The sequence below is a fragment of the Mesocricetus auratus genome, unplaced genomic scaffold (assembly GCF_017639785.1).
Source record: "Mesocricetus auratus isolate SY011 unplaced genomic scaffold, BCM_Maur_2.0 Super-Scaffold_100027, whole genome shotgun sequence".
Lineage (NCBI taxonomy): Eukaryota > Metazoa > Chordata > Mammalia > Rodentia > Cricetidae > Mesocricetus > Mesocricetus auratus.
The window spans coordinates 3,599,043-3,669,482 of NW_024429208.1; the positions used below are offsets into that span (position 1 = coordinate 3,599,043).

The window sequence follows — 70,440 nt, forward strand, 5'->3', positions numbered from 1 at the left end:
GCAGGCAAAGTGGAACAGCAATGCATCTCTACATAATTTTAGACAAATGCAGAGTAAACAGATGTACCACATCGTTGCCTAGTTAAAGTAATATTCCACAGCAGACCTGTTACAAGGTGACCCCAGATCCGCCCTGGAGTCAGGATCCCTATGCCCTGGTCTCCCACAGGGAGAGGCTCTTTGGCGCCTGGTGGAGCTCCCTTGAGGGATGGGGTCAGGAGACCCTGTGCCCTGTAGCTTATGGTTCAGGGGATGAGCTGCAGAGCCTTGCAGTTTGATTTCCAACAGGCAGCCGTCCCGTGTGTGATAATTTCCAATGAACATTTCCCAGAACTCCCCAGAAGGCTGCTCTGAGGATTAGAAGAGGTGATTTATGTGAACCAGGCCGGGGACACACCTTCCTCCCTCACCCCAGTCTGGGGGTGGGGGGTGTGGTTTGGTTATGTGAAAGGTCTTAATGAGAACCCAGGGAGAGAAACAGGAGAAGCTGACAGTGGGAAGCAAACACCCCTCCTCTTCTTTCCACACGCTTCATCTCTTCCCTCCTAGCCATCACTGCCATCATTCAGTTCTCTTCCCAGCCACCTCCTTGGGGTCTCCCTGCAGTCCTACTGCGGCCCACTGCTGCCCCATGGCCGCCCCGCCCTCCCTGGGACCCTAGGCCGTGCCCCTGTGTAAGGGTTTCATGATTTTGCTGCTAGTTCTACCCCAGGAGTATTCAGGGCCGGCCACATGGCTGGGAAAATTACAGCCTCCGCTCGGTAGGGCTTCTGTCGTTACCTCCCCTTCTCCCCGACTTAGCTGCTCCCATGTGGTGTGATTTCTCTCACCAAGTGTTGTTTTCCTTTTCTCTGCCTGTGTTTGCACGGAATGCCACGGATTTGATATAGTGATTGCCTAACACATATACCACATAATAGTATTTTCTTTCTTTCTGAAGCACTGTTTGCATGACAAATGAGTTGGTAACATTTGTGCAACTCCTTGCAGCTGTGCAGTTCAATATATAAAGAACACACTTTTCAGCGTCAGTAAGTACTGGCCGAGTATAGTCTAAGAGGTTTGGAACCGGTGTTTAAACAAAATGAGTGTGGCGTTTCACAATTCTGGTCTATTTCATCACGGTGGAACTGAGGGTGTTCAAAAAACATGGACAGGACTGGGGCCACCACCGGTGATGGCACCATAGGGCTTTCTCTGCTGTCCCTCTTACAGGGACGCTGCTAGACACCCGGCATATACCTAGGACCAAATGGCCCATAGCAGACCCTACTTATTGACCTCCCTCTAGCCTAGAACTCAGTGTTAGCCTAACTTCAGCTACCCTGGCTCGCCCTCTACCTCCATGGGTGGCCTCTGGCTCTCATGGTCCTCAGCACAGCGTATCAGCACCCCCAGCAGAAGCTTACCCAGGATCTGCGCCCAGCTCCCTTCTCCACCCCTCAGAAAATGCCCTCCTCCTCTCTGAATTCCCATTTTCCTCAGCTCCCAATGGGATCTGCTCTCTCTGGGAATTTAGACCACCATGGCCCTCCTCCATGTTTCTTCATCCCAAGCCTTTTATTCTCTTTAGTAGACTTTCTGGGTTGTATCCACACACATCCCTGAAGGGGCTCAGCCTCTGTGCTCCCTAGGCACCTCTGCCCCTATCCTGCCAGAGTGACCCCTGCCCCGTCCCTGTCCCTGCCCAGATGTCCCAAATCTGTCTTCATCTTTGCTCTCCCAAGTGGTCTGCCTTCTCTCTCTCTCTATCTCTCTCTCTCTCTCTCTCTCTCTCTCTCTCTCTCTCTCTCTCTCTCTCTCTCTCTCTCTCTCTGTGTGTGTGTGTGTGTGTGTGTGTGTGTGTGTGTGTGTGTGTGTGTGTAAGGTACATGACTCCAGCCATGGCCAGTCTTCTTGATTTATTGAAGGCAGAGAGGAAAGAAGACAAAACGCTGAGCCTGTGTCTGTCTCGTAACCACATCCACACAAGCGGCAGAGGCAATGAGTTGCTGGAACTCTCCGGGTCCCCAGAAGGCCACCACACTGCTCCCCTCCTGCTAGTCTCTTCCTGTCTCAACAGAGTCCCGTAATAACAATGGCCATAAATCTTTCATGAGTCCATTTTCCTCTCTCCCCGCTAGCAAACAGCACACTCGTCCATCCATAATGCTCAGGCTGCATTCTTGACGCACCTTGCTGATGACCTCAGCTGACCTGGCTTCCTCTGAACCGTGTGACAGTGCCATCCCACAGGAGGCATGGGGGTGTGCTGGGAGAGTGTGGTCAAAAAACGGGTGCCAAATGGGGCTCAGATTTTGACCGGCTTCTGGAGGACCCAGCCTCTGGTTACCTCGTCTCAGTGCCTTCTGGTCTCTGTCTCAGTCTGTGGTGAGGAGGAGGTAAATGGAGTCACAGGGGTGCCCTGGGACAGGCTCGGTTGGCAGCTGAGGCACTTGCTTTGCACAGCCTCTTGGGAATTGAAATCCCGCTGCCTGGACCACACCCACATCGGTGTCCTGGCCTAGCCTTCCTTTGGAGGCATGGCATGTATTACCAAGGTCAGTAGCAAATTGTGTACGAGGGAAAACGCATGCTTTCCAAGAGTTTTCTTTGGGGCTTTGTCCATGATTAGATTATACTAAATTACAGAGTACGGGTATCAGGCAATTGCTCTCTGCTTTTAACTATTCAGTTTCATGGCTAATCCATGCACCTTAGTAATCACGAAATCGCAGCAGTGTGGTTACCAAGAAAGCACCTCATCATCTCCATCTTGAGAGGCTCGGTTCCAGTCACCCGGCTATTATCTGGGTCCTGTAAGTGTCAAGAACATTCCTGCCTACCAGGGGCTGATCTCCCCTTAGTCACCGTAAATCATGGCAGGGTTCCTGCACACTGTGCTTTATAAATCTCTAGGAGGAGGAAAGGAAAAGCTGAAGGGGGAGGGCCAGCTCCCTGGTTGGTGTGTGCATGAGTGTGTGCTTGTGAGTGTGTGTGCGCACGTGCATGAAGAGGACAGAGGTAACATTACATATCTTCTTCAATTGCTCTCCCCGTGGAACTCACAGCTCACCAGTCTGACTTGTCTGGCTCTCCACTGAGCTCCAGGAATCCTCCTGTCTCTACCTCCCCAGCACAGGCATGCTTGTATAGCAAGCATCATCTCCTCAGCCCTTGTGCTAGAGAGATTTTTTTAAGGTTTGTTTTTGGTTTTTGTTTTTAAAGTTTTTTTTAAGACAGTGTTTCTCTGTGTAACCTTGGATGTCCTGGAACTCTCTCTGTAGACCAGGCTGACCTCGAACTCAGAGATCCACCTGCTTCTGCCTCCTGAGTGCTGGGACTAAAGGTGTGTGCCACCACCTTCCCAGACTAGATTTTTTTTAATTGTGTGTGTGTGCACGCAAGCACATGTGTGTATGTGTGTGTGTGTGTGTGTTTGAGCAAGTGAGTGCAGTGTCCACAGGGGTCAGAAGAGGACATCAGGTTGTCCTCGAGGTGCAGTCATAGGTGGTTGTAAGCTACCCATTGTGGGTGTTGGGAACCAAGCTCGGGTCCTTCTAGAACAATATATATTTTTAACTGATGAGCCGTCTCTGCAGTCCCAATTCTAAGGGGTTGTTTTGTTTGTTGAAGTGAGACTGTCTCACTTTTCTTGTTTTCTGAAAACATGATCATTTCATTTCATCCCGGTTCAGCTCAGGGATACCCCCCCCCCCCACCAGCTTTTCATTACTTCCAGGGTTTGTGAGCTTCCTGCAGGCAATGGGATCCACAGCTCAGGAAAAGAGAAGCTTGCTCACAAAAACAAACAAACAAAACATCCACTTATTTGATCAGACTGAACAGCAGAAGAATGGCAGGAGAGGAGCAGGGAGAGGGGCTGACAGGCCTCACCCTGGGGGGAGGGCATGCATACAGGTGCTGGTGGCCTCCAGAGTCACTACCAGGCACACCCAAGGGCTGCAGGGTGGGGTCAGCACAACTCATTCTGAATGAACCCCTGCTCTTCTGCAAAGCCTACAGCTCTACAGCCCCCCGGGGACTGTGCTCCCGCCAACCAATTTCCAGCTGAAAAATACCAATAAAAGAATTCTAAGAAGATTGCTTATGGTAAAAATCACCCAGGAGTTGTGGTCCCTTCCCTGATCTGCTCTGCTCTCCAAACCCCAGGAACTTAGGAAAAACTCCAGAGGGTACCAGCCTCCCACCTTGTACCCTGGAAATGGAAGTTCCCTTCTGGTGACAGGAAGTTGGTCTCACCATAGGGCCGAGGGTGAGGAAAACATACAAACGATCTTTCTTGACTGGAAGAATGCTGGAGCCTCTTGGGTTTCTGCTTTTGGGAGCATGCAGCAGATATCAGGATGGACTGGCTGTGGGAGCCGGGATGGGTGAGGCGGAGTCGGGGAGGCGGCCTCTCCATCTGGAGGTCAAATCCTGGCATCAGTTCCCAGACACCCACAGCCGTTCTGAGGCACGTGGTTTTGGGAGTGTGCGGGGTCTTGCAGCAGTGCAAGTCTTTTCCCTCAGAAGTCCCCAGGGAACTCAGCATCCCAAACAAGGGGGGGAGGGGCGGGGGGGGGCTCTCGTCCTGGTAGCCATTCTCCAAAGCCACGCCCAGTCTGTCAGCAGGAAGGCAGGTGGGGGTGAGTCACAGTGTCTAATTGCCAGGAACCTATGCTGATGGGAGCTGCTATCCCTATGTGGCTTCAGTTTATGAGTGAATGAACATTTGTTAATATAAAATTAAGGTAGAATGAAATTTCCCATCCAGTTTTGTTTAGGAGGCTAAGTGGGTTGGCTGTGTGGTTTCTGCTGTGGACGCTGGAAACTGCTGTCACAAGGTGACAATGATAACGGTCATTTGCTCTTTGGTGGGCCTCAGTCCAACTCCCCCTTCAGGTATCACCACTTTGGGGTTGGAAGTTACTCAGCTGGGCGAGTGTGGAGGCCTTAGCCTCCCAGACAGAAACGAGACCAGGATTCAGGGGACTTAGATAACGGCCTAGGCCCTCGTGTAGTAAGTCACCACTGAGCGGAGCTGCCACCTCCCTGGGCCTCAGTTTCCCTCCAGCACTGGGTGGGGGGCATGGCAACACATCTTTTCATCTTTGCTAACATCTGAACCTGGCTGTTGCCAAAGGCACTCGTTCTGCTGCTGTGCAGATACTTTCCTCTGAGGGCTACTCCTGCCCCGCCCTTCCCCTCACAGCCCCAGTTTGCCCTTTGGAAATTAGGCCACTAAACAAAAGAGCATCTCACGGGAGTGGCTCTGTTTGCTGGGGAGGGAGGGGTGTGCTCCAAAGAGGGGCTTTGTCTCCCACTCCAGTGTGGACGCAGGCTCCCTGGCACTCACTGGGGTGGGCAGGGCAGCCAGGTGGTTCCCCCCCTGCCCTCGGCAGAGGAAGAGCAAGAGCCGCTTATAAAATGAGGTCCAGGGAGGCCAGCGAGGTGGGAGGCGCCGACTGCAGAGCCTGGGAGCTCTCTGTAGCCTGGGGCAATTCATTTAACCTCGAAGCTTTTGGTCTCCAACACCTCCCTCTCTCCTCTCCTTCCAGGGACCTGGAGAAGTAATTAGTGGCCGTTTGTCAGACAAGATCTAGCTTTGCACAACTAACTGGAGCAGACCTTGAACTAGGCAAGGCCAGAAAAATGAGGGGTTTTGATGTGCAAAATGAACCGGAAAAAATAATAATCCAAAACGGTAGGTGGGGGGGGGAGATAAAGACACACACACACACACACACACACACACACACACACACACACACACGGACTGTTAGTGTGACTGTTAGTGTTAGCACTTTCATTCACAGGGTCTCAGTGTATCTGGGAGGGAATGAAAAATACCCGGGGTCGGGCAGCTCTGGGGGGGTCAGAAAGGCACCAGGAAGGTACTTGAGCCGGAGCTTGGGGCACAGTGACCACCAGTGAGCGGCAGAGCAGCCTCCTCTTCTGCTCCCTCTCAAGAGCAAAGTGGAAACAGAGCCCATTGCCCTCAACCCTGCTCAGTGTCTCCTAGAATTCCAGTGCCAACACGGGTGCAGGCCTGCCCGGCCTGAGCCGCCATCCTCCCCATGCTTACCCAGGGTTCCAGTGGCAGAGCCTCCCTCTGCAGCCTGTCCAGGGTGGCCTGGTACTTTTCCAGCTGCCGGGAGGTCGCTCTCCCTCTAATCTGCACTGGAGCAGTCAGCTGTGAAATGAGCAGTTCCCCAGTGTCGAGGCGGAGGGTGCTAACCCCCAGGTGCCCTACAGGTGGCAGGAGGGACCTGTGGTAGCACATGGCTCTTCTCGACCCCCCCCCCCCAAGCCTTAGCCTTGGGACTCTAGAGCCAGATGGAAACTCTGTTCCTTCTCCATTTCTCACCAAGGGGTTGAGTCTTGCTGGGGAAGTTGGGGGTGAAGGGGCTGTGGACAGTGGGCGCAAACCACCTGAGCTCTCATGGGGAGGAGAACCACGCCCACAATCAGAGCTAACATTGGAAGTTCATCCCAGGCTCGTCCCAAATGACGCTGCTGGGAAGGAGCTAACTTCATCCCTGCAGGGCCTCCAGTCATGCGTGGGCCCCTGGGGAGTATGAAGTGTCCCCTGGGAAGGATGTGCCCTTGTCCTCTTGTCCCCTGGACACCTTGGCACCAAGGGAAGAACTCGCTTTCAGTGCCTTCTTCAAGAGTCCCAGAAGGAGGGTTCCACGATAACATGGTGACACCCACAGGCTTCCTGAGTGATCAGTGAGGGCCAAAGCCAGCCTCCACCTACTGTGACTCTAATGTGACTTCGGCAAGGGCCCCCACTCCCTAGATGTCACTCCTAGGCTCCTTGTTGTAGGATTGTGCAGCTGAGGTCCCCGGGGGCTCTCCTAGTCCTGATTCCAAACCCACCACGTTTTCCAGTGACTCTCACATTCTTATCTCCCAAGACTCAGGGCTCTACCTGACTGGATGGCATCTCCGGTTGGATGCCAGTGGCTCCTTGCAGTTCAGAGGTGGTTCTGGCTAGTTTTATGTCAACTTGACACAGGCTACAGGTCATCTAATAGGAAGGAACCACAATTGAGAAATCTCCGTAAGGTCAGGCTGTAGCGAGGTCTGTAGGGCATTTTCTTAATTGGTGGTTGTTGGGGGAGGGCCCAGCTCCTGTGGGTGGGGCCATCCCTAGGCAGGTGGTCCTGGGTTCTGTAAGAAAGCAGACTGAGGCAGCCATGAGGAGCCAGCCATGAGGAGCAAGGCAGTTCAGCACCCTCTGGTCTCTGCCTCAGCTCCTGCCTCCTGGTTCCTGTCCTGTTTGAGTTCCTGTCCTGACTTCCTTCAATGACTAACAGTCATGTGGAAGTGTGAGCCAGATTAACCCTTTCCTCCCCAAGTTTCTGGGTCACAGTGTTCATCGCATCATGGAAACCTAACAGACAGAAGCCCACCTGATGCTCTGGTCTCCTCTCGCTGCCTCAGCTGGGGCTCCGCTAGCTGCTCAGGCCGAGCCGAGATACCAGCCTCGCCGCTCTGCTCCTCTATCCCTTTCTATGACGCTCGCTCTTCTTGACTTCCAGAAAGTTCTATGGTCTCTGACTCTCCAGCCACTCTGTGTCTCCTCCCCGGGCTTCAGTTTTCCTCCATCTTTGTAGTTCTCAGCACCGCCATGGCCTCCCTGTTTCTGCCTTTGGTCATAGGCCAGTTCTCAAATTCAACAGTTGGGCTTTTAAAACGTAAATCGGACCATGATCCTCTGTTGCACAAAAGTGAACTCCAAGTCCAAACCCTGGCCTGTCCCCACTCTCCTCCACCTCCCTCAGCTCTGGATGTCTCTTATTTGTGAAGGCACCAGCTCTCCTCTGCCCCACTGATGGTTCCCTGGCCTGGGCGTCTCTACCCCAAGACACTCTGGACCTTCTTCTCTTTGGGTTTCGTATTTGATAAAATCTATCCCATCCCCTCCCCCACCCTCACCTCTGCCCTTGCTGTTTGATAAACCCACCTCATCGATCCCTGGCTTGGTCTTCCTGTGACTACCTGTGGTTGCACCACACTATAGGACTTGGGGTTTTTCCCCCATTTGAGGCTGGTCCCTCTAGTTAGTCTCTCTCTCTCTGTCTCTGTCTCTCTCTCTCTCGGGCAGGGGTATTCTCTGCTTCCTTCACTCTCTCCCCAGTGCCTGGTGGGCACAAGGGCTCCTCCATCCATCACCTGAACAAAGGACTCTGCCTGCAGCCCCCGGTCCCCAGTGCCCTCCTCTGTTCCCGCCCAGACAACCATCTCCCTCCTGCGGACCCTGTCTCCTGTCTTCTCAGCCGCAGCCCTCCCTGGGTGCGGGTGGGGGTGGGGCTGCTCCTGCTCCCCATCTGGGTTCAAAGCCGGTGCCTTCTCTGCTCCCCTGCACATACTGTGCCCTGAGTGCCCAGCCACCCTCGGTTCCATTCTCAGATGCCTGAGTGGCTTTGTCTCATTGCTGGGCATCTCTTTGTCCTATGACAGTGCTCATGCCTAGATGCCCTGGTCACTATTGTGGTCTAGAACATTCCACCTCCCGCTGCCATTGCCAGGCTGGGGGAATCACACCCCGTATGTCCTCAGGTCCGGTCTCCTTGGCCTCTTTCCTACCGCAGTAAATCACATTGATGGCCAAGCCTTCCTCCAGCCACCTGGATGACCCTCACCTGTTTCCCAACACCTGGCCCAAACTCCCAAGACCAAGAGAGCCTTCATCTCCCATGTCTTCTGCATGGTGCCTCTCAGATGTCCAGTGGCTTGAGGCAGGCTTAGGTTGTCCACCAACAAGCCACTTCTAAGACATCATTCCTTGGTGCTTAAAACAGAAAAAATATCACCCAGACGGTTACTGTTAATTAACTCGAAACGCTGAGAGTAATGACTGTGCTTCATGCATATCCGAGTGTGCAAATGCGTCTTTCTCAGCGGAGAGTCTATAAAAAGGTAGCAGACAGCCCAGCTTGAGAGAGAGCCATGGGGTGGCCAGGAACTCCCAGTCCCTGGGAAGTGACTTATAAGGGGTGAGACAGGGAGATGAGTTATGGGCAAAGGAATAGGCAGTTTCTTCATAAAATCTTGGCTTCCAGCAATTACAAGGAAAACCACTGTGCACATTAATACAGCCCCTTTGGAGGTTGCATTAAGGAGCTGGTGCTCCTATGAGTCATCCTGTTTCGATCTGGCCCTACCCAGCCTGTCACATGCTGGCCCTCCACTCAGATAACCTCATTCCTGGCATCTCTGGTGACACTGGGGATTGTCCTGTGGCCTGCCCCGAAGACACTAGAACAATATGGTGATCTTTAGCCAGTGTCAGGGGAAGGTGCACACACAGCTTGTTCCAGAGGGACACTTGGAGTCAACGTGGCCTGTCCCACACTGGGGTGGAACAAGCTGCCAGGTGCCCAGACAACTTCTCAGCCTCAGGCTGGATGGGGCTGGAGAACTCCATTTTGTTCTCTGTGAATTCAAGGGTCCCAAATGCCTGGCAGCCTCCAGACTGCCCTGAAATGCAAGGAAAGGTACCAGGGGCCACAACGACTACTGTAATTTTCCTTATCCACATGCCTGGTTGCTTTGTTTGGAAGGACAGTTGTGCCTCACCCTGCTCACGACTCACAGAGCCTCTCGTATCTCCCAAGGTTCCAGACTCCACTGTCAGGGCAGACTGACCTTGACTTCCTGATCCTCATGGTTCTGCTGCCTGAGTGCTGGGATGAGCCGGCATGCCCTACTGGTCAGTCAGCCAGTTTCTCATCCACTTGTGTGGGACTCCTGCCTGCTCCCTGCAGCCCTCTGCAGGCATAGGCACACGGCGGGTCGTGGCACCACAGAGAAGCCTGGGAAATACTTCTCCCGCTGCAGGGATGTGAGGGGTGAGCCGCCCCTCCTGTGAGCCACACCTGAGTGATACTGGTGAAGGGGACAGAGAGACTGCTGCTCTGCTGTCCTGGTGCCCGTGTTCCTGGAACTGCAGCTAGGGGGCCACCAAAGATGCCCAGGCTTCGGAGAAACTGGTGTTCCTCAGGGACGGTGTGCGTGCGTGCGCACTATCGTGAGTGTGTCAGTGTGAGAGTGAGTATGTGAGTGAGTGTGTAAGTGTGGGTGGCCTGCATTCTCTGGAGTTCACCGGGGTGAAGATGGGCTTCAGTCTGGGCGGCCAGTATGGCAGCTGCATGGATGACCACAGCCTTGCAAGATTTCATCCTGGGATCTTGGGGGAAACGTGGACAGGTTTAAGGTGCGGTGATGGGCTGTCTGGAAGGTGGGAGCCTCGCTCTGGTGTGAACCCAGCTTCTACTGTGTGGCTCTGGGCAAACGCTTGGTTTCTCTGTCTGGGCCCCAGCATCCGGTTCCCCCGTGTGCTCTGAGCTCCCTGTCTCAGGGTGGTGGCCCCGAGGAAGATCTGCCGAGGGCTGCCCCGCCTGCACGCTCCACCCGCTGGTTCACGGATAGGTGAGGTCAGATGCCACCTAAGGGGGCAGGCAGAGAGTCCTCTCGAGCTGACACGGGACGGCAGGCGGGAAGGCAGTTTATGTGTGTGGGTAGGTGTGGCCCTCAGGACCAGGTCATGCCAGGGGAGGCGGGCATGGAGACTTTAGAAACGACTTAAGGAAGAGGGTCAGGGTTGCCCTGGGCTAGGTGGCATGGCCGGGTTGGGTGCCACCTCTGGTGGATCACTCAGGGACAACAGGACTGGAGGCGCCCGGTCTCCTGAGGCCACTGTTTCCTCACATCCCAGCCAACGATATCTCTGTGGAGGAAGGAGGGGGGGTCAGGTGCAGCTCACCTGCCTGCCTTACATCCGGCTAAGTGCAGGGGGGAGGGGGGACTCAGGGCAGCCTCTGTGGCCCTGGAGGGATCAAAAGTGTTCAGACCCTGTGCTTGGCACGGACTCCATGGCAGAAGATGGCCTCCTAGTTTCTCCACATCCGGCTCTCCGTTCGGAGAGAACCTTCCTCGTCCTGCCTTTCTCCCAGCGTCTACCAAACAGTCTCCCTCCTCCCCCTCCCCTGCCCCCCACCCTCCCTCTCTTCTTCCTCCCCTGCTTTCTCTCCGTTCAGACCCTGAGCACCAGAAAGTGAGGGCAGCCCATTTCAACCTCATTTAATATCTGGGTAGACACAGGGCATCTCCATGGCAGAGCCAGAGGCCACAGCCCCCTGGCCGCTGAGTCTCGTGTCCCCGTCCCCCCCCCAGAGAGGCGCTCAGATGCCTTCTCAGGCGCTGTTCTCATTTAATGCACTCCATGGGAATCGATAAAAACTTTAAATAAAAAAAAAAAGCAAAATCCGATAGCTGTTTGTTTTCTTGATCCAGCTGGCAGCCCGCTGGTCACCTACATTCGTCTGTGCTCTAGGGATTGGGAGTGGGGGCTTTAGCGCTGTGATCAGGCTGACTGCCCTCTTCCATCACTGGGGACTGACTCAGCTCTGAAGCAGGTCCCTCCCCTCCAGTAGTAGTGCCTGACTGGTTGAGACTCCCTGTGGGGTCTCCCTTGGGGCAGGATTATTCCGAAGCCCAGAGCAAAGCCACCATGGTAAGCAGGGCTGTGTCCCCGATGCGTCCCCTGGGTCCCCGACCTGCCACTGCCAGAGCAGCCTCTGCTTTGGGCAGAAGGGCCTCACTTCTCTCTGCTGCTCACACTCTGTGTGTGGCCCCCGCTAGTGCCCTGAGGGGCAGCTCCAGGAACCAGGTCTGAAACCGCATTAGGCTTGTACTGATGGCACAAGGGTAGGAGGGGCCAGCTCACCAGAGATCTCAGAACGCGCTGCCCCCCCCCCCCGCACTGGAACTGCTGGGGGGCCCACTGCCCTGCCCCGCCCACCTCCCGTGGTTACTTACACTGGGTGTGTCTGCTGGTCTTGTGCCGCCCACTGGCCCGCTTGGCCCTTACGTACGCCTTCTTTCCTTCGGAGCCTGTTACCTTTGACCGTGTTGATGGGAACCTGGGTTCCTCAGCCTCGTGGAAACCATGGGTAAGGCCATGGTACTGGGAGCTCCCAGAGATTTCCAGATGCATCTTCTGTGCGTGAAGCCCTTCTCCTGTCCACAGGAAACTCAGTGTCACTAGCTCAGCATGGTAGCTAGGTCTGTAGTTTCAGCACTTCAGTGCTAGCGGCAGGATCAGGAGCTCGAAGCCAGCTTCAGCTATGCATCAAAACTGAGGTTAGCCTGGGCTACCTGAGCTCACCACTTAAAAAAGAAGGCTGGGTGTTGTGGCACACCACTTTAATCCCAGCACTTAGGAGGCAGGAGGATCCCTGTGAGTTGGAGGGCAGCCTGGTCTACATAGTGAGCACCAGGCCAGCCAGGGCTACATAGTGAGACTCTGTTCCAACAAAACAAAGAAAAGGTCTGAAGCAGACGCTTGCCTTGCAGACATGAAGACTTGATGACACCCAGAGCCTACGTAGAAAGCACTGGTAATGCCAGTATCTGGGAGGAGTGGCCAGGGATCCGGGAGCTCCATAGCCAGCGACTCTAGTCTAATCTGCAAGCTCCGGACCAGTGAGAGACCCTGTTTCAAACAAGAACAGCTCCTGAGAAACAACACCTAGATCGACCTCTGGTCTCTGCACACATGCACACACACCTACACATACAAGCATATGCATCCAGTCATACTTACAAACCCACAGAAGGAGGTTTGCACACACAGATATATACACCGGAGAGAAATAAAACAGAAACCAAACCCCACAACCTGTTTTCATGACAGTCTTTTCTTTCTGTGCTTGCAAGATGCTGCTGGGGGTTCTCAGGCCAGAGCTCCAGTGGCTTCATCTTCTGCCCGTCAGATGCTGCGTTGGAAGGGACTTCTGTTCAGTCTCCTCAGAAGGCCCTCGAGAGAGAAAGTGTTAGAGGCCATACTGGCTGGTTTGTGTCAACTTGACACACGCTAGAGTCATCAGAGAGGAAGGAGCCTCAGCTGAGGAAACGCCTCCATGAGATCCAGCTGTGAGGCGTTTTCTCAATTAGTGATCAATGGGGAGGGCCCAGGCCATGGTGGGTGGTGCCATCCCTGGGCTGGTGGTTCTGTGTTCCATAAGAAAGCAGGTTGAACAAGCCATGAAGAGCAAGCCAGTAAGCAGCACCCTCCATGGCCTCTGAATCAGCTCCTGTCTCCTGGTTCCTGCCCAGTTTAAGTTCCTGTCCTGACTTCCTCTGTTGTGCCCAAATTCTGAACCCCCAAATCACCAAGAGGCCCATTTCGATGCAAAATCAAAGAGTCTTTTATTGTAGATGTTTAATGAGCTAACCCCACTAGCTATGGCAGATGGCTGGAGAAAGACCCCAAGCAACCTCGAGGCAGGGATCTTAAAGGGCAGCGGAAGAGGAGTGTCTAGGGGTATGAAACAGTCTTAGGATTGGTGCACTTCCAGGTTTGGGTGACCCTCCCTGTGTTGATTGGTCAACTGGTTGTTATGGCCCAGAGGCCCTCCCAGGGCGGTTGCTATGCTCTGCATGGCACTGTTGTGCACTTGTCTGTAAAGCACACCAAAGCCGTAAAGCACAGCCCCGCCAGCTAACTTCTGATTGGCTCCTTGCCATGAGGGGATCTGACCTCCTAGTGACCAGGACAGGAGCCGCAAGGTCATGCAAGCACGTGTTAGCCTGTAATGGCTGCTAAAGCGGGGGGGGCTGGTCACTACACCTCCGAGGAAGGACTGTGATCTTGAAGTACAAGCTGAATAAATCCTTTCCTTCCCAGCTTGCTTCTTGGTCATGGTGTTTCTTCACAGCAATAGAATCCCTCACTAGGACAAGTGCAGTCCCTAGTGCTGCCAAGAGGCCAAGGCACAAGAGGGCTAGAGATTTGTCATCTAAAAGGGGCAACTCCACACATGCTTGCCCAGGAAATGTGTGGCAGCTGTGGCTGTGACCGAATCACACACACTTGCTACCGCTGGCTGGTGCCATTTCTAGAACATGCACTACAAGTGTTGTGTTTTGAAGGAAAATGGCAGCCCAAAGGGAGCAGCTCAATCGGGAGGCATGGCTTTGCTGAGGGAAGCGCGTCACTGTGGAGGCAGACTTTGAGGTCTCTTGCTTAAGCTTTGCCCCTTGTCACAATTGACTTCCTGTGGCCTGCAAGGTGTAGGCCTCTCAGCTACGGCTCCAGCGCCGCGTCTGCCTGCACGCCGCCATGCTCCCCGCCATGATGATGATGGGCTGATCCTCAGCTGCAAGCAAACCATCCCAATTAAATGTTTTCCTTTCTCAAGCCTTGTCACAGCGTCTCTTCACAGCAATAGAAAAAACCTGAGACAGGTGTGTTCCAGGTAAAGGCAGCCACCCCACAAGGCTGAGAGCTCTCCTTTCCTCCAGTTAAAGAAGGAGGAAACTGAGGCACGATTAATAATCCCACTACAAGACCTCTTCATTTGAGGGTTAAGGCTGGGAGTGGGTAGGTGGAGGGTGGGGTAGTCAGGCCTTGTGGGTATGTGGGGCACAGGAGCAGGGAGCATCCTGGGGTGGAAATGTCCCAGGAGTCCTGTAGGCCAAGTGTGGGGCTCCCAGAAGTCCTGTAGGCCAAGTGTGGGGCTCCCAGAAATCCTGTAGGCCAAGTGTGGGGCTCCCAGGGCCCGAGCAAAGGATGTAGACTTTGTATTATGTCCTTGGGCTCACACAAAAGCTCTTAGGGAAAACAGGGATGTCAAACACTCAAGGTTGTCTCTTCAAAGCAAGATACATATGACATGTTTTCCACCCAGAAGGTTGAGGTGGATGTGAGTAGTAGCCGTGACCTTTGCACTATCTGTAAAGCCAGGCCTCACCAGTGTCCCCAGGCCCTTTTCTCGAGCTTGTTTACCCGGAGCCTGCTTTCTCAGTTAATCTATAGAACCCGTCTTCATAGATGACCCCACCTGTGCCTTACAGAGTTTCAGTGCAGACATGGCTTAAGCTTTGTTGTGCAAAACGTGGGACTGAGTTAGTCATCGCCAGGAAACTTTTTCCCAAATTGTGCTGTGCTTCAATACTCCTAAAATAAACTGCCCGGTGTCAGACTCTCAGAGTTTGAACCCACGCCGGCTCCTGAGTCCTGCTGAACCGGACTTCCTTCTTCTCTAGGAAGGGTACCCTGTGAGTGTGGCATTTTCGGAAACCCCTACAGCATTAGGATCCTCTGGCTGTTCAAGGTGTCTTTTCAATGTTTGTCTACTTGGGACAGGGTCTTGCTACGTAGCCCAAGCTAGCCATAGCCGCACAATGTAGACCAGGCTAGTGAGCTCCTCCCCGGCCTAAGGCTTGTGAATACAGGCATACCTCACCTGTGACACACTGGACGTTCATCAGACAGGAGTGTGCTATCCGAGTGGGGCTCACTTTGTTCGTGGAACAGTCACCGAGGAAAGTTCTGGAAACTCCTGGCCCCATGGTTAATCTTCCTGCCTCAGCCTCTCAAGTGAAAGCTAATGGGCTTTTACAGTGACCTGAGGAGTCAGGGCTAGAAACATCAGGGTTGACAGTGAATGAGAGTGGATTCGTCTTGGTGAAACTGCATTTACGGACTCAGAGGTTAAACACGGGCACCAGTGAATATTCTGACGTCTCAGAAGAGTATGAGCCGGGCCTTGGGGTTCACACATGTAGCTTCAGTAGTCGAGAGATGAAGGCTGGAGAATTTTGAGTTCAAGGCCAGACTGGGTAATTAAGTGGTAAAAAAAAGAGAGAAAAGAATGCAAGCAAGCCATCCATGGTGACGAATGCCTGTAATCTCAGAACTGGGGAGGTAGAGGCAAGGTGATCTTCAAAGGTTCAAGGTTAACTCCAGCTACATAGGACGTTTGAGGTTAACCTGAGCTTCTTGAGACCTCCACTCTATCACCAAGGCTAGGGATGGGGGTAAATGTGGTAGACTGAACGCTTGCCCAGCATTGAAACCTCCACTCTATTCCCAAAGCTAGGGACGGAGGTAAGTGTGGTAGACTGAACGCTGGCCCCACACATACAAGGCCTGAGGTTCAATCTTCACTATCACCAAGAAAGAACACCAACAGCGAGAGGGAAGTTCCGGGCCAGGCGTTACGAATGAGAACTGTCGACTCCACGTGCTGGGGCATCTGAACATTAGGAATGAGAACTGTCGTCTCCACGTGCAGGGGCATCTGAACATTACGATTGAGAACTGTCTCCATGCGCCGGGGCACCTGAACATTATGAATGAGAACTGTCTCCACGTGCTGGGGCATCTGAATATTACGAATGAGAACTGTCTCCACGCGCTGGGGCATCTGAACCTCTGGTCTCCAGCTGTCGACCCTGCCTGTGCACATTGCTGGGGAAGGCTTTGGGCGTTCACAGCCTCTTCTATTTTCAGTTCACTCTGCCTCGTGCATGGGTTAAAGACGTGATCTCTCAGCCATGCCTCTGACCGTCCGTGGTGGACTCGTATCCCACTGGAACCAACTGGCAAATAAACTCCTTTTTCCACAAGTTGTTTTTTGTTGTGGTGTTTGTCACAGCAGCCTAGATTTCTCTTATTTATTCTCTCTGTCTGTCAGCCCTGCCTGTCCCTCTCCTGCCTGGCTATTGGTCGTTCAACATTTTATTAGACCAGTCGGGTGCCTTAGGCAGGCAGGGCGAAACAGCAATGCATCTTTACATAGTTAAACAAATGCAGCAGAAACAAAAGTAACACACCTTTGCCCATTTAAAACACTATTCCACAACACAGGATCCCATCTGCAATCAAGAGGTTTCCACAATGAATGCCATCAAGACAACCCCCTACAAGCACATTCCAGATGATTCCAGATCCTGTCATGTTGACAGTCGCCACTAACAACCACACCCAAGGAGCCTAAACTGTTTGGAACCTTTAGAGAAAATGTGTGTCTGTTTGTCCTCAGCAGCATCTGCAGCAAGTGAGGAGAACTCACCAGGCCTCACACAGTCCTTTGAGAGTCCCCTGAGCATGGTCAACCGTGTGTGCGGTGCTGAATATTTCCCATTTTACACGTGGGAAACCTGAGGTGAAGCTGTCACGTCCAACCCACCCAGCTACGGAGCTGGCAGAGCTAGGACTTGGATCTGGGGCACCTGCCTTCTGCTTCCTGTACTGGGAAGTACACGTGGCTGTCTGGTCTACAGCAGGCACACGCCCCTGCTGGCTGAGTGCTGCTCTCTCTTCCAGCTGTGCAGGAGACCTGTCCCAGTCAGCTGTCCCAGTGAGTGTCCAGCACGCCACGCCACAGTTCCAGCCAGCCAACCAAGCGGAGGATGTGAGCTGGGAGACCTGAAGGGGGGTCAGCCCTTCCACGGGGCCCAGGAGAGTGTGGCCACTCCTGAGGACCTTACCAGGAGTCTGGCCTGGAGGTGTCTCCTCTGTCCGAGAGAGAACGGGATGGACTGTCTTCAGTGAGGATGGAGATTGGTCAAGGCTGCAACAGCGGACATAGCCGGCACCTCCAGTGTCCCTGGGTCTCGCGCGATCCAAGGCATCTGCAGCGCTGTAGCAGGGCAGCTGTGGTTTGTGGTGAGGGCAGGTACAGGCAAGGAGGAGGTCCGTAAGCAGGGTGTGGGCTGCACCAGCTGCTGGACTAGGCGGCCTCCCTCCTGCCCTTTCCTGGGCATCTGTGTAGACCAGGCTGGCCTCAAGCTCGCATGGATCCTCCTGCCTCTGGATGCTGGGCTGACGGACCTGCAGCACTGAGGCTAGTTCATTTTCCAGTCATGGTTTCCCCACTAGGAATGGAGAGAAGGCCGGGTAACAAGCCCAATAATGGCTACTTTGTCTTTGCCGTGTACCTCATCTCTCCCCACAAATGCTCAATTAGCGGCTGCTTTTCCTGCTAGAAACTGGACAAAAATAGGAGAGCATAATCTATGCTCTTCACTTTCCAAATGGGAACTGTCGCGGATGCACAGGGCTGGGGGGGCAACTGAAAAGCCAGCTCAGGTCTGGGAAAGGAAGCCACAGAGCTCTGAGGAAATGGCTCAAACCACATGTGGGCACTTGATGGCCTCTCTCTCCCCGTAATGGGCAGAAGGACTAGCCACTCAACACTCTTAACCTAGTGACCTTGAAAATATTGTTTGCCACACACTTCCAGAACATCTTCATTAAGGGCCTGGAATGAGGCGGCAAAGACATGTTAATTAGATTTGCAGATGATACTAAATTGGGGACCACAGCATCAGGGAGGACAGAGACTGAGCACAGGGAGGTGTCATCTGGAAATGGTTTGGATGACTGCTGGACTTAGGTTACCGAGGCCCCCACGACACAGGGTGTGGGAGAAGATGGAAAGGGAAGGAGATACCCCTGAGAGCTGATGGGAGGAGACAAACACTGCCTTGTTTTCTAGATGCTTCCCTCAGAGGGGCAGAGGACCATGGCCAGAGGGAGGCGGGGCTCAGATGGGCAGAAGTAACCCAAGATCTCTGGAAGTGCCAGAGCTGAAGGCACCAGAATGAAAAGTGACAGGCCCTGACAGTTGGCACGCTCGGGCTTGGAACGAAAGCTGGCGAGAATTCAACGTGCGAGGCTTGTGTTAAGCAAAGGCCGAGAGAGGCAGAGAACCCTGAGGTGTTGCTGAGCCTCACACGCAAAGTCCTCAGTGTTCCTTGCAGAGCTGGGAGAAGACCCCTGGACTCGGGAGCGAAAGTGTTCAAATCTAGGTCAAGCAGAACATGGAGAATGTATTTTAGGTACCAGTGGTGCCCCAGGGGATGTGGTCTTTGGTGACCTGTGGGGTATTTTTGTTCTTTTCCTTCTGTGGCTCTGGATCTACTCTCTTTTGTTGTTGTTGTTTTCAGGACTCACAAATGATTTCCGACAGACTGGATACACACACAGCACATTCCACCACCACCCAGTGCCCCTTGGTCCTGACGCAGGCGACAGGGAGGGGAACAGCTGGCTGAGGATCCGTCCTGCACTAATTTCCAATTTGCCGAGTGCCTTGTTTAAGGGTTACATCTGCTGCTGGCGTTAACATCTCTACATCTTCAATTTCCAGTGGAGTCCACAAAACACGCACAGGGAGCCTGGACCCTAAACGATCTGATAAAATGCATTTCTCTTCGCTTCAGCCTCCCAGACTATTGACTATGGGTGCTGGCCACCCGGGGTGCAGCACAGACTATCAAAAGCACCCCTGCTGACTCCCTGGTCAATATTTCTCTGGGCAGTTGAAGTACTTCTAGAAATGTCCTGGTCCCTACCTTACTTCTGGGCTCCCTTTCTATTTATGAAAGTTCATCACAAAGCTATTGCTACAAAGCTTTAGGAGGTGACACATGACTTTGCTTCCAGGGACAGTGCACGGGCATTGGGAGCTGGCCTCCTGGGCCCCTGGCTGTGGGGTGGAATGGGTTCCTTCTGCTCTTACTGTGAGTCGAGTTCAGGGCGTCAGATCTCTATTGAGACTGAGTTTTAGGTGTATGTATTTATGTGTTTCAGAGATGGTGGATGTGTGCAGACAGTGGACGGCTCTGGAGGCTCTGGAAGTGATGGGGTAACTAAAGAAAAGGCCTCTCCTTCCTCTTCAACCCCCTGGCTGGCAGCTCCCCCCGCCCCCGTCACTGGAACAAGGAGACAGCGACAGCTGACGCGTTTTCATAAACGATTAAGGAAGTCCACGGTGTGGGCAAGTTTGCACTTTCATGTTGAAGGAGGAGAGAAGTCTTGGTAGAGATTTTATAAGTCTCGTTGCCTCATATGTCAGTTTGATCCAAGGCAGACTCGGTGAAAGTGCCCAGCTGTCCAAACCGCTCCTTTATTACTCCAGCGAACCTCAGTTTCCCTTCCCCGCATCTGCTGGGCTAACGGCATCTGGATTCGGGGTACTACCAGCAGCTGGAACAGCTGGCCCTGTGCAGCCCCTGTGATGGACAGCTGTGAAGGGATGTCACAGGAGGAGGCCTTGTGCGGGGGTGGGGGTGGGGGGACCCACTTCTTTTGTAGCTCAGGGATGGGTGGCTGCGTGGGGTCTGAGGGGGTGGAGGGGACTGACTGGTGGACAAGGGTAAGTGAGCCCACGCACGAGTTTGGGGGTCAGATCTGGCACTGAGGTGTGGGTGTGGGTGGGTGGCACTCGGAACCCCAGGTCCCTGTGGAGTTCAGGGTCTAGCTTCTTTTTGGGTGTTGGCCTGAGCCTCCCTAACACTGTAACTAACCAGCAGCTGCAGTGGTCTGTGTCTGGCTAAAGCTTGCAGCAAGCAGGTCCTAAACATCAGTCAGTGCAAACAAAGGCAGGGTCCCATGTCCACCCTGCAGTGTGGTTAGACACAGACAGGATGGCTTTGGGGGCGTCCCCTTCTCCAGACCCAACCTAGGAAGGGCTGGGCAGCTTCCTGCAGACGACACCTTGCAGCCCCCCCCCCCCCGGGCTGTGTCCATTCCTTTTCCTAGAATAAGGTTTTTGCTCTTCTTGAAAGAGCAAACAAATTGTGGGGAGATTGCAGCCAGAAATCCTACAGGACTTTGAGAGAACACCTCAGCACTCAGGCTTCTCCATCCCAGAGACTGTCCCTGTAATCACTCTTCACACAGGGCTTGGCTCACAAAAGTCAGGCTGTCAGGACTGAATTCCACCCCAAAGAAAGGCTCCTTCGCATACTCACAGCTGTCTCCGTGAAAAGGCGAGGAACAGGGAGCTTTGCGTTAAATAGACACATGTAAGCCCCCCAAGGGACTGGAGGCACAGGCTGCAAGAGCAGCTCCCATCAAGCCGGAATCCTCTGCTTTTGGATCTCACTAAGGCGATGGGAATGAAAGGGAAGCCCCCCCCCCCCCACACATACACACTGCTGAGCCACATCAAGGCAGTCAGCGGGTGACAGGGAGCTTACTGCAGGAGGCTTCGGCGATGGGAAAAGGGTTAACGTCATCCGAACAGATGAGGAATTTTCTGGCTCTCTTGGGAGTGAAAAGGAGATTCAAGCTTAGACCTTAAGGAGTGTTCGTGGATTCTCTAGACACAGCCAACCAAAGGCAGGATGGCCAGAATGGCTTTGTGCAGGGATCATGAGGGTTTTTTTTCTTTTTTTCTTTCTTTTTTTCTCATGTTGGGAGACAGCCTTGCTGAGTTGTGGGAAGGCCAATGAGGCTGGCAGTGTGGCCATGTTTAATTGAGGGGGTGGATGAACTCCAGTCAGTAAACCCAGCTCTGAGTAATTCGGGCCGCCTGACCAACTACCCCACGTCAGCTCTCTGCTCAGCTCTGAGGTGTCTGCACACACACTGAGGAGGGGACACCGCACAGCCTCCTTGTTCTGGTCAGTGTAAGAAGAGAGGAGACCCTTGCTAAGGTAGGGTCGCAGAGCCACGGGCTGGGGCCACAAGGCTCATCCTTACGACCTATCCGAAGGCACGGGAGTCTCAGGCTCCTTCCCTGCGCCACCCTGGCCTCCCTTTCTGAGTCACCCTTCCCTCCTTGTCTCCTCATGCCCCTCTCCCTGCTCCTTTTCAGGCCAGCCGTGCTATTGGAATGTAAATGACACGATGGCTTTTTAATTCTTGCGTTAATTGCCTTTCCATGCAGGGCACTGAGGATGGCTGATTACCAGACAACCGGGCTGGGCAGTGACATGCCTTACCCAGCGTCCCTTCAAGCTGCCTTGAAAGAGGGAAGAGAGGAAGAAAGGGCCCCTCCTCCCCAGCTTCCAGCCTGCTCCACCGGGCCCTCGCCCGGCCTGGAGCGCTGTCCGTGGTGCTGACGGCTGAGCGCTGGCAAGCCCTGCTATGCTCTCGCACCTCGGTGCTCCGAGGGTTGAATAATTTAAACAAATAGACTTGGACATATTTCCCTTTTCCCTCAGGGCAGGAAAACATAGCCTGCTGGGTCTCTGGAATAATTGCCCCTTGTTCAAGGGTACTCAAGCAAAGGAGAGAGCTGCGACAAGGAAGAAGAGTGTGGGCTGTCACTGCTGAAGCGTTCCCGACATGGTGGACCTGCCCCTTAGCTTTCCCGGAAGGGGACCCCTAGAAGGACGATCCTAGCCCTTCTCCCCTCAGCCGCTAGCATGTCAGACCCACCCTGGGCCAGTTTGTCAAAGCTCAGGGCAGCAGCCCGCTCACCTGTGCTGTGCCGGGGGAAAGGCTCTGCTTTCTCTAAGAGTCTCCGGCAGAGGGACCAGGCCGCTATGGGACTGGCTTGCAACCTCACTGCAGATGCTGTGCACAGGGAGAGGACAGCTCATTATGGAGCTAATAGTCTGGACAGGGCAGGAGGGTTAGTCAGGTGGAGTAAAGGGCTGGAGAGGAGGCTCAGAGGTTAAGAGCACTGCTGCCCTTCCAGAGGACCTGAGTTCAATTCCCAGCACCCATATGGTGGCTCACAAATGTAATTCCAGTCCCAAGGGAACTAATGTCTCTGGTCTCTTTAACCGAACACACACACACACACACACACAAACACACACAAATACACACACACAAACACACACAAATACACACATACACAAACACACACAAACACACAAATACACACACACATATACACATACATGCACATCCCTACACATAATTAAGAATAATTGCTTTTTAATGTCTGGAAAGGACAGAAGCCTAAGGAGGGACCCACAGATGGGGCAGGGGTGGGGGAGACCTGCTTTCCAGACTGGCTGCACCCAGCTCTCAAGGTCCCACAACCCTTGGGATTAGGAAAAACCTACTACCCACTAATTTTATTTTTATATGTTTGGATGTTTTGTCTGCGTGTATATCTGTACAATATTCACATTCCTGATGCCCTGGAGGCTAGGAGAGGGAATTGGATCCCTGGAACTGGACTTATAGACAGTTGTGAGCTGCCATGTGGGTGCTGGGAATTGAACACCAGGCCATATGTATAGAAGGGTGGTCTTGAGTCCTGACCCTCTGGCCCCCACCCCTGCGGTGCTGGGGTTACAGCGTCTGCCCTGTCTGTGTCCATGCTCTTCTGGGTCCCTCAGATCTACCTCAGGGTCTGGCCTTGGCTCACTGTACCTTGACTTCAGCTACCCCTTTGTCCACTGCCCATCCTGTAGTACCTACAGCGCTTAGAACCCTGTGTCCAGCCTGATCCAAGGTCAGAGATCAGCGAGGAGACCAGGAACACAACTCAACCTCCTCAGGGGCTAAACTCTCTCTGGGGGAGGGGGCAAGAGAGCCAGCCCCTAAGTGCCACTTCTTGAGATTCAAGGAGACCACTGGGGCTTTGCCAAACAATGCAGGGCCACCATTAGGGAGCGCCCTCCTACAGGATGGGGGGGTAGATTTGTGGTCTGGCACCCAGGATCTTGAGCAGAGGAGCTGCAGGGGGGTGGGGGGAACTGGATGGGGGTCAGAAGGCCAGGGTTAGGCAGCGCTGGTGCTGTCTGAGAGGGGGTGGGTCAGCTTTGTGGCCTTCCTGTTTCCATCTGGGGGTGTGGGGAGGGTTAACTCGCTGATATAACATCTGGGGGTGTGGGGAGGGTTAACTCGCTGATATAACATCTGGGGGTGTGGGGAGGGGTTCACTCGCTGATATAACATCTGGGGGTGTGGGGAGGGGTTAACTCGCTGATATAACATCTGGGGGTGTGGGGAGGGGTTAACTCGCTGATATAACATCTGGGGGTGTGGGGAGGGTTTAACTCGCTGATATAACATCTGGGGGTGTGGGGAGGGTTAACTCGCTGATATAACATTTCCTCAGAACACAGGCTCAGCTCTCCCCTCCCTCCCTGACTTCCTGGATTTTGCTTTTTCATTGTTTTTCTTCTTAAAAGAAAAGAGCTAAAGACAAGCACCTGTCTCTTTGGCTCATGCTGAGTCTTTATGCCTTGGGTGATGAGAGAGGCGTGGGAGTGGGGGGGATGGGGGAGTGGAGGGGAGTGAATGGGGGAGAGGGAGGGAGTGGAGGTTGGGGAGGCATTGGGGGAGTTATTGGGAAGCCAGGACCAGGAGGGACAAGCCACTTCTCTGAGAGATGTCTCCCTGCAGATCCCCAACCAGGAGGGGCCAGTGGATCCTGGGGCTTCTCCCTGAACTGCCTCGACAGTGCAAGGTCACACCTGTGCTAGGGCACAGACCCTAGCAGCTGTGGGGCCAGCCACACCCCTGCAGTGTCAGCTCAGCGTGGACCTGAGGACTCCTGCAGTCCTGGCCAGGGGGCCCACTTCCGTCAGGAGGCTCTGCTCTGCGGGGTTTTGTCCTCTGTCTCCGTCTGACAACATGACTCGGCTCCCTGAAGTTTGAGCGTCAATTGCTAAAGACAGAGAGACACTCAGCTCCCTCTGGGCAGTGATGGCCTCCCTGATGTGTTCTGCCCAGTCTGTTCCTGTCAAGGACAGCTTCTCATCTGTCAGCCACATCTAAAACCTCCTGCCGTCAGACCTGAGGACGGGTCCGTCCGGCAGAGCACTTAGAGACCTTACCTTTTAACCATGGACGTATCCTGATGGGTCCCGGATGAGGAGACTCTGGGTGGACTGCCACTGTGGGTGCTAGGTAAGGGACAGGACCTGAGCTACGTCTTGAGGTCATTCTGGGTGCTGTAGGAGGGAGGTGGACTGTGGGAGGCAGGCCATCAGCTGAGAGGCTACAGCCAGCTGAGAGGTGACAGTGGAAACCAAGGTTTGAAGACACAGAGTTAGAAATGGGGGTGGGGTGTGCAGAGTGGGTGTCTGATCTGAGTTGCTGAGGTGATGGGGGTGTTGGCAGAGCTGGAGAGAGCTGAGGCAGCAGACAGTGTGAGACGCCATAGGCCAGACAGGCCTGGCAGGGAACCTGAGGGTTAGTTTGTTTCTTGGATGCTGGTATTTTGTTTGTTTTGAGACACCGCCTCACTGTATTGCTTTGGCTGGCCTGAAAAATTGCTACATAGGCCCAGGCTGGCTTTGAACTCACAGAGATCAAAGTCTATTTAAACTTTAGTCCTCTCTCTGATGGGACTAAAGGTGTGTGTTTGGTTTTGAGGCAGGATCCAGGCAGTCCAGGCTGGCCCTGAACTTACTATGTAGCCAAGGCTGTCCTTGAACTCCTGCTTCTACCTCCCAAGTGTTGGAATGATAGCTGTGATCTCTCACACCCAGCTGGGGCCTGAATTCTTCCACTCACTGAAGGAATTAGGAGGCCCCAGGAATGGGGGTGGGGGTGGGGGATGTGGGAGGGGCAGGAGGGCGGTGATGTGGGGTTGGGCGTGGCTTGGCCTCGGATGGTGGAACAGAGGGTGATGATGGGAAAGCTGAGCTTTAAGAAGGTGCTGCCCGGGGCCTGCCAGACGGGAGCCAGAGCTGTTGGGGGGGGGGGGAAGCCACGGAAGTCAGCAAATGTTGGGATAAGCTGTTGGGGGGGGAAGCCACGGAAGTCAGCAAATGTTGGGATAAGCAGCTGCCCGCAGACACAGCCATCAAGGAGAGGGTGTGGGCGCCTCTCCTCCTGCCAGTCTCCAACCTCCGTGGGCAGACTGACAGGAGACCACACTGCTTCGACAGCCTATGACAACCAGCGCAAAGGCGGGAATGGGGATGGGACAGGGCCAGTGCAGACAGGGAACGCATGGTGTCCTGTGACTCTGCACTACACCGCCAAGGATGACTTTCGACTTTAGCCCTCTGATCCCCTGCCTCCCCCTCTTAAGTGCTGGGATTACAGGTGGGGGGGGTTCAACCCCAGCTAGGCAAGCGTGCTGCCAATGGAGCTGCCTCCCTGGCCTCAGGCCCCAGCACCCCTGAGGGGCCTCGCCTCATGAACACCTTGGTTTTGAAAGCTCGCGCACACACACAGGTCTGCACGTATGTGTGTGTGGCAGGGACACCTTGGTGCTGGGCACTTGAGGCTTCTCCGGCAACCTTATAGGCGGTGGCCTCTGGTTAGCCCTGGCTGGGGGGCCTGGGAACTCAGAATTGCTGGGCTCCTGTTTGAAGACAGACCCTGCCACCACCTCACCCCCAGCACCCTCCTGCCTTTTTGTAGGAAAACGGACTCGTCAGGAACCTGCTTGTAGGACGCACCCGCGCGTGCGCACCCACTCGAAGAAGAGAGACGTGAGCAGTGAGGACAGCAACTGCTTAATATGGAAAAGGGGATCCCAATGAATGCTTGGACAGGTGGGGAAGCCTACTGGAGGCCAGACAGCACAGCAGAGTGTGTGTGTGTGTGTGTGTGTGTGTGTGTGTGTGTGTGTGAGAGAGAGAGAGAGAGAGAGAGAGAGAGAGAGAGAGAGAGAGAGAGAGAGAGAGCCCTAGCACACATGGGTGAGCACTTAGGAGGCATCAAGCCAGAGCACTGGCTCCCTGGCCAGCCAGCCAGCTAGCCAGGAAACCCTGGTCCCTATGAAGAGCTGCATCCACAGAGCAGGGACACTTAGGGGCCTTGCGACGCCATCCAGTCTCTAGTGTCCCCAGCCCAAGAAGACTGCTTCCTTCATCACCCACCATTTGGGAGAAATCCAGTTTTTCCTGGGTTCTTTGCCAAACCGGTTTAGGGGATTCCCAAGGATTTCTCACACATTTCCCAAATCCACAGCAGCGGCTCTGCCAGCATGATGCCCAGGTTGGCACTCAGTTACCCCCCTTCCCACTGCCCGAGGGGGCATTTTCAGGCCGATTGCTTTTTCCTCCACCCCTCCCTCCCTTCGAGCTGGGACAAAGGCTTGGTTTCCTTCATCCGCAGTTTCTGGCTAAGAGCAGGCCAGCTTTCCGTCAGGTCTTCCCACGTAAAGAAACGTAGCAGAGGCACCTGCTGCTGGAGTCTCTGTGACACTCCCCAGCCCGCTGCCAGTGGGCTCCCACCTCAGTTAGGACCCCCCCCTTCCCCCAGTTAGGACTCACGCTAAAGCCACTCACTCTCCTGAGAGTGCCTTCTGCTGTGGCCTGTGACACCCCCCCTCCGAGTACAATGCTCCCCACTCCAACCTCCTCCCCCTTCTGAATGGAAGGAAAGTGACAGAGAGGCCATGGTACCTACAAAAATCACACCCCCAACCAAACTTGCCCATTCCCAGCCAGACACGGCTAAGTTGGAAAGGTCTGTCAAGTTGATCCTTGGCCCTCGGGGACAAAGAACTGCCCCTCCCCACATGACTCCAAGAACACTTTTCCATTTCTGGCTGTTACAGTTGAAAGTCGCTCGGGCTCAGCTCAGCTGTAGCTCCCTTTCGTGAATGTGGACGTCTTAGCTGCTTTTCTGTTGCTGTGATAAAGACCATGGCCAGGCAACTTATAAAAGAAAGTGTTTTGTTTGTTTTTGTTTTTTATTTTTTTCAAGACAGGGTCTCTTTATGTAACAGCCCTGGCTGTCCTGAAATTTACTTTGTAGACCAGGCTGGCCTCGAACTCACAGAGATACACCTGCCTCTGCCTCCCAAGTGCTGGGTGTTTTGGTTTAGGTTTTTTTTCTTTAATATGTGTGTGTGTGTGTGTGTGTGCGCACGCGCCTGTGGTGTTTAGGCACACATGCTACCATGAGTGTGGAGGTCAGAGGTCAACTTGAACTTGCAGGAGTTGCTTCTTTCATTGCACCTTTGGGCTTCAAGCATCGACCTTGCTTAGGCAGTCAGGTCTGGTGTAAGTGCCTTTACCTGCTGCCCCATCCTGCCTGCGCCTTTTCTCTTTTTAGATTTATTTATTTATTATGAATACAACATCCTGCCTGCATGTATGTCTGCAGGCCAGCAGAGGGCACCAGATCTCATTATGGATGGTTGTGAGCCACCATGTGGGTGCTGGGAACTGAACTCAGGACCTCTGGAAGAGCCGCCAGTGCTCTTGACCTCTGAGCCATCTCTCCAGCCCCATAGGGGTATTTTGACCCTGTGCAGAAATGAAGGGCCAGGTGTGGGGAAGGCTCAGAGGGTACAGGCCACCGAGGCTGATGATCTGATTTTGATCTCTGAGACCCATGTGGTGGAAGGAGAGAACCGACCTCCCCAAGCTGGCCTTTGACTCCAAGTAGATGAGCACATATCCTATAATAAAGAACGTAACACAGTTTACAAAGAGCTCTTTTGTGCCGGGCGTTGGTGGTGCACACCTTTAATCCCAGCACTCGGGAGGCAGAGACAGGTGGATTTCTGTGAGTTCGAGGACAGCCTGGTCTACAGAGTGAGTGCCAGGACAGCCTGGTATACATAACTTTAAAGTTACAGAGAAACCCTGTCTCAGAAAACAAAACTTAAACAAACAAGCATCAAAGAGCTCTTATCTTTTAGAGACGTTGTGGGTGCTGCCATTTCCATAGTCAGCCTGACTGGATTAGATCACCTGGGCTCATCTGTAAGGATGTTTCCAGAAAGCATTGGCTGAGGAGAGAAACCCCACCCTGAATGTGGACAGCGCGATCCTAACGGTGAATAAGGAAACAAGAAAGTGAGTTGAGCGTCAGTCTTCATCCTTTGCTTCATCCTTTACTGACAGTGGTTGTGTTGAGACCAACGGACAAACGGGACAAACAGCCTCACATTGCTGCTGCCACGCCTCCCCACAGTAGTGTATGTCCGTCTGCCCACTGTGAGCCAAGGTAAACCCTGTCTTGAGTCGCTTTTGTCGGGTATCTTGTCACAACCACAGTAACTAACACAGATACGCGGTGAGACATTGACAGAAGCAATGGTGTGCTGATGGGACTTGCTTCACGACAACGGGAGAGTGTGGCCATGGCGGTGTTGGCAGCGGCCACCACTTTCAGGATCTTTCCATTATGCTCTGCATTTGTCTTTCCTTTTTGCTTTTTTGCTTTGTTTAGGTTTTCTCTGTGTAGCCCTAGTTGTCCTGGAACTCACCTGTTCCAGGCCGACCTCAAACTCAGACCCGCCTGCTTCTGCCTCCCGTGTGTTGGGATTGAAAGTGCACGCCGCCACAGCTGGCTTCCCCCGGTGTTAATTCTGTGTACGCTCGTGGGCATGTGCTTGTGTCAGATCTCTCTGCAGCTGAAGTTACAGGCAGTTGTGAGAGGCCCATCCTGCGTGCTGGGAACTGAACTCAGGTCCTCTGCAAGAACAGGGCTTGCTTTTAAACACAAAGCCCCTCTCTCCAGCTCCATTTCTGGTTTTGAAATTCTCCATTAAAAAAGTTTTGAAAACCTTAAGCCTGGTCTGTCAAGACGGATCAGTGGGTCCAGCGTGGTGTGTAGTTGGTGCCTCTGCAACAATTCTGCCTTCATCTTGGGGCTGCAGGTGGAGGGGAGAAGAGAGCCTCGAGCTGAGGCCCCTGGGAGGCAGGCGATGAGGGGTCTGTTCTGCTGGCTGAACAGCTGCCAGGGCTGGTTACTGTCCCCTGCCTTGTGGTCTGACATCTTCATTTCAACCTGCAATCTGGTTCCACCTGCCGGGTCCCATTAGCAGGTGACAGGCATTCTTCAGGCTGCAGGAGCAGGAGGGAGAAGAGGACCGCTCTCCAGGGTCCCTTCGCTGCAGGGGGGTCACTTCTGGTGTTAGGCTTCAGCTCATTCCCGTTTGGTCCCTGTCTCCCCTTTGGGAGGGGCGGCACAGGCACCCTCAGACGATCTCCTTTGTCTTCTCCTGGAGTCACTGAGGTTCAAAAACAGTTCTGGAAGAGAGGAAGGTAGGGGTGTTCTCTCCCTCACTGGAGAGCTTCCCCAGGTGCATTAGAGACAGGGGCTAGGAGGAAGGGCTGCTCAAAGAAAAACAGCACCCATGGGGCACGGGGAGCAGAGGATAGAGAGAGGAGGGAGAGGGTGTCAGGAGGGAGGATGGGGCATGTGGAAGACAGAGAATCCAGGGTGGTGGGCAGGGGTGACAAGCCACGGAGTTGGCTGTGGCTCCTGAAGCCTGGAGGGGTCACCACAACGGGACGCCTTTAATTTGGGGCACAAGCCCCTTTTCTGCATAGCACTTTGCCTGGCATCAGAGGGTCAGTCTGCAGGCCTGGGTATTGTACTCACTCTCCCTTGATCTCCACCACCCAGCCTGACCACAAGGCTTCTTTCCCCAGGCTGCCCTGGTGGGCCCGGCAGCTTGTTCCACAAGCTGAGGTGCTGGAGGCGAGTCTAGGGAAGCTCAGGAAGGTAGCTGGGAAGAAAATGGTAGCTGTGGTCTGAGGCCCTGCCCCAGGCCTCCCCACACTCACCCCTGCACCAGGTCTACAGTGTGCCCCCATTCCCGGTGCCCACAGAACCCAGAGTCCCAGGAGGCCTCCAGTCACTACTGTGATCCCAAGAAGGCTGGAATGTTTCACCAGGAGGAGCTACCCAGGCCTGGCCACCTCCCTTGGGGAAACAGACTTGAGTTTGGGCTCTCACAAAGCCACTAACTGGCTGTGTGACCCAAGATGAGTTGTTGGAATCTCTGGGTTAATTTGTTTGCTGGGAAGCCAAGTTCTTTCTCTCAGGACCCTAGGCCAGAATGATAGGTATAGATAGTGGGGTTCATGGGCATGCGTGGTCGGGATTATCTCCAGGTTCTTATGTCCTGGGGAAAGCAATTGGATGAAGACAATAAGAAAGAAGGGAGCGGAGGGATGGCTCAATGGTTAGGAGCACTGGTTGCCCTCCTACAACGTACAGAGGCTTACAACCCTCTGTGATGCAGGCCCTGGGGTCCAGCCAACAAATTAGCGCAGAGATGGCCGGGCATAAGGGTTCACAAAACACCCATAACATAAAATACATAAACAAATCTCTCTTTCTTCCGAGGCAGGGCTTCCCTGTGGCTTTGGAGCCTGTCCTGGAACTCGCTCTGGAGACCAGGCTGGCCTCGAGCTCACAGAGATCCTCCTGCCTCTGCCTCCCGAGTGCTGGGATTAAAGGCGTGTGCCACCACTGCCCGACAAAATATATAAATAAATCTTTAGCTGGGCACTATTACTTTTAATCTCAGCACTAGGAAGGCAGAGGCAGGTGGTTCTGTGAGTTCAAGGCCAGCCTGGTCTACAGAGCGAGTTCCAGTATAGCCAGGGCTGTACAGAGAAACCCTGTGTTTGGGAGGGGTGTGTGTGTTTGGGAGGGGTGTGTGTGTTTGGGAGGGGTGTGTGTAGGGTACATTTCCAAGGGAAGAGGTGGGCTGAAAGCAGGAGGAAGGTTAACCACCCAACAGCTCTGCACACAAATGAGTGGAACCTTCATGGGTCATTTGCATTATGCATATGTTTCTTATTTGCATATATTTGCATGTTCTGACTTTCTGGAGCTTGGTCTATCTGTTCTGCTGGCCTTGGTGGGGATGACTGAGGGAGGGGGTTGGACAGGTTAGTTCTGGCTTTCTTTTTTTGCAAACAAGTTTCTTTTATATACTAATTTTGCAGCCTGGTGTGAGGCTTTTCAGACCTCACTATCCAGCAGCTCCTTCCCTGAGGGGGAGACTGCTGCAGGGGACTCCTCTGAGGGTTCTGAATGCTTTAGGGACCTGTCTGGTCCTTTGCTTCTGCCTTGTTCCCTGCCCCAAATTCAAGTCTGTCTCCCAGGAAGCCACTTAGGTTCTGTGAGGACTGTCAACATCCGGTCTTTTCTATCAAATGCTATAACATTTGTGTTTAGGACAAGGAATTTAAATCTTTTTATCTCCCTCCAACTTGTAGAATTTTTATGGCAATGTTTAAACCCCCCATGCAGCAAACTTTGTTTACACATAGGCCCCCACTATATTCCAGAAATTCGATGACCTGGAGCAGTGATCCCTTCCTGTCTCTCCTTCATTTCCTGTGGTCGATTCTTTTCAGACTAGCCAATTGGACAATAAAACCTAATGTATGTCCTGTCTCATGTATTTGATTTTCTAATCGTACCCTCTTGATCAAAAGCAAAGTTTGCCTTGTCCAGACATTTAGGTTGGAGGAGTGGCCTTTCTTTGCAACCCCAAACTTATTTCTAACAAATTGCCCTACATCTCTGTCCTTACTGGGCTGAGCATCGAGCCTGCACTAGGCCAGGAGGCCGGAGAGGCTTTTGCTGTCCGTGTGTTGCGTAGGTCTTCCAGAACAGGCTTCTGACAGAACCCGCTGGATTTCTGGTCTGGATGTGGACCAACCAGCGGCAGCCAGGGAAAGAGGGCGAGATCAGAGATTCAGCCCTGCTGACCAAGCAGGACCAGAACATTTAGGTCCCTCCCTCTTTCTGGCCCTCCTCCAGGCCAGGCTTTATTAAGGCTGGTTCTTCTCTATCCCACAACCCCCAGGGACAACTGTACCTTCCTCCTCCTGGTCCCATTTACTTATCCAGCTACTGAGCAGGCCTTACTTGTTGTTTGTGACAGGGTTTCATGTAGTCCAGGTTGGCCTCCAACCCACTGTATAGTAGATGACTTTGAGCCCCTGACTCTCCTGAGTGCTGGGCTTACAGGGCACACACTACGCCGTCTCGTCTGTTAGGTTTGGAAGCAGGGTCTTGCTATGCAGCCATGACTGTCTTAGCTTGAGGTCCTCCTCCATCTGCCTTCCGGAGGCTGTGATGACAGGCTTGTGCTACTGGCCTGGGTCCAAGCCATCATTCTTGATGGGCTCCTGGGGCTCCTGTTTCCACTTCAAGATCTTGAGAGCCCTGTGCAAAGCCACAGTCACTTTGAGATTTCACCACCTGCCTTCCTTGGCTGGCCTCCAGGGCCTTCCATCCCTTCCTCGTGTCCTCAAGGCCACAGGACCCCAGGCTTTTGGTCCAATTCCTCAAAAACCGCATCCACAGCTTCTTCTCTTCAGGCTCTGTTCCCGCTGCTCCCTTGGCTGGGGTCCTTCAAGGCTGATGGGAAATGCCATCTTCCCTCTGGCTGCCTTTCCTGATTCCTCAGGTGGAATTAATTGCCACCTGTGTTCCCATTGTACCTGTAAACACTTCAACGGCAGCCTTGCCACCCATCTATCAAGGCTGCTTTATCTGCAGAGCTTCCGGCTGTGGCTCTTAAGCGCCTGGACAATGGGAACTATCTGATTCAGTTAAAATTTTGCCCTGCACACAGTAGGCACATAATACATGCCTGTTAGGTTGAATAGATAATCGCCATTTACATCACGCATGAAGTGCTGGCTTTCTTTTCAAACGTTAAAAATCACTATGAAAATATCCCCCCCCACTGTTGAAAGTCCATAACAATACCTAAGTGAGTGCAAGTACTGCCCACCGGCTCCCCAGCTGGAGCCCGGGCAATGCTGGGAGCTTTGCTGGGTACCACACTCCTTCTAGTCCCCTCCAGAAGCATCTGTGCTTGTTGGGACAGCAGGCTCCTAGACGGAACCCACAGGGATTCCGTACTTGGGGGGAGTGGGAGGGGCGTGGGCTGTAGTGTGCAAACTGGACGAGGCCACTTAAGATGCCCAGACAGAGCCAGTGCCATCTGTCCCGGCTCCAGGGCGTGACCAGCTCAGGCAGGAGTGGGGGTGCTATCATAGACCCCACATTATGTCTACACCAGCTCGTTTCCTGTCAGGGGTAGAGAGCAGGGCTCTCAGCTAGGACACTGACTCGGTGTGGAAGGCTGGGGTTGTGGCTGCGCTGGTAGAATGCTTGCTTAGCATGCGGGAAGCCCTGGGATCCCTAAGAACACACAGAGTAGGTGTGGTGGTGCTGGGGAGGGGGGAGGGAGGAGGAGCAGGAGTTTGCTATCCTTGGCTACATAGGGAGTTTGAGGTCATCGGCTTAGATAGGCTTGATGGTGGTGCACACCTTTAATCCCAGCATCCAAAAGTCAGAAGCAGGCAGAGCTCTGTGAGTTCAAGGCCAGCTTGGTCTACCCAGCCAGTGCTACATAGTGGCCCTTTGTCTCAAAGGGGAGGGGGTAATAGTTCTCTGATTTTTTTCAAGCAAAACATATCAGCTAAAATAAATCAACACTCCCCCTCCATGACTATGTCCTGAGTTAGTTCATGTTCAAAACAGAGAGACTCTTCTGGAAGACAGCATCAGTGTTCAGTCCGGAGTGAGACCCCCCCCCCCCCCAGATGTTATTGAAGACCTTCATTCTGCCTTACAAGCTTTTGTCATTTTGGTTTTCTAAGGTTCTGGGAGATTGAACCAAGCCTTATTTTATGCATGCCTAGCAAATACTACCACCAGGCTAGGGCCTTGCAGAGCAAACCACTTCCCATCAGGTGCTTCCTGCGTGTGAATTAAGCCAGGGGAAAAGTCTACCTCGGAAATACACTCTCAGGAGAGAACTGTAACAAATGTCTATTAGGCACCTTCTCGGAGCTGGGCGCTTTTCCAGACGCCGGGAGTACAGCAGCCAAGAAAGCTGGCGTAAACAGCAACCCTGTTGGAGTTTACATTCTGCTGGGGGAAATGGGCAACACACACACACACACACACACACACACACACACACACCACACACACACACTCACACACGCACACACACACCACACACACACACCGCACACACACCACACTGCACACACACACACACCACACACACACACCGCACACACCACACCGCACACACACACACACACACCACACACACACCGCACACACACCACACTGCACACACACACACCACACACACCACACACACCACACACACCACACACACACACACACACCACACACACACACACACACACCACACACACATACCACACACACACACCACACACACACACACCACACCGCACACACACACCACACACACACACCACACACACACCACACACACCACACACACACACCACACACACACACACACACACACACACACACACACACACACACACGCCCCGCGGAACTAAAATGTATGGTGACAAGCACCATGTTGAGGGCTGAACAGCAGCTCTCAGAGGCTTGGGCCCTTCAGGCACCGCTGAGAAGCAGAGGCAGGAGTTTCCCAAGGTCCTTCATGACCAAGCACACCGCTAGGCTTTGAAGGGGCTTCTCACTTTAAGACAAAGAACGCAGACCAACCACAGGGATCCTGTGCCATGGAGGGGGGTGTGAGCTGGCTTCAGGTGGGGGCAGGGCAGGGAGAGACAGTGGATACAGGGTTTGGAGGATGTGCTGGTTGACTTAGACCTATCCCTCAGTGAGAATACGCCTCCATCAGATCCACATTGTCTGTGGGCATCTTCTTGATTAACAATTGGTGTGGGAGGGGTAGTGCCACCCCTGGGCTGGTGGTCTGGGGGTGTCAAGCCAGGAGGAGTAAGCTAATAAGCCGTACTCCTCCTCCTCCATGGCTTCTGCTTCAGTGACCTGCCTCCGAGCTCCTGCTCCGATTTCACTCACTGACAGACTGTGGTCTGAGAGCTGTTAGCCATAGTAAACCCTTTCCTCCCAAGCTGCCAGGGTCACGGTGTTTACCACAGCAACAGACTAAGCCAGGAGCTTCCTAGAGAAGGTGTTCTGAAGGATGAAGACACCCATAACTATGGGGGGAGAGAGGGAGAGGGCGCCCAGGTCTGGGAAGAGGCAAGACCACCTCCTTTATCCCATGCCCAGGGTCTAGTCTGAACTCAGCAGACATTGAAGGGTCAGAGACCTTTACTGTTGGGTGGAGCCTGGGCTTCCGAGTGGGCGAGGCAAGTGCTCTACCGGAGAGCTTCATCTCCAGGCTGAGTCCCTACTTTCTGCACCTTGCGCTAAAGCTACAGACATGTGTTAAAGTCCCTGGCTCACCCTTGACCCTTGGTAGCACATGGACATGGTTCCTCTAAGTCCCCATCCCCTCCCCACGGCCAGGCTTACCTACCCAAGAGATGTTTGTGGCAACAATTTAAAAAGGATAGGTTTTTATTCAGATAGCACCCCCGCCCCCCAAAAGGTCCAGACAGGTCTTTCTAGAGCTCCCCAGGGCTCACCCCACCAGCTCCGGGCAGCTCTAGTCCCTACAAGGGTCAGGGAGGCATGGGTCAACTAACAGGTCTAGCGGGCCAACGGGCAGGATGGGAATAATTTTGTGGGGATGGACAGCAAAGCTGGGTAGATTGTGAGAGCCTGTGGGTTGGGGTCTTGCAGGCAGATAGCCGCTGCGGGCTCTTTTCCTCCAGCCTGGGCTCGTTAGGATCATAGGCGGGGATGGTCAGTGGGCCCTGGAGGGCAATGTGTGGGGAAATAGCAAGCTTGTGGGGAGTGGAGGCTGATGAAGTAGCCAGGCCATCGTTTACCCGTCCTGATGGCCTCTACATCCCCAGCGGTGACATTTTTGCTGCAATTACTTAAGAAACAAAAGCAAAAACAACAACAAAAAAACCCAAGTTCATAGTGCCTCCCCCAGTCATTTTTATATTTATTCTCCATGAATGAAGAGGCAAGATGCGTCCCAATGGACTACGGTCAGAGTATCACTTCTCCCTAGTGACGTGGAGCTGAGGACGAAGGGGAGATGTGCAGATCCCGGGGCCCACCTGAGCCTGAACCTCACCCCTCCTGGTCTCCAGCCACGGCACCTCCCTCCCAGTCCCCACCCTAAACTTACCTTCCATTCCACGCACCACCTCCCAGCTGGGATTCCTGTTACATTTTTCATCTTCCAGGTTCCTTCATTGGCTCCGTCTTTGGCTCCACCCCCTCGTCTCCTTCTTGTGGGGCTGGGGATGGAACTCGGGGCCTTGTGTTAGGCAGGCCCCTCTGTTGCCGAGTCACATCTGCCTCCACGAGTGGGTTCTGGACCGGTGCTCCTCCCCTGAGCCATGCTCAAACCTTCTCTGCCTCCCCAGCTTTCGTAGAGCGAGCGCTACCCCCTCCACCTTCTTCCCAGCCCTCTCCCTATTTTATAGATGGGCAAACAGAGGCCCAGGGAGGTGAAGGGACTTTCCAGGCCACAGGCTCATGCACTGGAGTGCTCTGGCCCCAGAGGCCAGTTCCTAATAGTGACATATGTGACATGACTGCAGCTTGTGACCCTGCCCAGTGGACCCCCAGCCAGGTGTCGCTTAGTAGCTACCCAGAGAGCCCCAGGTCCAGCCGGAGTCAGGCCTTGCCCCGCACCCCCTCCCTCTTTGCCTGGGAACTGCAGGAAGGTGCATCCTGCCCCGGCTTGGACCTCTCAGGGATGCGGTGAGAGTCTGGGGGGGGGGGCTGTTTTCTGGGAGAGGATAAGTTCTGCTAATACTGTGGGAGTCAGATAGCTTCTGTCGTCCCCGGATGTATGTGCAGGACAGCAGCCTAGCCTGGTGTGAGCTGGGTGCTCACAGATACCAGCTGCAACTCTACCCTGCCCTCTTCTGTGTCAGGCGTGTCAGAGTGTCGTCCACGTGCGCGTGCGCGTGTGTGCGCATGCGTGCGTGTATGTGTGTGTGTGTGTGTGCGCGCGCGCATGTGCACATGTGTGCACGTGCGTGTGTGTATGTGTGTGTGTGTGTGTGTGTGTGTGTCCCGCTCTGAGCTGCCTGGCGCAGCAGTGAGGCCGCAGCGGCGGGGCTGGGCTCACGGGTCTGGGCTTGCTGGTATCCGATTATGCCCTGATAAATATAGGCTCCAAGAAATCAGGAAAGCATACCCAGTGACCGCTTTCCAGAGTGAGGCCACCCCGAGTGACTCTGGCTTGGTGCCAGGCCTGAAGTGGTGGTAGGGTCTTGGGGAAGTTCTGGGCCCCTTTCTGTGGTGCCTTCCAAGCAGGGGTGTCCAGGGGCCTCTCAGGGGGTTCTGAGTAAGAACCTCTCTCTGTCCTGGGAGGACGGAGGACAGAGGCCGTGGCCTCTCTGAGGGAAGTGCTCAGGGCCGTAACGGTCAGCTCTCTCCCAACACCACACTAGTCGTGACAGGAAGAGAGTGTGGGTCCTTCCCAGTGAGGGAGATGGGAGACAAGGCTGCATGGCTGTCTGTGGAGGTAATGGCTGCCGGTGACATCGCCAGGTGAGAGTCCTATAGTTGACCACAAGCCCTCCTGCTGAGTGGTGGTGGGGTGTAGTCTCTGCCCCTGCCATGCTGAGTAGTGGTGGGGTGTCATCTCTGCCCCTGTCCTGCTGAGTGGTGGTGGGGTACAGTCTCTGCCCCAGCTCTGCTGAGTGGTGGTGGGGTGCAGTCTCTGCCCCTGCCCTGTCCACTTTGGTGACACTCTTGATTAGCAGGAGGCAATGGGAGCCACATTCCCGGACATTCAAAGCTTGATCACAGGAAGACTTCCTGCTGCCCCTGGCTTCCTGGGATACTTGTTGGAAGCCATCTGCTGTGACATGAAAAGCCCAGAACACCTCCAGAGATCCAGGTCCCAGGCATGCTAAGTGCCATCAGCACATGCCTGGCAGCTCGTGGGCAACCGGTCCTGGAAGGGTGGCCACCTCCAGGGGGACCTCTAGTGTCACGCAGGATCGAGTGGAGCCTGCCTGGGTTTGCAGATTCCTGAGTGGAGCTGATGACTGTGGTCATTTTAAGCCGCAGAGGACCGGGGGAGGTTTGTTATGTAGCAACAGACGCTTCGCAAAGCCAGACTGTCAGCAAAGCTTGTCAGCTCCACCTTCTAAATATACCCACACTCCCATCACCACCCTCCCCACCCAACTGCCAGTGCTCGCTGTGAGATTCCAGCAGCCTCCAGGCAGGCATCCCCTCCCTCGCCTGACCACTTGCTCCTGTGAAGGCTCGAGTCAGATCCTATCCCTCTGCTCCGCCTTTGGCAGCTTCCCCTTGTATGACCTTGTCCAGTCCTTCCTGTGGTCAGATGCCTCCCAGCCCTCATTCCCTCATCCTCTTTTGGCCTCTCTTCTGGTGAGCCCTGGACCATCCAAGTTCACTGCTGCCCAGGGGCCCTTGTGCCCACGGCTGGCTGAGCCTGCAGCTTCTACGCTTCCTCCATCCCAAGTCTGGTCAAATCTCCCTGGAAGGACCTCCTGGCTGCTCTCCTCCCCACTCCCTGTTCTGCTGTGGTTTTCTCTGTTGCATTTCACTTAATTGTCATTCTATCCTTGATCTTAGCCAAAGCTGGAATGAGACAACTCTCCTCATACTATATATTTACTCTGTTAGTACAGATTTCCAGGCAGCAAGTGTGAAGAGTCCACAGAAAGAGAGTCCGACTGTGTTGTAACCCAGTTCTGACGTAAAGAATGGGGGAGCAGAGGCAGGCAGCCCTCTAGGGCTTGGTAGCCCATCATCTTAGCCTGTCCGGTGAGCTCCAGGCTGTTGGGCCCCAGCCCCCACAGGGTCTCTGTGAGTTGCCTGTCAGCCAATAACCACAGGTGCATCCTGTTTTCTAGTCCTGGCTGACAGCCCCGGCCCTGCCCCACTGGCATCAACCTCTAATGATGAAAACACGAACTCTTACACCTGGGGTTTCTCCACCGTGCTGTAAGTCTGTATGTAAGGCTGCTCCCTGCTTGCAACAAGACACACAGACACGCAGACACACAGATACACACACACTCTCTTAGCACAAACAGCTAGACATCTTGTCTTTCATTTAAATCTCCAGGCTGTCTCCCGATACATTAAACTTGCTCGTGGCACAGTGGGGACACCATCTTGAAAGGGTGTGTGTGTGGAGAGCTCACTCAGTTGTTCAGAGCACTGGCTACTCTTCTAGAGGACATGGGTTTGCTTCCCAACACCCACATGATGACTCACCAACATCTGTAACTCCAGCTCTAGCAGATCCATCACCCTCTTCTGGCTTCCTCTGACATCTGCATCCATACACACACACACACACACACACACACACACACACACACACACACACACACACACACACACACACACACACACAGAGAGAGAGAGAGAGAGAGAGAGAGAGAGAGAGAGAGAGAGAGAGAGAGAGAGAGAGAGAGAGAGAGATCTTATAGACCTGGTGCTTTGTCATCTCGGAGGCAGGCACCCGGTAGGAGGGGCTTCTTGTGCTTGCTTTACTGGGAAGTTCTAAGCACTGAACTCAGCATCTGGCCTACAGCGGGTGTTAAGCTTACGGTAGATGGGCTGGGGGCTTGAAGTTTGGTTTGCTGTCCTGCAGACTGTGGTTCCCACAGTCTCCTGAGGCCTTGGGCTGGGGTCACAGAACAGAGAGAACCCTGTGGCAGGCTCAGGGGGCTCAGGCTGCACTGCCATGAAGGCCCCGCCCCTAACACCTGCTGTCTCCCCCAGACTTACCTGCCTTGGTCCTTTGTACCTACAGACGGAGGCTCTTGCCTCAGTGTCTTTCCACCGTCTCCCCTGTAGACCCTTCGCACTCGGGCACCTAAGCTTGCCAAGCACCCTTAGAATCTGTGAGGGCACAGTGGCGGGCAGAGTGTGCCCAGGGCAGGGAAGCCAGGGAATGAGACTTGAGTTCTCCTTGGAGGCAACGCCTGGTTCTAGGTTTCTTTACTTGGATCCCAGAGCCCCATCCCACCCCGAGACAGTTCACCCTGAATTCTGAGGCGTCTTGCATTTGAACACCCTGTGGGAAGTTCATTTCTTTCTTTCTTTTTCTTCTTTCTTTATTTCTTTCTTTCTTTCTTTCTTTCTTTTTCCTTTTTCTTTTCTTTTCTTTTTTTTTGAGACAGTTTCTGCTATGTATCCCTGACTGGCCTCTGACTCTGAGATCTGCCTTCCTCTGTGGTATTACAGGCATGCCACCATGCCTGGCCCTGCTTCACTAGCTTAGGCAAAGGACGACACTGGACTCTGCTCCTCCTGCTTCTGTGTCTGAGTGTTGGAATGACAGACTGCACCACCAGGCCTGGTCTGTGCAGTGCCTGGGGTGGAACCCAGGGCTTTGTGCTCCTAGGCAAGCACTCCACCAACTGAGCCACATCCCAAGCCCCAACAACATTTAAACCGCTTCCCCTGGCTCTGAAGCCTGAAGTCTTTCTCCCCACGCAGGCTGAGCCACTGGCTTCCCTGCTGGGAGCTAGCCCAGCTTCCAGCCACTTTGATTCGGGCTTCAGAAGGCAGGTTGTGGATTCTGTCTGCGTCTGCAGGGTAAACCTTGGCCCGGAGTCTCCAAAAATAAACCTCAGTTTAGCTTTCCAGAACACACAGTTTCTTGTCTTTGTCTGTTTGAGGAGGCTTGGGCACCGGAGCTGGGTAGATGAACCTGGGACAGACGCAGAGTAGCCCTGGGTCCAAAGCACACTCCCCGTCAGTCTGAGGTAGAGGGTTTAAGAAGAGCTGTTATTTCACTTACCTCGAAGGCAGAGATGTTGGGGGCTGGACTAGGAAGGAGGTCTGTAGCTCAGCGGCAGAGCAGGGTCACACAGGTGTGCACATCTGGAGTAGGGCGGCAGCCTGGGGAGTCAGCTCCTCCCTCGGAAGCCAGGCGTTTGTGGCCCTGTGGGTTTGTTCCCTGCAGAAGAAAAGTAGCAGGGTTTGCTCAGCATCCTCAGGCTGAAGGCTCCCATCTCCCCAGGGACGAGGCAGAGGACAGTCAAGCAGCAGTGGTATCTGCAGAAACTGGAGGCGGCAGCGGTGAGTCAGGGACTTGTGCCCAGAGAGTAACAACCGAGTAACCAACTGCAAGCCCGGCCTGGCCTGTCAGCTCAGCGCAGACGCGAGACCTCAGGCCCTGTTGCACTAATTCAAGACCCCAAGAACCAGCAAGCAGAGCATTGACCGCTCCTGTGCCCGCCCCCCCTCAGGTACAGGGATGATGCCTTCTCCCTTGGCTCTCTGAGAGGGGAACAGACACTGGCGTCGGGAGCTGCAAGAGCATTCCCAGAGGGCAGGGTGAAGTGTCAGAAACGGGCAGGGGACAACAAGCCACCAGACAGGGGCTTGGGGAGACGGAACAGTGGGTGACAGTACTTGCTCTGTACGCATGAGGGCCTGAGTCTGAATTCAGAACTCACGTTGAAAGCTGGGCAAGGCTGCGCCTGGACGCCAGCACTGAGGAGGTGGGGACAGGTGAACCCCAGGAGCCGGCTGGGCAGCTAGCACAGCCCCCGAGACGAGGCTGCAGTGCAGGGGGAGAACCCTCCTCAAGGTGAGGATCTGGAGCAATAGAGGTCGCCTGATGTCTTACACATGTGCGAAGTGCACATGCCCCCCCCCCCCCCGTGGCACACTTCCTCTAGCAAGACCACACCTCCTAATCCTGCTCAAGGAGTTCCGCTGCCTGGTGACTAAGCGTTCAAATGTCTGCGCCTATGGGAGTTGGAGCCTTTCTCAGTCACCACATCCTCCCTGAAGACTCTCCCTGAAGAAAGCCGTTTCCCAGCCGCCCGGTCTGGTTCTCACAAAACAAGATCAGCTTCCTTTGTAGCTCAGAAGTTACCAGCATGGCTGTTTGTTACCCTGGGAGCCCCTTGTCTGTCATTGCATGGGCAGGGGGGTCCAGGCATGGGGCTGCACACAGCCAGGAGGGGGACGCAGGCATGGGGCTGCACACAGCCAGGAGGGGGACGCAGGCACGGGGCTGCACACAGCCAGGAGGGGGACGCAGGCATGGGGCTGCACACAGCCAGGAGGGGGGTCCAGGCATGGGGCTGCACACAGCCAGGAGGGGGATCCAGGCATGGGGCTGCACACAGCCAGGAGGGGGGTCCAGGCATGGGGCTGCCTCTGCTGTCAGACAGGGTCTCCATGATGGAGAACAAGCTTCCTTAGTTCTATCCTAGACTGAGCTGTGTGGCCCTGATGATGTCCTGAGAGATGAAGATCTGGGGACCACACTGGGCTCCTCACACCCATGTTCACACCAGGTTCCTCACACCCATGTTCACACCGGGCTCCTCCTCACGCCCATGTTCACACCGGGCTCCTCCTCATGCCCAGGTTCACACCGGGCTCCTCCTCACACCCAGGTCCACACCGGGCTCCTCCTCACACCCATGTTCACACCGGGCTCCTCCTCACACCCAGGTTCACACCGGGCTCCTCCTCACACCCAGGTTCACACCGGGCTCCTCCTCACACCCAGGTCCACACCGGGCTCCTCCTCACACCCAGGTTCACACCCGGCTCCTCACGCCCAGGTCCACACCGGGCTCCTCCTCACACCCAGGTTCAAACCGGGCTCCTCACGCCCAGGTTCACACCGGGCTCCTCACACCCAGGTCCACACCGGGCTCCTCCTCACACCCAGGTTCACACCGGGCTCCTCCTCACACCCATGTTCACACCGGGCTCCTCCTCACACCCAGGTTCACACCGGGCTCCTCCTCACACCCAGGTTCACACCGGGCTCCTCCTCACACCCATGTTCACACCGGGCTCCTCCTCACACCCAGGTCCACACCGGGCTCCTCCTCACACCCATGTTCACACCGGGCTCCTCCTCACACCCAGGTTCACACCGGGCTCCTCACACCCAGGTTCACACCGGGCTCCTCCTCACACCCATGTTCACACCAGGCTCCGCACGCCCAGGTTCACACCCGGCTCCTCACGCCCAGGTTCACACCGGGCTCCCCACGCCCAGGTTCACACCGGGCTCCTCCTCACGCCCAGGTTCACACCGGGCTCCTCCTCACGCCCAGGTTCACACCGGGCTCCTCACGCCCAGGTTCCACAGGGCTCTGTGGCTTCAGGCGGCTCATCTCTAATTTGAGGGGTTAACAATGGCCAGTGCTTACACGGTTCTCTGTGTCCACTCCTCGTTTCCCACTACTGTGACTGCCTCCATCCGCCCATCCTTACACCCGGAGGGCAGGTCGACTCAGCTGCCTGTGGTGCCCTCTCCTTGACTACCGGAAGGAATGAGGGGTCAGTAAGTGTATGTCCTGGGTCATTCCATTGAATAAGCTGACAAAAGCTATCAGAAGATCTATCGTTTAACGGGAGATTAAAAATCAACAAGAGCAGCCAGGTTCTGACCCGGAGTCTCAGTTCTTAATTTAATTTCTTTTGCTACTCAGATCAGAACATTAAAAAATATTAAAAGTGGCCATATTTGCTCAAGGGTTTTCTTCTTTAAACCATTAATTGATCTGGTCAAAGCTTTTCCATCAGCTATTTCTTCAGGACCAGGCTTCTCATTTTAAGTCTCCTGTGTCTCTCACAGGGAGGGGCCAGGCCTCAGAGGACAGGAGCCTCCTACAGGGCCCCTGGTTCCCACAGGCCAGTGAATGCTGCCATTCCAAAATCAGAGAGAGGGGCCTCTCCCAGCTCTGCACCTGATGGGTCAGAGCCAGGGTGTCCAAAGCCTTGGGCTTGCACCCCACAGGGGTCAACCTGCCCCCCCCAGTCCCCGTGGCTTACAGATGTCCCCTGAGGCACCCGCTGCCGTCTGCAGTGCTGACCGCGGACCCCCACTGTCACAGCTCAGGATTGCTCTGCTCTGCATACACCAAATGTAATGTCTTTGGTTGCCTTCTGTTGTAAAGAGCACAGAGCCACACCCCGGGAGCTACAGGCCAGTGGCTTCATTTTGGCTAGTGAGTGATCCAGGGCCTATCTGGTGGTGGCTTCTTCTGACAGTGCAGGGCACTGCATGGCCACAGACAGGGACACTGGACCTCCTAACAGTTTGTGAAGTATGAGATTCGACCCCTCTGGGGAAGCTGACGAGGGGCCAGCACTACCTTGGTACCCTGACTTAGGAACACAACGTGTCCTGGGAGGAGGGGACCCTGGCTGCTGTGTGCTGGGGTGCAGATCCCAGAGACAGTCTCACCTGTGCGAGGCAAGCTGAGGGATCTGGCATGTCAGAGCCAACACCATCGTCAACAATCTCAGCCTTCATAAGTCAGAGAGAGAGGAAATAGAATGGGGACCACTCGGAAATGGAATTCTTGACAGCGGTTTAAAATTAATGAACTCACAATGCAAGTCATCAAGATAGATTAAATGCACACACCCGGTGTTGGCTGAGAGAGAGAGTGTGGGCCCTACCAAGCTGCTGGCTGTTTATTAAGATGTAAAAATGTACCTACAGCATTAGGCATTGCTTATGGATGCACACATAGGTAGTAAATATTTAAAAGCACACAGGGGAATAATACTGAGTGGCTACCACTGGAGAGGGAGGGGACAGGAGGCAGAGGATTGCCCCGCATGCACAATGCTTGGAAATACCGTTTGTGTGAGCCCATAAGTGCATGCATATTGTATGCATACATATTTATCTAATGGTTGGCTTTTCACTTTCTATTTTATAATGAGCATGGGAACATGGTTCGCAATGATGGCAGAGTCCCCAGTCTGGACGCGCTGTGATTTATGAGTGCACATTCTGTTGTCACATGAACACTGCTCCTCTATTTTCTCATTGTCTTTATAAATACAGGTTATTTTCTTGAAACACGAAGCTGGATTGTGGGGTCAGAGATCTGATTTTTCTGTTTTTCTTTTTCTTTTTTCTTTTTTTTTTTTAGAAAAAGATTTACTCTCCTCCTCCTCCTCCTTCTCTTTTTGTTTCCCTGGCTGTCCTGGAACTTGCTCTGTAGACCAGACTGGCCTTGAACTCAGGTATTCTGCCTTTGCCTCCTGAGTGCTGGATTAAAGGGGTGCACTACTACACTTGAATTTCTTTGATTTTTTCCTTATGTGTATCCCCGCATGTCTGCCACTTATGTGTGGGCACCACACAGGGCGCTGGAGGCCCTGGAACTGGAGTTATGGACACCTCTGAGCTGCCCGACACAGGTGCTGGGAAGCTAGGGTCCGTCTGTCCTCTGCAAGAGCAGCAAGAGCCGGTAGCACGGAGTCTCCCTCTGTTTCCTCTGCTCTCTCACAGCTCCCACAAAGGGAACTGCAGAGAGGAAGACTTGCTTTCCCTCGTGGCTGCATCGTGCCGCTCTCTGTGGCGGGATGCTGTGGACAGAGCACAGGGCTGTTGATCGGAACGCATCCACAAGAAGCAGAGGGGATGCTGGGTGCAGCGGGCTTTTCATTCCAGGGTCCAGGCCCATGGTGTGGAAGAGCTCAATTCAGGTTGCCACTCCCAACCTCAGGTAAACTCTACAACACCCTGACACGTGTGGCCTGAGATGTGACTTTTTACGGTTAACCATCGCTGGTGACACAGCTCAGGTGGCTGGAGGTCCAGTTTGCTTCCAGCATCTACTAAGCTGGGTGTGGCCGCTCACTCTTGAAATCTCAATGCTCGGAGTTCAAGGTCACCCTCAGCTGCCTAGGGAGCTTGAGGGCCAGCGACCCTGTCTCAAACAAACCAAAAACCAAAATAAAAACAAGAACAAAACATTATTAGGAAATTCCATTGTCTACATGTATGAAATGCTTAACAAATAATGAAAGAAGAAAAATAAAAGGATGATGACATGAAACCAAACCAAACCAAACCCCCAGTCCTTACTGTCTCACTTTTCTGGTGCTCCAATGACAAATTATAACCAGCTCGTGTTTTCACAATCCAGGAAGCCAGAAGTCCTTACCAAGGTGTTAGCACGGCGGAGCTCCTCTACACTCTAGAAGGACATTCCCCCTTGTCTCCTCAGAACATGGCAGAGCTCCTAGGCACACTCTAGAAACATCCTCCTTGTGTCTTCAGCTTCCGCCAGCCAGCAGCATTTCCCGGCTTGCAGTGACCTTGTCCCTTGCTGGCTAGCCCTCATCAGCTCCTCTGTGAAGCCGGAGTTCCATATAGGGTGTGAAGGCATTTGGGGCCAAAGTCAATTCAAATTCGCCATTTTAAGACCCTTACCCGAGATCCACTTCTTACCCTATAAGTAAATATCCCTTTAGCATCTGAGGTTGTACTCACAGGCTCTGGGTTTAGGCAGCGAATCTGTCTTTGGGAGTGAGGTGGGGTTTTTTGTTATTTTATTTTGTTATTGTTTTTAACCAACCACACTATTCTTCCAGCTCAGAGCTCCAGAGGATGGTCTCTAGGGAGACTCCGTCCTGTGCCAGGGCTTGAACTCAGGTCCTCAGGCTTGGAAACAAGCTCCCTTACCTGCTGAGCTACTTGGACTGCCCAGAGCAGATTCTTGACTTTATGTCACATCTGCTGCGCGGCCTGTGTCCGAGAACATGCGGAGGGTGTCGGGGATTGACAACACAGACTCGTTCAATGATATAAAGAAAACTTTAAACAGGCTCCAAAAAGGTTCAAGAAAACCTCCTAAGAAAAGCTCCCACCAGAGAAGCTTCTGCTCTCCCATCTCCCCTGGCTGGTTCTGCTCTGACACCAGAGGTGGATGTGTGTGGGTTTTGAAGGTGCGGTTAGTCTTTGGACAAGGTCGAGGTCAGGGCGGTTTCCGTGGGAAGGCCTTTTCCAGGAACTTATTGTATCATTTTTAGTAAACATGTTTTTACTAAACATTGTCTTACAGCTGCCTACTCCCAGGCAGAAGGGGAAGTGGGCCTCTGCTCAAGGTCTGGTGTTCCCACATTATTACAGGAAAGGACTTCAGGATAAGTCAGTGTGAGCAGATTTGGAGTTTATTAAAGACATATTTAAGCATGAGAGTTAAGAGCGGTGCTCAGAAAGCCAGACACATCCAAGAGCACGGGTTTGGGATTCTCAAAGACACCCGCGGCCGATGTCTTTGCAGTGGCCGTGTCTCCTGGTTTGGGTAGCAACTGAAGTCACATTTCAAGGGTAATGTGTGTCCTGAGCACAGCTGAGGAAATAAAACTCCAGGTGACAGAGCAGCAGGGAAGTTGTTCTTACTGTACAAACTGGTTTGATCTTGTTTGAGACTCTCAGATGTGTGGGAATGAAGTAAAGCTGTTCTTGAAGGCTTGGAGCAGGCTCATTGCTACTTTAATATTCTTGTCCATGCAAGGAATATTGACTTGGTGCCGGCAACTTTCCCAGCAAACATCTGTGCTGGAACTGTGGATTCTCAGATGGCAAGAGGCCTGACGAGACTCCTGAGGGCAGGGCTTTCCTCTCCTGGGCTCCTGTGTCTTTTTTTCCTTCTGCCTCTCTGTGTCTGTCTGTCCGTCTGTGTGCATGTATACTAGGCACTGACATTGGGTATCCTACTCAATTGTTTTCTGTTATTTTTTGAGACAGGGTCTCTCGCTGAACCTGGAGCTTGTCAACCAGCGAGACTACCCAGAAGCTCCTAGGATGCCGTCTCTGGAATTTGAGTTTGAATCAGGACCTGAGCAAGGCAGGCAGATAGCAGAGACCACCTGTAATCCCAGCTACAGGCTGGTCACTTTGGCCTGCTGTCTGTCTCTGTGTCTGTCTCTCTCTCTCTGTCTCTGTCTCTCTCTCTCTGTCTGTCTCTGTCTCTCTCTCTCTGTCTCTGTCTCTGTCTGTCTCTGTCTCTCTCTGTCTGTCTCTGTCTGTCTCTGTCTCTCTCTCTGTCTCTGTCTGTCCCTGTCTCTCTCTCTCTGTCTCTGTCTCTCTCTCTGTCTGTCTCTGTCTCTCTGTCTCTGTCTCTCTCTGCCTCTGTCTCTCTCTGTCTCTGTCTCTCTCTCTCTCTGTCTGTCTGTCTCTCTCTCTGCATGTGTGTGTGTGCCCTCGCCTGCCTGTTTTTGTGCACACCACGTGTGCATGCAGCGTCTTTGGAGGACAGAAGAGAGCACTGCACCCATGACCTGGAATCCGTGTGACCATGAGCCGCCTGATGTCTGCTAGGACCCGGTCTGGATCACCTCTGTGAGAGCATCTCCCCAGCCACGCTTTTCACACGGGGTTAGGAACCTGGTCTGGATCACCTCTGTGAGAGCATCTCCCCAGCCACGCTTTTCACACGGGTTTAGGGACCAAACTCTGCTCACATCATTAACACTTTACCGACTGAGGTGTCTACCCACTCCGTCCTGTCTTTCTGTCCTGCTCCCTCTAGGGTGCTCCATATTTGGGGGTTATAGGGTAGAACATATCGAAATATTTCTCCTGCTCTGTGACTTCCCTCCCCTCAGCCTGGGCAAGCTCAGTCCCATGGGTGCTGCCTTAGGGGAGGGGTGAGTGAGGCGCAAAGAGACCAGGGTTGGTTCCTGTGCTTGCTGGGGCTCGTGGCCTCACCTGTGCACAAAGCCTCCCAGGTGCCACTCTCAAAGGCTGGCGTTTATGCCACGTGCAGTGTTTATTTAGTAATGGATTCTTCCATGTCACCAGAGACCTCCTCTTTGTCAACAACTCCAACTGGGTGTCCAGCATTTGTGTGTAGATGTGGGACCCTGAACTCTTTTGTGTGTGCAGGTGTGTGCACAGAGGTTCATGGACCCGCTAGACCTGGTCACTAAGCACCAAGGGCCCTTCTGTTTTCTTCAGTTTTTGAGACAATGTTTCTCTGTGTGTCCTGGAACTCACTCTGTAGACCAGGCTGGCCTCGAACTCACAGAGATCCGCCTGCCTCTGCCTCCCAAGTGCTGGGATTAAAGGCGTGCGCCACCAACGCCCAGCACTTAACGAGATCTGTCTCTGTAGCTCAGGCTAGCCTGGAATGTTGGGCAGTCCTCCTGTCTCTGCCTCCTCAGGGTTGGGATTACAGAAATGAACACAAAGTCTAGGTTATCAGCTGCTGACCATGAGCTTAAACAAAATTTATTCTAAATATTTCATAAAAATGAAGTAATAAAGACATCACTCACAATGATTCACATATAAAATCCCAGCACTCAGGATTTAGAGTTTGAGGCCAGCCTGAGCTACCAAGCGAGGCTATCTAAGAAAACATTGATAATAATATTAATTATTATTATAAAGTATTCTCCAGGCGGTGGTGGCGCACACCTTTAATCCCAGCACTCGGGAGGCAGAGGCAGGTGGATCTCTGTGAGTTCGAGGCCAGCCTGGTTTACAGAGCGAGTTCCAGGGCAGTCAGGGCTACAGAGAAACCCGGTCTCAAAAAATCAAAACCTCCCCCCCACCAGAGAGAGGGGGGCGGGGAAGGGAGAGGGGGAGAGAGGGAGGGGGGAGAGAGGGAGGGAGGGGGGTCGGGGGGAAGGGAGGGGGGAGAGAGAGCAAGCTTGAGGTTTTCTGGTGGCCGCTCCAAGCCGCCTTTCTTTCTGCTGTGCCCTGGGGGTTTCAGCGTGTGGATGAATTCCCCCCAACGGAGATCAGTGTGCAAGACAGACCAATGAGCGCCAAGACCGGGGAACTCAGCTTCTCCCTGGCCTCCCAGCACCCCTCCAGGGCTGCTCCAGCGTAGGCAGAGGGAGGCCGTTTCCTTCACCCCTGGGGCAGCCAGCAAGGGCCGGCGGCAGCAGTGCTGATGTGGCCATTCTCCCTGTGATGGATGGCAGCCGGCTCGAGCCGCTGTTCCAATTTGTTCCCAATTTGGACAGCCGCTTTACCCACAATTCACCTTGTCAGGGCCACAAATCACTGCGGACAATCAGACTAAAGGAATGGAGAGGCCCCAGGAGAAGGGTCCAGGCTGTGGGGAGACCCCAGGCTGGGGAGCAGGCCTGTGGGGCTGGCGGGGCAGCGCAGGAACTCCATTCTGACCGCCTCCCACCAGCCTGCCTCCTGCCTCTCCAGCCAGCCCAGTCTTGGCTTGTCCCCTCGCAGGCCCTCAGCCGCCTGTGGGGGTCTTTCAAGCGACTATTGCAGTTCCTCTGGGCTCTGACGCCTCAGGCTCTTCGGCTGTCTCCCACTCTGCCATGAGACTGACTAGCCTACTCAGAGTTAGGAGAAGCGGTCATTCATTCACTCCTTCACTCATTTGTTCACTCCAAAAATACAAATCAAACACCTGCTACATTACAATGGTGAGCAAAACCATAGACCACACAGGACACAGGAGACATGAGGAGCCATCATACAGAGAGGGGACAGGAATAGCTGGAGGAACAAAGGAGGCTTGGAGCAGAGAAAGACCCACCTGCAGTCTCTCTTCTGACCTTCACGGCTCTACACAGGCTCTCCACTCCAGAAAGCCCTGCCTGCCTGACCACCTCGCTCATAAGAAAGCCCTGCCTGACTACCTCGTTCAGCCCATGGCAACATTGTGACGGGCCTCTGGGGTCAAACCTGGGTGCCGGTACTGGGTGTTTTTCCTTAGATGCCTTCCCTGGCACACGCTGGAGCTTCCCCTTCCCCTGGTGGCTCACACTTGGGTTCAGAGGTCATGGTGGTGAGGTAGCTGCCGTCCCCCTTCCCCCTCTTCCCAGGGGTGTGAGCACTCCCCTGTAGTCACGCCCGAGACCCCTCCAGCCCGCTGTCTGTTAATGGTGATATAGGAGAGAGCCGCGCTGATCTACAGCAGTCGCCACGGCTCTGAAAGATGACCGTGCTGCAGGCATCGCTCTCCCTGCCTGGCCGCCATGCTGCTGGTGGAGCAGACTGAAGGAAGCTGCCGTCTCTGGGAGGGGGTGTCCCAGGAAGCGCTCTCTTTCTTGGTCCAGCCAAGGAAGGCCTTGGGAAGTGGCTGGGCAAGACTGGAGAGTTAGGGTAGAGGGCTGGCGGGCCACTGGTCTTTTGTGTTTAACCCAGGCACCAGCTAGGCCAGGGCCCTGTGACTGTTAGCCAGCACACTACCAATGAGCGAGCCCCCAGCACCCCAGCTTACCTCTGTGCACCACATTTTCCTCCTCCTAGGGAGGGGGGTGGGGTAGGGGCCGGCAAGCTTCTCAGATTCTGAGCCTGGGAGGCAGAGATGCCATCACCCCCACAGTCAGGCAGGACACCCCCACCCTCCCCACTGGAGGGGGTGAAATTCCACAGACTAAAGCCATTTCTGGAACTCCCACTGTAGCTGGGGATGGCTTTGAACTCCTAAAGTGTGTGTGCTGTCGTGCCCCAGGTTTAAGGGCCCTCTCAGAACCTCTCCATTACCTTTAGACAGATGGGTGCTGTCCGTGGGAGATGTCAACCCCAAGATCCTGGCGTGAGAGTCTCCTGTGACTCTCAAGGAGGGTTCTCTGCCTGCGTTGCCCCCCCCCCCCCCCCCCCCAGCCTCCCAGGCACCACAGCTTGTGTAAGGGGAGCGCTGTCTGCAGCAGAGGCTGCTAAGCTGGTAACAGCCGACTGGCGGCAGTGTGGGGGCGGGGGTGCTCATCGCTGGCCTGCCTCCAGGGCTGGCTGCTTTAAGACGGAGTTACTGTGCTTGGAGCTGTGGAAACCCCATAATCTGCTGGGACGCCCTCCCTTCTCACAGTCACACTCCAAGGTCCTGCCCCCACCTTTTGATCAGACTGAATATTCCTCCCTGTCTTCCCACAGCCTCCTGGAAACTCCTTGTTTGAACAAAGTCTTCCCAGCCCCTCTGCCTGCAGGTGCCCTTGTGCATGCCCGAACTGCCCTCGGCGGAGCAGCCAATGGAGAGCCGCGGTGGGGCTCAGCCCTGGCAGTGAAGTTAGCCACCTCCACCACGCCCACTTGGCTCTGGGCCAGCAGTGCCCTTCCGAGTCATTCCAGCGTGTCTGTCCTGGCTCCACCCCCTACCCTTCGCCCTCCCCTCCCCTTCTATCCATTGTCTCATCCGGGCCTCCGTCTCACTGAGTGGGGCCAGCTGACTGGGGACCAGGCTTCCTGTGGTGATGGGGTCCCTGTGGGGCTGGAACCCAGGAACTGAGTTCTCTTCAGTGACTGTTGACTCAACCACAGCTGCATCAGCTCTGCCCTGGACCAGCCTAACCCTCAGGAAGGAAATCTGCATGCCTGACAAGGTGTCCCATGTCCCCAGGCTTGGGCAGTTGTAGTAACTCACTCAGGGCACCCCCCTCTGGGAAATCCCTTGGGGACATAAGGAGCAGTGTGAGCCCTCACAGCATTTCCACAAACATAAGCGTTCCACTGGCTGATGTCCCAGCAACTGTGCGTGCTGGTTCGCACTAGGCTCTGCACAGACAGAGCTCAGAAAAGCCTTTTACTAAGGAGAGTTCTCCTTTGCCTGTGTTTGGGCCAGTGTTCCCCCACTAGGGCAGGGAATCAAATTCTTTTCCTCTCTCTCTCTCTCTCTCTCTCTCTCTCTCTCTCTCTCTCTCTCTCTCTCTCTCTCTCTCTCTCTCTCTCTCTCTCTCCCTCTCTCCCTCTCTCCCTCTCTCCCTCTCTCCCTCTCTCCCTCCCTCCCTCTCTCCCTCTCTCCCTCTCTCCCTCTCTCCCTCTCTCCCTCTCCTTGATCGTGTCACTTGTAGCTCAGGCTGTCCTTGAAGTTGATAAATAGGCAAGGATGACCCTGAACTTCTGACCTGATCCTCCTGCCTCCGATTTCCAAGTGGCACAGATGTACCACGGGGCCACTTTGTGAAGTGCTGAGATGGAACCCAGGGCCTTGTGTACGCTAGGCAAGATGCCACCAAGTGACCTGAATCCCCGTCACCCATCGGGCCGCTCACAACCACCTGTGACTCCAGGTCTAGGTATCTGACGCCCTCTTGGGGCCTCACAGGCACTGCGTGTATGCACTGCACACCCATACACGCAGATAAACCACTCACACGCATTAAGAAAAGAAAGGACGGAGGGTGTGGGCCTGTGACGCGACTCAGCTGGTGAAGGTGCCACCCCCTACCAAGCCTGACGGCCCGAGTTCAGTCTCCGGGACCCACAGTGGAAGAGTCGACTCCCCAAGTTGTCCACCGAACCCCACACAAGTGCTGCGGCTCACAGCAAAGCTGGATGTGGCGGCTCACCCTACCGTCCCAACTCTCTCACGGAGACGCAGGGTGGACGCTCACCCGGAAGTTCGTAGGCCAGTTATTCAGGTGTGCAATGCAGCAGCAGAGATGAGAGCCCTCACTCCCCTCGTAAGGCAGAAGGGGAGTGGCTGGCTGGTCTTACGTCAACTTGACACAGGTGAGGACGTCTGAGAAGAGAGAGCAATTGAGGAAAAGCCTCCACAGATCAGGCTGCAGGCAAACTGTCGGGCATTTGCTCCATCAATGACTGAGGGGTCAGCCCAGCCCACTGTTGGGGTGCCTCCCTTGGGCTGGTGGAAGAAAGTCGGCCGAGCGAGCCATGGCGAGCAAGTTTATAAGCAGCGCTCCTCGCTGTCTCGTGCTGTCTCGTGCCTCAGCTCCTGCCTCAGGTGCTTGCTCTGCTCGGGTGTCTGCATTGGCTTCCGCAGTGGACAGTGATTCAGGGTGTGTAAGCAGATACACCTTCCTCCCCATCGCAGCAACCGCAACCCCGACTAAGACAGAAATAATCAATGCTTGAAAGTTGTCCTCTGACCTCTACACATCGAGCGTGCACATGCACAGTAATAATAATGAATAAAAATACACAAGATGGAAAGCACTTGAAGAAAATACACCTGAAGAAAATGTGGCCTCCTACATTTCCACACACACCCGTTCCCACACATTTGTTAAATACAGACACACACAGACACAGACACACGGCAGCCCTCCTGCTCTCTTCATGTACCAGCTACTTACCTATCAACACGACAGAGCATGGGAATTCCAGGAGGGTTCTTGGCCCGTGAGTGAACCTGTACAGGTGAGTGCCAGGAGTCTTTATAATTCTATCCATGAGCCTCTCGAAGGCACTCAGTGGTGGGCGTCAGGATGGTGACCCACTGGGCGGGGCTGGGGATGGGTCTGTAGAGGGCTTCTCAGTCTGGAGCCCGGCACGGTGGTGCAGACCGACGGGTGTGTCCCAGCACTCGCAGACTGGGGCTGGAGGATGGAGAGAGGTACAGGCCAGGTCTATAGAGTGAGACCCTATTTCAGACGCTAGGAGAAAAATCATTTAAAAGAAGAAAGTAAATTCTACTTTTGGACCTGATGTGGACAGACATGTAGCCTGTAAAAATTAAAGAACATGTTCACGACCTCTGCACTTTCTTCATTTATGAGCCCAGTACTATTGAAGCCCTAGTGCAGACTCACTGGGTCCAGGGGACGACCCGTCTGCCCTCAACAGGCCTCCTGGGCTTCTGGCCTGCCTCGTAGCTGGGCCTTTGGCCTCCTTGGTGCTGAAGAATGGCTGGGGGTCCTGCAAGGGGGCAGGGAGTGGGAGCAACACGTGTCAGTAGCTCTCCCCGCTGCCTCATTAGAAGAGATGCAGCGCGGATTGGAGCAAAGGCAGGTGTAGGAAATGACCCCCCAGGGCCCAGCGCCGGGCAGGGTGCCAGGTGGGCTCCATTTGCCTTCCTAGGCCAACACTGGGCCTCAGTTTGCCTTATTTGGCACGGGAATGGAAACAGCAGTCTTGGGCAGGCTAGGCCAGCAATATACCACGGTCTAGCCTGGGGCAGCAGTCCTGCAGGTCCTAGTTCTCGCTCTGCCCACAGTCCTGACTGAAGAGCTGTGCGGTCTGGGTCAGTCTCTTGTCCTCTTTCCCACAGAGCAGTGGTGGGAGGTCTGAGCCTGAGCTCCGGGCTGCCTCTCTGAGCCGAGCAGCTCCTCCATCCTCTCAGAGGCGCCACTGTTGCTGCCAGCTTTGGCCCAGGGCAGCGGTGGTCCCTTTCCAAGTTTATTTCCTCTCCACATGGTACCTGAAGCCGACTCCAAGCACAGGGAGGGAGGGCAGGGTCCTAAACTCCATCCCCAGCACCGCACACCGTCCACCAGGCAGCAGCTCCTTAGGCCACAGTGGGCTTCTGGCTCTTTCTGTGAGCAGTAAAAGATACAGGGACTCCCAGGGGCAAGAGGGTGTCCATGCCATCTCACTTGCGGCGGCCGGTGGGTGGGGAGGCTGGGAGCCCCGGCAAGCAGGTGGGGTCAGCAGGCAGCTCTGGCTGCTTCTCTGCTGAGTTCATTACAGGGTAAGTTATTAACTCCTGGTTGGGCAGGGCAGCCAGGCCCTGAGTGCCCTTCATAGCTGACAGGGGCAGGGCTGTGCTAATTGAAGGCTTAATTAATTTTCCCAGCGGAGGCTGCAGCGGGTGCCCTTCCTCTGCCATCTGGGCCGTTTGTCTGCTCCTGGGGGGGTCCCCTCCGCATGCCCTGAGGATCCTGGTAGCCCTGATCCCTGCCTGCCTGTACCCTTCCCCATCCAGGGAACATTCCTTGGGCCCCTGCCAGGCCCCGGTGACAATGTCTATGTCAGGAGGGACTGGCTTGTTACACTTAGTTCTGCTCCTGTGACCCCTCCTACTTTGCCACCAAAATCCCCCATTTGGAAATTCCCTACCCCTGGGCTATAAAAGCCTTGTCACATCCAATGCTGACCTCTTGAACCCTGGCAATTTGGTGGGTGGTCTTTCTCCACATCTTTGGGATCAAGGTGGCTTCTTTTTGCAAAAGGGCAGCGCCAGGACCCAATCTGGGCAAGCGAGGAGCACACAGCCAAGATGGGCTCTTTCCTTCCTCATGCAAGGCTGCCAGCTGTCCTCACGGGCTGAAATTCGGCTTCACAGTCTACCCTGGATTGGTTAATTTAGGAAACACAGGAAGGAAATGAAGGGGGAGACGTCTCTGCCACCGTGGCCACCAGGTCCCAGGAACGCAACAGCACCTTGGTGGAAACAAAAGTTGTAATGTGTTGTGGGAAATTAAACGATTTGCATTCCGTTTTCCAGGGTGGGAGACTGGCAGGCTGTCGGCCTTTGGTGAAACGTCCATTTCTCCCTCGACGTCAGGCAGCTGCCACAGGCTGTTGCTGGACCTCCTGTGTCACCCTTCTTCCCTGACTGCTGCTAAGCAGTGACAGACCAACTGGTGGGGATGAGCTGGGTGTAGCTAGCCGGCTCCCTGGCAGCCATCTGGCTCATACTTTTCTCAGAACCTTTTTGCTGTGGTGGGTCCTCAAGGCTCAATGCCCAGTAGAACAAGGCCAGGAGGCTGGGGAGCTGGCGAGAGGCTGAGGTGAGGCAAGCCTGTGCCTAGGTGGCTAGCCCTCGGCTGGCTGGAGAGAAGGCCTGTGCAGAGAGCCGGGAGCCAGAGATGTGGGGCTGTGTCCTTAGGTCTAGCCGACCAGATAGGGACACTTTGGCTAGCCATGAGGCCTGGCTGCCTCATCTGCCCCATACTTTCTGAACCCTCCCTGCCACCCAGAAGCTGAATGTGGCCTCATCCTGGGTCCACTTGCCACAGTGCCCAGCCCACGGCATGGTCTGGTTCAGTCCGGGCCCACACTAACCAAGGTGGCCCTCCTGATTCCTGACACGCAGAGGCCTGGGCGGCGCTCTCCCACTGATGTGCTGCTGCCCCTCCAGCCGTCCTCCAGTCAGATGGAGAAGCCACAGGTGGCCCAGCACTTTGCCAGCTGTGGAAGAGCCAGGATGTGACTGGCTCAGGCAGAAGCCCCAAGAGCACAGGCGTGCCCGGTCCCCCGACAGCTCTCTGAAAGTCCAGCGTCCTTGGCCCGCCTCCCCTCTCTCCTTCTGAGCTAGTCTGGGCAGCTCGGTGCACGCCTCTCCCTTCTAAATACCAGTTTCCAGTCTGGGCGCTGCTGCCTGCTGTCTGAGGCGGCTGAAATTTCTCACTTGTCGCTTTGATTTATGGCTCCAGTTAATTCTCCAGGAGGCCAGTGAGATGCCCTGAGCTGTGAGGCTCTGTGGGATAAATCATTTAACAGGTGGTTAAATATTCTCTAAGGTCTGGGGAGCACAGGAGGGTGCAGATGAGGGCCAGGCAGGGGGAGGTGGGAGAGGGCACCGATGCTTGGGGCAACTGGCCATATTCTGTGCCTGGAGGCAGCACCTGGAGCCCTGTCTACCTTGACCCCCTTGGCTGGGATAGGCACTGAATGGGAGCCAGCCTAGCCCCTGCTAGCCGTGTGCTCCAAATGGTATCAGCTGTTTGGTCTCTTAGGAGAGAACGCAGAAATCTGCAGGTGGGAAGATTTGGGGCCAAATGCCACCGGGTGGGTGTGTGACACCCTGGCCAGCATCTGTCCTTGATACAAAACATGGGGCCAGGCACACAGCAGAGCCCTGAGGTAACTGTGGGTTGTCTCATCTGTCAAATATGTCTGAGGGTATGCCTCAGTTGGTAGGAAACTCGCCTAGAATAATTGAAGCCCGGTGTTCGTTCTCCAGCATAGAAACCCACCATGGTAATGTACACATGGTAATGTACACATGGGACCCCACTGTACTGGGAGGAAAAGCAGCAAGTTCAGAAATCTTGGTGGGTTCTAGGCCAACCTCTCAAGTAAACGAACGAGACCGTGGGATCCTCCAAGGCTCCAATGCCCATGTGCAGGGTCTCCCGGGCACGTCCATGCCCTAGCTAACATTTCACCTGCTCACCAGGCTCCAAGGGCAGCACGGCCGGAGCTGTCACCCTAACGTGTAAAAGCTCAGAGAGGCTGAAGTCCTGTCTTGCGCAGTCCAGCCAGTTAAAGGCTGAATGTGACTCAGTCAGGGGACTGGAGGAACACAGCTCAGGCCGAGGGAAGAGGCCGCCCAAGGAAGCAGGCAGGAAGAGCCCTGGAGGCCACCAAGCCCAGACCACACATTTTGCACTGAGGGTAGGGAGGAGAGCATTAGGGATGTGACAAGTCCCAAAGAGAGGCTGAGGTGTGTACCTGCCCCCAGCAAGCACCCCTCCGGCAGGCAGGGCCAACTTCCAATAAGTCAAGGTTGCCTGGGAAAGGAAGTGGAGGGAAGTGGCCCCCAGGCCATGCCTAAACTCAGACTCACTTCCTCCTCCTGGTCCCCACCCTCTACCTGTCCAGTGGCTTCTGGGGTCTCAATGAGCTGAGGCTTCAGGGAGGAGCAGAGAATCCTGGCTAAGAGCATGGGAGATGGCTGTTTGGCCTGGCTGGGGTGGACTGTGGATCTCTTCCAACGCCTCCTGATGCAGAGCTGACCAGGTTAGTGGCAGTGAGCCCTCAGGGGTCCAGAGCCTATGGGACTTGGCTGTAGGGTTTTTAGTCTGGTCACGTTGATCCCATTGCTACAGGCCTGTGGCAAGGCAGATGATTGTGGTGGGAGCCTAGCTTGGCTGTGGGGGTGGGGAGTAGCACCAGGCAGCCACAGTGGTAACTGGAAGGATGCGGGGGGGGGCTGTCACACTGCTATCAGGTAGCCTTTGCCTGTAGTCCCAGCTTTTAAGAGGCAGATGCAGGGTGGTTGTAAGTTTAAGTTTGGGCTACTTAGTTAGGACTCCCTCCCCCTCCCCCCCCCCACTGCCACAAAGGAAGAAGAAGGGGTTGGGGGCAAACTATACCTTTTAAAGGTGCATCCCCAGTGACCAAACTCTTCCAAGTGGGCCCCAGTTAGGTTTCCACTTCCTCCCTATGGTCCATGCTCACAGACAGCTCCGTAGACAGGACAGAGCCCTCAGAGGTGGATCATCCCGAAGGCACCACCTCCTAGCAGCGTGGAACTGGGCACTGGGCTTTCAGCATGTGCAGTTGGTTCTTTTTTTTTGACTCTTTGGCTCTTTTGGGGGCCTGCCAGTTCCTAAATAAATCACAGGAAGTCCTGCTGTTTCTTCTGAACACCCAACCTTAGCTTGGCTTTCTTGCCAGCTTTCCTTACATCTGTCTCTTGCCTCTGGGTTTTTATCTTTCTCTACCCTGTATACCTTGCTTTCCCTCTTATTCCGTGGCTGGCTGTGTGTGTGGCTGGGTGGCTGGCCCCTGGAGTCCTCTCCTTCTCTTGCTGCCTCTTCTTTTCATTCTCTCTGCCTGGAAGCCCCGCCTATCCTTGCTCCCGCCTCACTATTGGCCGTTCAGGTCTTTATTAGACCAATGAGGTGTTGTAGACAGGCAAAGTGACGCAGCTTCACAGAGTTAAACAAACGCAGCATAAGAGAATGCAGCCCGTCTTCACATCATTAAACAAATGTCCCACAGCATAAGCAAACGTAACACATCTTAAAATAATATTTCTCAACAAGCACGAGCTTTGGCTGTGTTTCAGACCCCCAAGCACGGCTAGGGGCTGCTCCAAGCATGCCCCCTGCACTGTTCTGAGAAGCCTGTAGGCTGAGGTTGGGCTGAGCTGAACAGGCTGGACATGATCAAGAGCACGTCTTACGGTAGAACTCATCCCCCTGGAAGGTCTGCTGGCCTTGAGAGAGGAGCACAAAGGCACTGGGTTGCATTTGCAGATCAAAGCCAGAGCCTCTTTGTTCTGAGCAAGTTAGAGCTGCAGATGGGTGCTGGGAGGGGACGGAGTGGGGAGATCCCTCCTTCCTCGCAGTTCTACTGGGGGCAGCAGCCGGGAGATAGGGGCGCAGCGGGGACCCTGCATCAGAGCATGTTGTCTGTCCCCAAACATTGCCGTGACAGAAAGAGCAAGGAAGGGCCCAGAGTCCCCCGTGAGTGTGGTGGTCCCTGCCTGGGCAGAGGTGGCAGGGAGGCGGTGGCCCTTGAGCATGTTCGGTGCAAGGCAATGTCTAGACCCTGCCCTCCTGGGGGCCCCCTTGTTTTGGCAGCAGCTTTTGAAGTGTTTATCCATCCTCCCGCGGCCTCCAGCAATGGTCTCCATGTCTATGTGCTCAGGAAGCACCAGCAGCAGCGCGGGGTCAAACTGTGTGGGGGCTACATTGTCTATGCCTGGCCCTCAGCTGGGGGCTCCATGTCCCTCGTGGAGTGTGCAGAGCGGAGGCCGCGTTAGATGCTTAGGATCTGCAAGAGGACAGGCAGTGTGTCTTCACCTGTGGTGGTTGGAAGGGTCAAAGTAGCAGACAGGCGCAGGCCTTGATTGGCTCTTTTTGCACCTCTTTGAGCCCTAAGCCCAAGACTGCTTCCAGTGGGATTCTGAGTGACCAAGGGCCACCCCTCTGTGTTGTCCAGTCAGGGGACATGGCCTGGTGTGGGAGCGTGGGGGTAGCCAGCAGAAGAGTCTAACATCCTACCAAGGGCCCCACATGGCTGTGCTCACATCCTTGACATGTGACGACATCCCCATCTTCCCAGCTCAGGTTGGAGGGCGCTGGACACAAGGGCAGTGCAGAGGCCCTGAGGTCCAGTGGATAGCGCCCAGGCTAGGCCCAGGCACCTAGAGGGCAGCCAATATCCTCCCTCTAGCTGGAGCCAAAAGTTTGCAGATGGAAGGTAGAGCCTTGAAATAGAGTTGAGTGTGAACTGAGGATGCTCCTCAGTCTCTGACCACACCCTCAGGATGGCGTCCTATGCAGCCCTCCTCAGCCTCTGACCACACCCTCAGGATGGCGTCCTATGCAGCCCTCCTCAGCTGTCCCCAGCACCATGAAAACCACTGCAACACCACTCAGGACCCTCTTCTTGTCTGTCCTGACCCTTTGGCATGGAGTAGGGGTTCCTACTCTCTTCTTTGGTTACTGCTGGCTTCTGGGTCTCAGAGCAGACAGACCCTGCCTGTCACAGGCCTTTGGGTCAGTCTCCTACCCTTGGCAGTTCCTAACTCTATTCTGCGACTCATGGAAGGTCACTGTGTCTCTCTGCTTGGGCTGGGCTACTGCTTAACCATTTTGAAATGACTGTTAAGTGGAGACACCATGTGTGTGTTTGCTAAACCTGAAACCGTCAGCGAGCCTATATTTTCTTCTGTTTGTAGTTTACTTTAGGAGGAAGGAAAGAGAAGGAGGGAGGGAGGGAGGGAAAGAGAGAGCTTCCAGTAGGGAGGGGCAGGGGTGGGGAAGGGAGAGGAAGGGAGGGAGAAGGAGGAGAGGGAGGGAAGGACAGGAGGAGAGGGGGAGAGGGGGAGAGGGAGGGAAGGACAGGGGGAGAGGAAGGAGGAGAGGGAGGGAAGGACAGGAGGATAGGGGGAGAGGGGGAGAGGGAGGGAAGGAGAGGAAGGGAAGGAGAGGGAGGAGAGGGGGAGAGGGAGGAGAGGGAGGGAAGGAGAGGGAGGAGAGGGTGGGAAGGAGAGGGGGGAGAGGGGAGGGAGGAAGGATCCCTGTTGGTCATGGGGTGGTGGTGTGTGGCTGAGACATAACTGCCCTACGTGGCCCCAAGGCTTTCTGCCACTCAGCTGCTGTGTCACCTCCCTGTGAGACCGCTACTGCAGTGTCAAATTCGCATCACTGATTCCCTTCAGATTATGCAAAGGCAGGTCCCACCCTGACTAAAACAGCAATGTATTCTCCAGCTCAGAGCAGCTCCCTCTGTCTCCCCAGCCTCAAGAGCATCTTAAGGACCTGCCTGTCAAGTCATAAAAGACTCGTGTGTCCTCTTTAAACAAGGAAAAGGACTTTTTATTTTGATTTATTTTGAGACAGGATCTCACTTTGTAGCCCTGCTTGGCCTGGAGCTTGCTCTATAGCCTAGGCTGGCTTCAAACTCAGGAAGGCCTCCTGCCTCTATGAATTTGGAGTTAAAGCTGTGCACTGCCACTCTGGGAAAACATGGTCTTGAAGGAGAAGTTCTTTCCTAGGCCTCCCGGGAGCTGCCACCGTACGCGCGTGCGCTGTTTTTGCTGCTGTCTTCACATCCACAGCGGCCTCACGGCATCTGCTGTTTGCTCATCCCTGGATTCGTCTCGACGCTGCTCTCTGGGGTTTGGCCACAGGCTCAGTAACTATCAGCTGTTCCTCGACAGTCCGTGTGATTACACTCCGAAAGCCAACAGTTAGATGATCATGCTACAAGACCCGGTGGCCCTTCATAGAGTGACAGCAGCCCAGGGGGACCTGTGCCATCATTAACTGCCGTGTCTACACCTGACAGGTAAGCCCTCATCCCATTGGCACTTCTGTATCCAAAGTAAACCTCTGTCTGGTTCTGCCTAGGTTTTGGTTGTGGCTGGCCAAACAGGCACCTCACAATGTCAATGCTCGGCCACTCTTGGTGTTCAGATTAGATGTAAATATGTGTGTGTTTTTGCATGTACGGTTTTGATAGCCCAGTGATGAGGCCCTGTCTTCTGGATTCCCATCTGATGGGTGCTGGTATCATGCCTAGCAAAACATGCACTTTTTAATTCTGTGTGTGTGTTCACGTGTGTGCACTGTGTATGCAGGTGTGTCTGTGTTCACGTGTGTGCACTGTGTATGCAGGTGTGTGTGTGTTCATGTGTGTGCACTGTGTATGCAGGTGTGTGTGTGTTCACGTGTGTGCACGGTGTATGCAGGTGTGTGTGTGTTCACGTGTGTGCACTGTGTATGCAGGTGTGTGTGTATTCATGTGTGTGCACTGTGTATGCAGGTGTGTGTGTTCACGTGTGTGCACGGTGTATGCAGGTGTGTGTGTTCACGTGTGTGCACTGTGTATGCAGGTGTGTGTGTTCACGTGTGTGCACGGTGTATGCAGGTGTGTGTGTGTTCATGAGTATGCACTATGTATGTAGGTGTGTGTGTGTTCACGTGTGCACTGTATATGCAGGTGTGTGTTCAAGTGTGTGTACTGTATATACAGGTGTGTGTGGGTGTGCCTGTGCGTGTGTGTGCGTGTGTGTGTGTGTGTGTGTGTGTGTGTCCCTCCTCAGGCTCTATCTTACTTTTCTTTTTTTAAGAAAAATTGTTTTGTTTTGTTGAGACAAGGTCTCTCTGTGTACCCCTGGCTGCTCTGGAACTCACTATGTAGACCAGGTAGGCCTTGAACTCCTGCCTCTTCTGCCTGAGTGCTGGGTTTAAAGGCCTACACCACCATGCTGGGCTCCTTTCAAAATGGGTCTCAGCTGGGCATTAGTGGCACACGCCTTTAATCCCAGCACTCGGGAGGCAGAGGCAGGCGGATCTCTGTGAGTTTGAGGCCATCACTCACTACAGAGTGAGTTCCAAGACAGCCTCCAAAACAATACAGAGAAACCCTGTCTCGAAAAAAAAAAAAAAAAAAGGGTCTCATGGTAAAACTGGGATCAGTTAGACTGGTCAGCAAGTTCTAGAGAACATTCTATCTGCCATTATGAACTCCTGAGAGCTGTTTGTACTGGGGATTGAACTCAGGTCCTCATGTTGCAGAATCAGCACTTAACCCACTAGACCTTCCTCACAGCCCCAGTAGATATCTCAAGTGACAATGTCAAAACAGCAACCAATTTCACTCAGTCTGCAGTGCACACGGCCCTTTTCCCCTGCTAGACACCTACAGTTTGCATAGGATCTCCCCAGAAACTGCTTCTAATAACTGAGGATGTGTCCCAACCCCCTGTAGCCCTAGCGACCCTCTGATTGGGTCGCTACCCTACCGTTAGAACATGGACCAGGTTGCCGCTCCTTTCTGCCCATCCCTACAGACCCTCTCTAGCTAACGACTTCCAGGTGGCCAGGTCTCCCGGGGAGATGAGCTTGCAGGTTCAGAGCTATCAAACCCAGTGGTCTCACCACTTCCCTGTTGCCTCATTGATGCCTCCGGCTGCGCTGTCTCTCTGGCACTGCAGCTGGAGCTCTCTGCAGAGCCTTTTCTGTGCCGTTGTCTGCCCGTGGTGTCAATAACTCTTCTAGTGACCTTCGCACCCTCCAACCATCCATTCCAGTGCGTCCTTGAACCTTTCTAATAATCTCGTTATCAAGGGGGAAAGTTTCCTAGAAATCCTTTGAGATGTAACCACGGAGCTGCCAAAATGCCCTACATATCTAACACTAACATACTTAAGTTTGACTTGAGAAGTCCACACCTGTAGTCACAGCAGGCGTCTTTCCCAAAAGCCTCTCTGTTCTTTTGTTTTGTTTTGTTTTTTTACAAGACAGGGTTTCTCTGTATTGTTTTCGAGGCTGTCAGTCCAGCCCGGCCTCGAACTCACATAGATCCGCCTGCCTCTGCCTCCCGAGTGCTGGGATGCCTCTCTGTTCTTGGCCCACTCCATACTGGTTCATCCTGAGTTTCTTTTCTGAGATCAAGGATCCAGTTTCACCTGAGAGGAGGTCCCTAAACATTAAGGGACAGATGACAGCTTGGAGGTGTCAAGTTCTGCTACCTTTATCCCTCAGTCAGCCCTCCCCTGGATATCTCAGAATGTCAGCCAATAAATATTGCATACACTTCGGGGAGAAGCCAACCCTGTTGTATGTGGGCCTTGGTGTAGTCCTGCCATGTTGAATTTGTGCCAGCTTCCACCCTACATGGCTCTTACAAGCCCACGTGAATCAGCCCCCCTGTACCTGCCGTCTGTCTGTTCAGGTTTCCTCTCCTTTATAGCTAGAATGATCCGGCTTCCATAGCACCTCTAGGGCTCTCTAGGTCCCTCTTGTCAGTGCGGCCTAGTGCCCTTGTGTTAGCTCGGGGTCTTGTGAGTCCTGGCAGTCTTTCAGAACCTCTGCACCCCTCAGTACTTGGCCCTCATTGAGAACCCATCCAGCCCTGAGAACCCAAGGCAGGAGATGCCAACCTTCCGGAAGCTTTTGCTTTCTGCCTCCACTTCCTGGGTCCTGGCTACCAAGCACTGTGTGTGGGGAGCGTAGTACAGGAAGCTGGGCCAAAGGTCTCTCCATGGGGAGGAGCAGCCCCCCTCATGTTCCTACGAGGATTAAATGGCAGAGTATTCTGAGGTGACCTCCACTGGCGCCTACTTTCACCCAACCGACACTCTCACCGTCTCCACCTCTCCTCCCTCGCAGCAGCAATCCAGAACTTCCCCATCTCGTCACACATCCTGCATCCTTGAGACTTCTTGTCTCTCTCACAGCACAGGCTGCCTGTCAGTTAAGCCCTACACCTCCACCTTCAAGTCAGGCCACGCCTCACCGCCCCCACCCTTTCTCCTGCTGGCTGTCATGGGGCTGGTCCACGCCTCCTGAAGGGCTGAGTACGAGCTGGCCCCCAGCCCCTCAGCCCCCAGCCCCTCAGCCCCTCAGCCCCCCCAGCCCCTCAGCCCCCCAGCCCCTCAGTCCCTCAGCCCCTCACTATAGAGAAGGATGCTAAAGGACTCTGTTGGACTTCACCCTCTTCTCTAGCCCTTATGCTGGTTCCCACCTTCAGAGACTAAAGTCCAAGTCCTGCCATGGTGCCCAGCATCAGTGACAGGGCCTAGCCTCCTGAGCCTCTGTCTCCTCCCCAGTCTCTCTGCCCTCTGCTCTGTTGCTCAGCCACACCACTCACACACCTGTCTTCCTCACCCCCCCCCCCCATGACTGGGTCCGCCCTCCTCCTCCGGAAGGCCTTCCCAGCCGTGCCGTGCCTTGGCACACTGTTTCTTGATCTTGCCTCTTTTGCCTTTCAGACAAAGTTTTATTAATGGCACATCCCCTCTCCTCCACCCCCACCCCACAGCTCCAGGAGCCCAGAGGCTTCACAGTTACTAAACCAAAGTCACTTACCTCAAGGGAAGCTCTGAGGTGGCCTATTCCTTGCTGTCCCAGGAGTGGCTGCTCTGGTCATCCACGCTGGATGGGGAGAGACTCTGCACTTGCATGTGGCTTTGAGGACGTCCACCTAAGTGGGCCTAGTGTGAGCCGGGTGCTGTGTGAGCCTAGTGTGAGCCATCCGTCACGTGCTGGGGGCTGTGTGAGGTGGATGGAGGGACTGTCCTGTCCCTTTAGGAGGGTGGCCTACCAGGGTGTCTATCTCTCACACATGCTGGAAGGGCACATGTTATTCATGGTCCTGGACCAGGGCTTATGGAGGACACAGGACCCTATGGGTATGAGAAAGTACAGCCCAGCCAACTGGACTTTGTATAGTTCTCATATATTCACACGTATCTCCTTGTCCCTCTGTCAGCCTCCCCTTCACGGGGTGGGGATCTCCCAGGTACGTGTGCACATGTCAGAGAAGCACAGATGTCCGGGGAGTAACCGCCCTCTCTTGGTGAAAGCCCCTGCCACCCGCTGCAGGGGCGCCCACCTGGTAGCTTGCATGTGCCTCTCAACCCAAGGCCACATGTATCAGGGCCGCCTTGCACTGGCTTGCATGGTATTTTGGAGAGATTTAAATACGTTTCTCAACTTTTAAAATCAAGGAATGAATCTCATAAATATCAGCTTGTGGTTTTGCTTAAAAATCAAGAAGACAGTGGGGCCCACATATGTGGGCAGTGGGGAAAAGGGGACAAGTTGGGGTGCTCCAGCTGCTATCATCAGCTCTGCTCCTGCAGCCTCATAGCCCTGACGTTCCCTGCTTTTCACTCACAAATCTCCCACGGCAGCCCCCGGGTGCCCCTCACAATGGGCTTCTTTGTAATTTGGGTCCCTGATCCTTTGGCATGAAGTCCCAGTCCCTGCTTCCCGTCCTCAGGGCACAAGCTCTGCCCCCTGCGGTCGGGGTGTTTATCTCTGTTAGCTGCTGCTCTGCCCCACTCAAGCTATCAGCAGGCAAGGCACTCTTCCTGGTGTGCTCCCCCGTGCCTATACATCCTTTTCCTCGTAATTTCTATTCAGGGTGGAAACTTGGGGGACAATGGAAGTGTTCTGTATCTTGATGGAAGTGATGATTAGCCTCCAGGGGTGACAGCCTTTGAAGACACTGACCTGACAACTTAAGTTGGGTGTGTTTATTTTTTCTTAAAGTTATAGTTCTTCAGGTGAACTTCCATTAAGTTGAGTCCAGTTCTGTCAGCTTCAGGAAGCCAACCAGGTTCCCCGTGGGGAGAGCCCCAGAGCCTTGTCTCTTACCAGCTAGAATTCCAACAGCGGTTCTCACTGCCTGTCCAGTCTACAGGGCTCCTCAACCCCCTCGCCTCCAGGAGTGATACTTTCTATCCTGCATCCAAGTGCAGGAGACAGCTTCACCCAGAGCCTGGTTCAAGAATCTCCTGGGTTTGAATCCTACTTCCTGGCTGTGATATCAGGTATGTGACTTCCCTTTGAGCCTATGAGAAAAGCCAATGACAGGTGTGAAGTTTAAAGGTCTTAACGGGGACATGCAGCATCACCCACAAGACACCACTTTAAACGGCTTCCCGAGCCAGGCTCTGGCCAAAGACTTTTTGACTTAATGGAGTAAGTTTTGCTGTGTATCAGTTCTCCTCACTATGGACGAAGAAAGTGAGACACAGGGTGGCTTAGTGACTTGCCTTGGGGCTGAGTTGTAGAGGAGGCAGCCTAAGCCACTCCCCTGCACCAATCACACAGCAGCCGCTATTGGTATCATGTTTCTCCTCCTGCCCCTCCCGCCTCCAGGCTTGAAGGCCACAGCAACAGCTAATGGACGCTGGTAAACAAACCCTCACACCCTCGCCAGTGTTTCTGGACCAGAGGCCAGGTGGACAATATGTCACTTTAGAGATCTTACAGATCAGGCCAGACCCCCACAGGGCCAGGTGCTGGCTTCTCGCTTAGCTATTTAAAAATCATCTGACCAACTACAACCGATTACCAAGAGAGGGCGTGGCCACTCCATTGATTACATCACTTACTTGTGGCTTTCCCTCAGCTGCACACTTGCCTAAGGGATGTACTCATGCCACTTAGATCACTAGACAGGGACATTGTCATTAGCCAACTGGGACACCTGCCCTTGGGCATCAAACCATGTTTTAACAACACCCAGGCATAGAGACCTGGTGAAGATGGCTCTTGGTGTCATGTACTATGCTACCCAACAGCCAGAGCAAACCCTCTTCAGCATGTAACAATGTATGCTGTATACGCAGTGAAGCCAGGGACCCAGCCTCCCAACTGGCTTAGAGCCCCGTTGTTTCGGCAGCTGTCCAGTGGTTATCTCTCCATGGGTTCGCGTGAAAATTTTGGACACACTACTAGCATTGGATTGAAGTCCAACTGTGGGTCCAACGGGTTGTGCCTTCATTGATCAATTAAGGCTTGTTACCCCATCTGCTGAGACGTCCTTCAGCACGGACAGATTATCTCATGCTGCCACGTCAGCAAGGCTTGTTGCCCCATCTGCTGAGACGTCCTTCATCACGGACAGATCATCTCATGCTGCCACGTCAGCAAGGGTTGGACCAGGGCGGCTGAGTTACAGAGTTAGGTGTGTATGATGCAAGCTTGAGGACATGAGGAGTTAGCCCCTGGCAACGTCCTGAAGCTCTGTACAGCTGCAAATAGCAGACTCAGAACACTGAGGGCTTGCTTCCAGGCTCCAAGCCAGACGAAGAGTCCCTGTCAATGCTCAGGGAGAGAAAGAAGGGAGGATCTCAAGCACCCTCTATGGAAGAAGAGGGTGCGGAGGGCGGATGTAGCTGGGCTGAAGGAGGTGTTTGCTGCTGCCGATAAAGATCTTGAGACTGCAACCGAGTCTTTCCCACCCAAGACTGAGATTATCCAAAGTCATTTAAATACTCTTTGATCATAATGTCAATAAATTTAGAAGGAAAAAAAGAAAAAGAAAAGAAGCCAGGCCCTACATGTCAAGTCCTAGTGATAGGAGGCCAGCAGATTAACCACGCAGATGGCTCTGTTTAATCCGACACATGAGGTGCCAGCCAGCATGTTGGCACTAAGGGAAGGTGGAGTGTAGCCTGGAGACAGAAGAGTGTCTGAGAAGCCTGGGGGGGGTGGTAAGAGAGACACAGCAGGCTCCACCCTCCCCACCCCAGCCACCAAGGTTCTTGTTTCCTTCCCTTCTAGTCTATGATTTGAATATCAAGTTTGGTGTCTTGTTTGTAGTTCTCTTCATACTTAAGGAGTTGGTGAACCCGTCATCCTTTAAGTCCTCCCCACCCCCCACTGCTTTGTCAGAAGCCTCTGTGGCTGGGCAGAGACCCACGGCCCACATTTCACCAAGGTGTGGACCACAGGCCGAGCAGCTTTTGGGGTGAGGCACCTGACTCCTTAGGTTGGCTGTGGCTGGGAGGATGAGGGGGGCCATGGTGGCCCTGTCCCAAGGTGTCCTTTGTGTACAGCCACACAGTCTCCAGGGCTCACAGGGACTTCAGGTCTCTCCACATGTCCCTTCTCCACCACACTCCTGGGAGCTGGGGTTAAGTGGGACTTGGGCTTGTAGGTTCAGTCACCCTGGTGCTGTATGGAGGGCATGGAATAAATTCAAAACCACTCTAGACAAAGATACTCCACGTGAAGACCTCCCCACAATGGTTTACTTTCCTTCTAAAGCACACCTCGCCCCTCCCCTCCCTCCCCCTCCCCTCCCCTGGACTAACTCAGAGACTCTTCTTCTGCAGCACTGCTGTTCCTGTGCACAGACCCCCCCCCCGTGCGTGCGCATGAGGCTCCTTCCGGTTCTCACTGCCGGTAGCTGCACCGTCCCTTCTCACGTCTTCCTGCCCTTGTAGTCTCCCAGTTCCTACAGTGCCTGTAACCTGCCCTCCCTACACACGCCTGCCAAGCAGTCCACGGAAGGTTTGCACAAGGACCCATGGTCCTGCTTCTCACTGTGGGACTTCATCCTGCCCTCCTCCACTGTTTCCCTTTCTGTTCTGGGTGGGCTGGGAAGCCAACTACACTTCCCACAATCCTTAGAATCCAGGTTGATTGGCCCTTGCCAATCAGATCACAAGACACTTTGGTTTGGAACTGACCTCTGCCATGGTGTCAAATGCTCGAGGGCAGCTTCCTAGTCCTGCAACTTCTGGCCGGGAGTTGCTGAAAGCTCAGCCAGTCTGGTTTGTTTTTAATCTTCCAGCGCTGTGTCAATGGCCTGTGACCCTTTGTAAGTCCCTTTCTTGCCCCAGGAGGTGCCATGGGATTCTGCATCAGCAGTTGAGAAGTGTGATCCTTGCCTCACAGAATGGGGAAGAGAGATGGTCCTCCTGCTGTGGGGTCCTGGGCAGAGATGCCCTCATCTGCTTGGCCAGGCTACAGAAACTTCTTGGGAACCCAAGCCAAGCCTAGAAGCCCAGGACTCCCAAAGGGCGCTGCACTGTGGAAAAGCTGTTGCTACGTGTGTGATGCCAGGGCATCCAGCAGGCAGCCCCTCAACCTGCAAGTTGGGCGCCCACACTGCTCAGGACTCTACTGGGCCCTGTGCGGTTTAAGCAGAGAATTTGGGGGGGGCAGTTTATAGAACTGTCAGAAGAGCTGTGAACACGCTCTTATTTGATTCCTGATGCCTTGCTATAGATTAAGTGCCAAGAGATCTGTAGCCTTTCCTGCTATGAATCTAGAAGCTTCCCTGGCTGTTGGCTCCAGAAGCACTCTGTGTCTGCCATGGTAGGAAAGCACCCTCTGCATCAAAGCTGTGCTGCAGATACTGGCTCCCTCCCACACTGCTCCTGCTGGAAAGTCGGCCCTCCACATGTAACTTGGCTCCAAATTTAGGTCTTTTGTAGACATTTCTAGTTAGTGGCCTTAAGCCATACCCAAGCACCTTTCAAAAAAACCTTTAAAAATCTTGAACA

General features: G+C 54.1%; 2 long non-coding RNA genes across 2 annotated transcripts; one reads left to right on the plus strand and one right to left on the minus strand.

Annotated features, from left to right (window-relative positions):
• Positions 1-23,823: 23,823 nt before the first annotated feature.
• LOC110343684 lies at positions 23,824-28,969 on the plus strand. The gene is made up of 3 exons (XR_002385998.2): positions 23,824-24,391; positions 25,859-25,992; positions 28,095-28,969. It is a non-coding gene; the product is annotated as an uncharacterized LOC110343684 (long non-coding RNA).
• Positions 28,270-41,093, minus strand: LOC121134311. Its single transcript, XR_005871383.1, has 2 exons — positions 40,857-41,093; positions 28,270-29,430 (listed from the first exon to the last, which is right to left on the minus strand). It is a non-coding gene; the product is annotated as an uncharacterized LOC121134311 (long non-coding RNA).
• Positions 41,094-70,440: the final 29,347 nt, after the last annotated feature.